Consider the following 62,182-nt stretch of genomic DNA (forward strand, 5'->3'; position numbering starts at 1 on the left):
CGTCATGTTTTTTTCGTCAAATTTATAAAATTTCGAACAGCTATCTTCGGTAAAAGTATCTGTTTGTTTTAAATATTGACCAAGCTTAATGTTTAAATATTGGTCATCTTATTTACTGCCAAATAGTTTGAAGACTGATTATAAGTTTATTGAGTGTTAATTTTTTTAAATGTAATGTAAGCTTCAGATAATTTATTGATGTACCTTATAGGTAACCACCATTACCAATTCTTACCCTACTCTTTTTAATAACACACACTAACACAACAAATAGGTATGAAAATATTGGACTAGAAAGTAACTGTAGTCCGCTTATAAACAATTTATTAACATTCATTATTTTTTTATTATAGTAGGTAGTAGAAATACAATGTTCAGTCTAAGGATATCTTATGTTCTTATTTAGGTACAAAAAGATACAATATAAAGTGGGTTGGTATAATTTAATACACAAATTTACCTATTATAATACACATAACGCGAATTTAACGTACACGTATCTATTATATATTTTTTGGTATATAGCACAAAATTAAAATAAATACATGCCTACACAGATATTTCGAACGACATTTTATACCTAATTTATTATGAAAATATCACACACAAAACAGTTGAGTATTATTATCTCCTTATCAACCATTTTCCATTACAATTAGTATCATTCGAAAATCGCTCACAAATTAACATTCGGATTGATCGATACTATTACGTGAAAGGAATGTGGACGTGTGAGCCGGCACTATGTCCGACAGTGAAAGGCGCGACACGTATTGCGAATTCGTCGCCTTCGGTATCCGTCAAGTATACTCTTCTTCGTCTTCCTCTTCTTCACTAGACTCAGATTCGGGCTCATGATTTTCATCACCTAACAATAAAGTCAGATAATCAACTGGAGTTTGCCGCGCCGGGATCAGATACCCAGCAGAATCTTGAGAAGGATTTGGTGGTCGCGGCAGTCGCACTTGCTCGGTCGTAGTACCACCGGCCGCAGCTATTTCTAATTTTCTACAAATCTCATCAAAATCGATCCTATTTTGTGGATCGAACTGCCAGCATTCGCGCATCAACTCGCAAGCAAACCGAGGACATTCTTCTGGCGGCACCAACAAAATACCCTGTACGATTAGCTTTGTGGCATCTTCGTTATTATGCCCATAAAATGGTTGTTTGCCTCGGCTGTATATCTCCCAGAGTACGACACCATACGCCCACACGTCTGATTCGTGAGTAAAACGTGCGTACAGAATGCTCTCCGGAGACATCCACCGTACTGGCATTGGACGTTCACCGCCCATTTTGTAATAATCACAAGTGTAAACGTCTCTGGACATTCCAAAGTCAGCTATCTTAACTGTAAGATGAGATCCGACCAAACAGTTTCTGGCAGCTAAATCACGGTGGACAAATCTGCGGGAAGCGAGGTATTGCATGCCCCTCGCAACTTGTAGCGCTACGTGTAAGAGAGCAACTTCGTTCAGCGTGGGTGCAGGTCGAACACCATTGCGAGACCCCCTCAGGACACCGGCCAAATCACCCAGCTCCATATATTCAAACACCATCCAAGGGCTGCATATAACATTATCTGAAATTATCAATCAGCCATTTTAATAATTTCCTTCGAACATGCTACAGTAAACTATACTGAGACCTGAGAACTTATATCTCAAGGTGGGTGGCGCATTTACGTTTTAGATGTCTATGGGCTCCAGTAACCACTTAACACCAGTACTGTGAGCTCGTCCACCCATCTAAGCAATAAAAAAAAATTAAACTTACCTTTATAGACCACTCCGACTAGAGTAAGAATATTTGAATGTCTAAATGCAGACATTATTGAAACCTCTCGTATGAATTCCTCTTCGGCGCTGCGTCCAGCGCTTTCTTTCAGAACCTTAATTGCGACTTCTTGTTCCAAGTCATTTACTCGAAGCAAACCTAAAAAAAAGAGGGTTGCAATTATAATGTTTATATAATAAAACTAGCGGCCCGCTCCGGCTCCGTTCGGGTCTTTAACAAAATTTCATCGATACATATTTGACGTTGTTTTATTTTTTTAAATAAAAGAACACTCATTGCGGCATAACTATAATAGTTAGACATATGGTGTCGCGACACTTTTTGTAAATAATAATGTGTTCTACACAGTCGTAGTACATTATTTTATTCTAACATCAATAATTTTCGCAAGGCACGCGATATAAAGAATATTTTAGGTTTTTTTTTACACCTTGGGTTACATTATTGGAGTTTTAATAAGGATCGCTAATTTTTTCAAAAAAGATTATAGCCTATATCACTCGGGAATAGTGTAGCTTCCAAAAAGTGAAAGAATTTTTCAAATCGGTTCAGTAGTTTCGGAGCCTATTCAATACAAACAAACAAACAAATCTTTCTTCTTTATAATATTGGTATAGAAGTATAGATTAAGCTTCAAATTAAAGTGCGCAGTCATAAAGATTAGCTAACCTCTGTGCACCTTGCCAAAACATCCTTCACCGACTTCTTCGAGGAATGTCAAAGCGCTTCTATCTAAGAGAGGTACTCTGGGTTCTGTAGTGTCGTCGACAATCGGTCCGTTCGCCGGACCCGTGCCGGTCGCGGTCGCGCCGGCTCCGTACACACCGTACTGGGGGTTCGTTATATACCTTTCAGCGAGAAGAGGCTCTCCTGGCCGCACTCGCTAAAAGAGATTATCTTACATTTAAACAACAAGCAAATTATTTCACAACTAGTTTTTAGATGTTTAAATAAACGTAATTCTCTTATTTGTTCATTTATAAATTAATTACTCTTATGAATGTAGCAAAATTAAAAATGTTTTAAGATTAAAAAAGGAAATAGGATAGATAATGGGTAATAATATAAACCCCAGCAATAGCTTTAATAAAAATAGAATTGGATGAAATAATTACACCTATTAGTAAGTTAAAATGTAAAAGAAACATACCGGCTGAGTTTTTCCATCGACGCGACATATCCTTCGTCTAAAGTACCAAACTAGAATAGATACCACGAACAAAAGAAGTAATGCTCCACTAACTAGAGCTGCCAGAAGTACTCCTGTTGTAACGTGTACACCGGCTCCCACAACATTTGGTTCATTTCCAGTCGTTGCTTCCGCCAAAACTTCTCCACTGAACTAAAATTATAATTTCAATATTAAACATTTGATTGAGAATCAAAGTGTATTCACTTATGATGGTCTGCTTCAATCTTATATTTTTAGCTGCTACTGAAGTTAGATCGCGCTGTTTTGCGACTAACGCAAAACATGGTACAAAACACACGAATTTAATAAAATTCATAGAGCAGATTTTTCCATTTATTACCCACAAAGCTTATACATAATTCAACAAACTACAAACAGAAACACAGCTTATTTTTAATAGGCTGCAAAATATTACAATGTTTAATTAAATATGTAATTTTATGTTTATCTGTGCATGTTCATTTAATTTTGGTAGCTAGCAGTCTTGTTTAAAATACTGCTGTTAATCTTAATTTTATTGGCTATATTTTTGTGTTAGTGTTTCTAAATTTTTTTTATTCGGTTTTATGATATAAGATATCATATTCTTTCCTATCATCTGCTGCAAAATTTATTAATGCATGATAAAACTTTGCGGCTAAAGAAAAATCGGGCATTTCTACAGCTTGTTACAGCAGGGAGTCTGTTAGATTGTTACATTGTCTATACTAGTAAAAAGAACTGAAACGAAAGATTAACAAAACCGAAAACTAGTAAATTTTAAACATTTGCAAACCAAACATGCTTAATATTAATCAAATTATGTGTCAAAAGTAAATAACGAGTAGTTGTTTTAAAAATAAATTATTAGTATTATATGGATTTATGAATTTACGCCATATTTCGGATTTGTACGGATAACATCCATTAAAAAGTTACATACAAGAATACAAAGACAAAATGTCTCCACTTTTTACGTCAAATCGAGTGACATCCTACGTTATCGGCGCCGCGGCGCTGACCTATCATGAATATTTATCAGTCGCCATGGAAAAACACTGATTTGACTTTCCATCCCATATATTTTATTGGGCTTCAAAATCAATACTCTCAATGATAACCTTTATACACGAAATATTCATATACGATTGTATACTTCATACGATTTGTCAGTGCACTCTTTTCTATTTTGTTGGGTCGGTCAATGCACTTTTAGTTATCAAAAAGTTCAAAAAAGATATATTTTTATTATGTATCTATAACAAATTAGAGTGACAAAACTATTTTTACTGTAGATACTAGTAAATCTAGGAAATGTTATACTGTAATAATCTAATACCTAAGTTCTAAATCACCCGTGTCTTGTACGTAATTGTATTGACCTGATTCACTTGATCATCTAAGCTTCCTTATAAATTATCTTCCTACTTTTGTCTTTGAATACTGCTTGAGCCAGCACTTCTCTATATAAAAACACTACACATACTTGTTTTTAATGTCATTTATAACACTTATCGTTTTAGATACATTTACTGTTATTTCAGTGTAATTGAGATTATAATTTTGTATTTCAAAGTCGATCTGTAATTTATAATCAACGGAATTCCTTAAGCAATTATACCGCTGTCTATCTAGCAAGAGAACCAAACAAGGATTTCTGAGTTTAAGAAAAGTATTACGCATAAAACGATTTAACCCTGAATATACATAGTATGATGATCTTTTTTTTTTTTTTTTTTCCACCGGAGAAAATCGCCGGATCCCCACCCGCGCGGCAGGTGGGGTATGTGGGAGTTGAACCTCACTAAAAACTCCTGCCGCTCACAACCGGCGCCCTACCTCGGACCGGGCCGGAGCCCAGTCGGGGCTATTGAAACGGCGGGACAGGGTTGACGCAGAGCACATTACATCCATCCCACCGTCCCACGGACGCCGGATCGGTGGCCGCCAGCGACACGACCACCGGTTCCCTCGTTCAGCGGGCCGAGAGCCCAGTATGATGATCTGGGCAGTTTATGCATAAAAAGGCCAGGATATCATTATAATATTTTTTTTTAATGAGTAAAAACTAAATATTATTTGTTATTATTAATTTTTATTTATTCATGAATTTTGCTAGGCCATAAAAATAATGAACCAACAAAGAAGCGTTCAGAAAAATCTGCAAGCAAAATCGGTGGTAAAAGACTCCTTTTTAAAAGAACACACACTAATACGTGCTGTAACATAATATGCATAAACAAACCGCATTATGTCTTTTGTATTGATAGTAAACCTTGAATATTATAGAAAGACATGCAAGAAATTGTAAGTTCAAGTTGTTAACATCGTACGGTTATATTTTACGATACAAAAATTCTTTGGGCGCTGAGCAGAAATGTAAGTATAACTCCAACAGAGAATATAAAAATGACAAATCTTTTTCTGGCAAATAACTAAAACTAGTGGCCCCGCAGTAGTCGAGATTCGACTATTATTAATTGAAATTATAAGTTTAAACATTATTATGGTTCTATTGTCAAACACTTATATTTCGATAATATAATCACAGTATTCGCCAAAAGTGCACTATAAATCAATAATATTAAAGACAAATAATATTTATCTATTTTCAAATCGACCACAGACATTAAACATTATCAAAAGTTTCCCAATTGACAGTAAACAAAGAGTATATTTTTATGTATGTGTTGTGTCAAATACATGGTAGTGTGTATAATGTTTTCTTTATTGATTTGAAGTATCTTTTATGCATTATTAAAAAAAATATTAGCACTGTGCACTCCTACTCTATATTCTCTATAAGTGTGAGAAATTTCATACTCCTCCGTCCGCGCAATTTTCGTAAAAAGGGCTACAAAGTTTTTGCTTCACGTATTAATATATAGATTCTGTTTCAAATGAACGTTTATGGGCTCTCCACACTAGGTGAATTATAAGCTGGTTGGCCTACAAGATATAATAATAAAAAAAGGCTGCACAGATAAGAAGTTTAAATATGTACTAATTATGATGGATGAGCTTACTTGAGCAGTTGGCGGTGAAGGCGCGTTTCTTCCGTCGAATGTGTTAGTGGTGCGAGTCTGCGGCGGAATCACATTATGGATCGGTTTAGGAGTTGCCGTCACTGGAAAATAATCATTGTTTTTGAATTTTTTCTATCGCTATTTTTTTTATATATTTTTTATTGCTTAGAGGGGTGGACGAGCTCGCAGATCAGCTGGTGTTAAGTGGTTACTGGAGCCCATAGACATCTACAACGTAAATGCGCTACCCACCTTGAGATATAAGTTCTAAGATCTCAGTATAGTTACAACGGCTGCCCTACCCTTCAGACCGAAACGCATTACTGCTTCACGGCAGAAATATAGCAGGGCGGTGGTACCTACCCGCGCGGACTCACAAGAGGTTCTACCACCAGTAAAAACCACTATAACCACTATAATTCTTCCTAACGTGGCCGAATAAGTAAGTCGTCCAGTTTATTAGTCTTTATGCAATTATTGATAATTAATTCTGAACTCATTGATTTAAGTCTTAAGACATAAATTTAACCTAAAAATACATATTATTATACGCAACACGCTTCGTCAGATTATAGAAACAGAGTTATCAGCAACACGCTTCGTCAAAAAGTACAAAACTTACTTTCGGCTACAAGCATCGTCATAATGTAATTGTGTAGTGGTTCGATTCCACTACTTTTTCTATCATAGCTCCAAACGATTTCTAAACCATCATGAGTAGCCATGCTATGACCTCTATTTTTATATGTTACTACTATATACCTATAACTGATGAGAGGCAGTCAAACGTTACAGGTTAGAGGTTGTATAGCTGCTGATTCAGTGTCATTGAGATTTCGACCTTATTTTCCAAAAAATAACGCCTCACACTATGATATCTCTGGTAACTGCTTAACATCGGATGGTTATCTCGTCGGTTCAAGTATGACAATAAAATTACTGATGATACGGTATCTTGTGAGCCCGCACGGGAAGGTGTCTGCCTATTTCTGCCGTGAAGCAGTAACGCGTTTCGGTTTGAAAGATAGTCGTTGTACTGTAACTGAGTCCTAGAATTTATGTATCAAGGTGGGTGGCCGCATTTACGTAGCTGATGTCTATGGGCTTCGGTAACCACTTAACAACAGGTGGGCTGTGAGCTCGTCCACTCATCTAAGCAATAAAAAAAGCTATAAGAAATGTATGCCACAGATATGGGTAATTATGATTGTAAGGCTTCAACAGAATAATTAAGGTGTGGTTCGAACGTGAGGCCGCCGCCAATCATCTTCAAGTGCATCTCAAATCCATTAAACTTGAACGCACTTCAATTCAAAAATAATTACACTATTATTAGGCGCAATTCGTTTGTTCGGTCCGAATATATTTGGATATACCTACTTATCTTTTGGTTTATCTAAATTTTTACGGCGCATATTGCAGCTCTGCACTGGTGAGTCCTATACTCCAAAGCAGTCGTCGTATCTGTTTGACATATCCTTCTTCAAACGAGGCTTGTGGAGAGTACTTAATGGTAAGCAGCGGTTTCGCTCTGCCCCTGGCATTGCTGAAGTCCATGGGCGACGGTAACCACTCAGCATCAGGTGGGCCGTATGCTCATCTGCCTACAAGGGCAAAAAAAAAAACTCACCCTTCAAACGGCTGTTATGCTCTATAACTAAGACTTCTCATATCTCAAGTCGATTAACTGGCCATTCAAAGCCAGATCGACTGTGAGTTTGTTCATTCTATGCAATAAATAAATAGAAAGTTTTTCTTTTTTGCTAGGTGTGTGGACGAGCTCACAGCCCACCTGGTGTTAAGTGGTTACTGGAGCCCATAGACATCTACAACGTAAATGCGCCACCCACCTTGAGACATAAGTTCTAAGGTCTCAGTATAGAACAGTTACAACAGTTGCCCCGCCCTTCAAACCGAAACGCTTTACTGCTTCACGGCAGAAAAAAAAAGAAAGTCTATTCATGAGTAATATATGACAAGTAATGTGCCATACCTGGACTTCTTGGGCATTGCAAGTCCTCAGTAATGGGCATTCCGGTGGTCGTGCACCAACAGAAATGAACGGTACTGTTGTATTCCGTACACGCAGCTTCTTCTCCACAGGACATCGGCTCGCAAGCTCCTTGAAAGTATTTAACTGGAAAACGACGAATTGGACTTTGTTATTATAGTTCTACGGTGCTTTCTTCAGTTTTCGTGGGTTAGAGGCATAATTAAAACTTACGGTTTAATCTCGCGTTTCGCATTTAATTATATTATATCGAACGTTTCGAATTTTTTACAGTTTTCATGGTCACGGTGAAAAAATTACTGTAATTGCATTGTAGTAAGTTACGAACCCTTACTGTAATGCCTTAGACAACAGATTTTTTTATTTATAACCTTAAAGTAGCGAAATTTACGATGCCTTGTCTTTGGCTCTGGTAACCGGTTAACAGATGTAAGCCTGTTTTCTTAATCAAGGTAGTAATATTTCATACTAAAATAAAACATACACGTGAAAAGAAAAAACAGGGAAACGGGAGCAGAAACCGTAGAGAATTTATGACGATGCGTAACCGTTACCATGCCGGTGGTAATCGATAATGATTTAATAATTCTAGCCTTGAAACGTTCACTTCGAAGTTCAGAATAAAATAAAAATGCATTACTTGGTCGTGGCTCCGAATTTTCTTCCAGATTCAATTCATCTCTGGCAAACCTCGTCAGATTTTCTTCATGGCCCCGATGCCTCTGTAGGAAATGATGAGCATTATAATTTATCACCTAAGAAGTTAAGCGAACGAGCTTGTAGCCAGTGTGAACTTATAAATAAATGTACACCCTAATTGCCTCTTACTACCGGAGCCTAGTTCATACACAAAAAGGGTAAAAAAAGTGTTATAGCAATGTATCATCTAAAAGAGCAAATTGATGAATATTTGAAAGCATTTAAATCGTAAAGGTACTAGGTATATTACTACTCATGTCAATCGTATCTTGTAAAATATTACATTTCATAAATTCATTTTGATGGCATTCAACTTCAAAAAATCTCTTTCTGTGGACTGTTACAAACCGAAGTTATAATGTTTGAGCCATGTTTAAAAATAGTTGAAGTACCCTATGTATTAAAAGTATTTACTTGTAATACAAGCATTAAATTAAAGATGATAATATTTAGAATAAAACAAATATATAGTTACTATCTGTATACAATAAATCCAATAAACTTATGGTTACATGAAATGGAGTCTTTTCAGTGGACACGATAAAACGACACCAAATTTTTATTTATGCGACCTCATCAAGTTTATATTTTTAACTGTTAGCAAGAGTTTTTATAATACGCCTTTTCCGCGGACATCTTTCCTGTGGTCACGGCGTCCAATGTAAAGTCAATGTCCACAGAAAAGACGTAAGAAACATGCCTTAGTTGGTCTAAGTAGAGAAGAACTAAAAAAATAGTCGAACTGAGGACCTACTTCTTTTTTAAACTTGGTTAGAAAGAAGCATGATTTTGGCAACATTTTTTATTCTAACTTAGAGCCTCAAACTTTATAGTACATTTTATATACGCAATAAAAAAAATATAAATTTATTTAATGTAAATAGAGGAAACGAAAACATTTTTTTTATTTCTATTGATTTCGTTCAGAGGGCTCAAAGCTTGGGTCGTGCTTGGTCCATATCTTGCTTCGTTTTCGTGCATTTTTTTAATAAATATGCCACAAACAATCTAATCTAAAATTCAACTCTAAGAAGAAGAAAAAATAATAACCGTCATCACGTAGACTATACATTAGACACTGTAAAGCCATCATACTAAGACTATACGATATAAATATATGTAATGAGCATTACATATTAAAACTAATTAGCTATCTAAAGAATTATACAAAATACCATGGCTGTAAAAGTATTATCATTCGATATTTTTTGTTTCATAAGTCCACAGAAGGGATATCCCTTTCTGTAGACATTATTATTTTATTTTTTATCTTGATTGAAGTGATTATTATGACATTTTCTTTGCGTTTTTTTTAATTGCTTAGATGGGTGGACGAGCTCACAGCCCACCTGGTGTTAAGTGGTTACTGAGGCCATAGACATCTCCAACGTAGACGCGCCGCCCACCTTGAGATACAAGTCTCAGTATAGTTACAACGGCTGCCCCACCCTTCAAGCCGAAACGCATTACTGCTTCACGGCAGAAACAGGCAGGGCGGTGGTACCTATCCGCGCGGACTCACAAGTGGTCCTACCACCAGTAATTACACAAATTTTAATTTTGCGGGTTTGATTTTTATTACACTATGTTATTCCTTGACCGTGGAAGTCAATCGTAAGCATTTAATTTTGTTAAGTACGTATTTCAAGAAAAATTGGCACCCGCCTAGGTTTTTTTTCCTACCAAAGCTGATAGCCTTGAGAGGCTATTTCAGCGGAACCTTAACTAGTAGATGAGCTCACGGGGTTTAAGCCGGAGTGTTGCTAACACTGACTGACCCTAACAAGAGTAGTGCTTCGCAGAATCTACCACCGTATCGGAAACGCGACCCATTAAGAAGATCCGAGAAAGGCGAGAAACTCAGTGGGCTGTGTCTATGGGTTAATTCGCTTGTCTAGCCCTTCGTCGCAAGCGACGGGTTCGACGAGGACGGTGACCGGTGCTTTTGGTGCCTAAAAGAACCGTTAATGGATCGGGAGGATCCGTAATGACCTGCATTGGGTGACGTAGACTGTTTACCATTCGGTCTACAGGATCGGGTATGCCCGCCTAGGATTCGAACACCGTTGCATCGCTAGATACGAATGCACCAGACGCCTTATCCTTTAGGCTATGACGACTTCGAAAGTTTTAATATGTTTCCTATATTTCTCCACGATTTATTATTCTAAATCCAAATATGCTGCAAAAAGCAACTGCACGCATGGCTTGAGTGAAGTCATTAAATCTCAATTTAGGTATTTCCGAACACGTTGAAGTATAAATAATGTTAAATTTGATGATGTTAAGATTTGGTCAATGTCATTTTTTTATTTAACTCTTTTTTGTGTGACATGGACGACAGCAATGCCAGGTACATTGCCAAGACGGTGCCTACCGCTCAATATACCTATAGTCCATAAGTTTCGTTTGAAGAAGAATATATCATAGCGCTCGGGAAACACCATTGAGGGGAGGTCATTCCAGAGTCGGAGAGTGGGATGGTATGTGGCAAGAAAGATCTTTAGAAACGCACAGTCCATGAATGCTGCTATCCCAGAACTCGATTTACTCGATTATAGAACTTTATGAAATTATATTAAACTATTTAAGTGAAAGTCGTAGGTAATTTAAGTTTAAAATTTGAAGCTAACATCCGATTAGGCAGGCATGTTACGTTTCCGGAATATTGCGTGACATAAAATCTTACCGACACTACCGTAATACTCGTCTACCTAGTAAACGTAATGTTTCACTGCAATGATTTATTTATGGAGCATAAACTTGTAATGAAACTTAAACCTTTCAGTATTTATTTTCTTTGATTGCAGCCCCGCCCGCTCCGTGGGATTTATTATCGCTGCGTTTCAACATTTTAATACAAACTATAAATAACTTAATTGCTATCAATCAGAACGAATTTTCATATGAATTAAGTGTCGCAATTTTATTGATATCCCATTAACATATTGTTCATGTTTAAACGAAAATCATGTTAGAGTAATGTTATTTTCAGTCTTATTTTATTGATGTGATGGTAAATCAAAATAGGACATCATTAGTTTTCTAATATTTTAGATCGAAATTCAACAACGGAAATCGGAATAATTTTTGCACAAGTCGATTATGTACCGTGTATTCGTGTGAAGTATTTTTCGTAGTATGTATTTCTAGAGATTTTCACTGAATTATTTGATGACATCTTATCCTAACAATGTTCCAATAGAGATCTTTATCAGACATTAGGATCAGTTCTAAAGTAAATTTTTTTAATTTACAATAAAAATACTCTCTGAATTGAAAGCGTCTTCTTGAAGTCTGTTAAAAGATGAAATCGTGGATGTCCGAGAATTAATTTTGACAGATACGGTCTGTTGTGAGACCGCACGCATTCCGAATTGAAGGGAAAACATCTGTGCCTATGATTCCGAAATAAAAAGCTCGTATTGCACTTTACTCAAATAAAGTTATTATTTGTATTTAAAAATTAGTCATTTAGTTCAAAGAAGAATTTTATTGGAGGATCGATAATTTCTCAGAAAAAGGCTAGGCCACAGTTAATTAACATAGAACTGATAAATAAACAGCTCCTACAGACAGGAAACACTTCAATCAAATTTTATACAGTGGGTTGTCACGATTCGTGTTATAATGTAATTAGTTGACTAGAACATCTAATAATACTGAAACTTTGACATCATTTTGCACGGTAAACTTTGCATTTGCTTTGTTGAGCGAATACTCAGAGAATTCTGTATGAAGCAGACTTTTTTCCTGTAGATATCCTAACAACTTCACGGTAGATCCAAGGGCGGATCCAGGGGGGGGTCATGGGGGTCATGACCCCCCCTGAGCTGGTTCCAGGACCTAGGTGGACCACATATTGAACATAATAATTTTAGGACCACGGTTATGGAATATAAATAAGCTGTCTCATTCCAGGCGTGATAGTGCTTCTCTGGATGTCTTCAAGAGAAGATGACAATATGTACGTGTATATGTACAAGTTATTATGTGTTAAGTTTTTCAAGTGTACAATAAAGAATAAATATTTTTAAGTACAGTACTTACGTACATTAATAAAATACCTACTTTTTACTTGTATCTATTGTTATCAAAATTAAATTATAAGTTCTTGACTTGACCATGACTACGTGACCCCCTCCTGGCACCAAAGCTGTATCCGCCCTTGGGTAGATCTCCAAATATCTGTCTTTTCCTCAGAGTTTCGACTATTAAATTACTTTTGATTTATGCGAATAATAATATTATACATATAAAAAAAAGTGTCATGAGCTATTTAAAGATATCGTTTAAAAAATTCTTAGGTCGTGTGCCTTTTTTTAGATTATTCCTTTCCTTTGTCACAGAACAGATCAATTTTTTCCCTCTATCTATTCAGCTATACGCGGCTATTTCAACTACACGCGGGTGGATAGGGGAGCTCACGGGCTCAACCTGAGAGAATTTACTAAGACTAGCCCTAGCAAGGGTAATGCTTCGCAGAATCTACCACCGGATCGGAATTACGATCCACTGCGATTCGCTGTGATCTGATGATTGCAATTCTGCGAAGCACTGCTCTTGCTAGAGCTAATGTTAGCAATGTCCTCAGGTTAGGTTAGTTATGTACCTACTGAAGAGCAGGTAGTTCTTCATAACGTGTCCAAAATAACTCGAAAGAAACATCTCGAAACGTTTTTCAGATAACGAAGCGCCCTCGAATTCACATACTTTTTATTTTATTGTTTTATTTAAAATAGTTTGAGTGTTTTTAATGCTCATTACTTAAAGTCGTAAATTCTTTTGTTTTTACGGTATTTTAACTATCAATTTTATTATTCTAGATAAACAAGATCGTGCCTTGATTGCAATGACACAAGGGTCGGCTTCTCGATGCTAATTAATTAGTTAGAATGTTATGCAAAAGCATGCAAAGTTAATTAAATTGATAATGTATTTTAAATTAAGGTTTGTAATCCATTGTTTGACATGTAAACAATATACACATGTTTGTTTGTGATTGATTTGTTAATGAAGCTTTTAGTCTTGTAAATTTAATATAATACTTAATTTTTGTCTCCTTTTTATTATTATTTTATATTTTAAAGAGATATGTATTAAAACAAAGGTAAATATATAGGTGACTAGTAAAATAGGTAGACGTAAGGAAAAATGCATGGATTGCGTTAAAGACGATATTATGTGTAAGAGGAGAGTGAGCGAAGAAATGGTATATAATAGAAGAGTATGGAAGGAGAAAATATGTTGCGGGCAGAAGAATGATGATATATTAAAACAAAACATTTTTTGTAATTAACATAAGTCCAAAAAAATTAAAATTGGGTAGTTTTAAACACTTATGTGTGTTGTCTATAGTTTTAACTAGTGTTTTTCAGTGCAAGTTGCCGGGAAGGATCTGAACATAAATAATTAATTATTTAAATCAAACCTAGAAATTACCTGTGTAAACGTGAAGGTAATTAGCGTGTAAGCAGATACACACGTCAACAAATCGTGCATCTACATATTTTACAATTAATTACCTTTGTCAATGTTGTATGTTTTACTTTTAAAGTATAAAAGATATATTGAAAAACATGCTGTTAAATTTTATTAGTACTTGAAATACTTATAAAAATATAAAATCCGATTTTTTTTAATATTCGAGTAAAAATTCGTGACTAATTGTTAGTGGGAACTGTTACGCGCTTGGGTTCACGATAAATAAAACTATTCACTGAAATACTAATTAAAACTCAATAGCACGGCACATCAGGTAGACTTCACAATTCGCAACTAACTTCTTTGGCTTCGCTTCAGGTGATCCATTCGTTGTTTCACATCGAATAGAGCTGCCTTCATTTTTTTTTTCTACCTAAGCTAGTAGCTTTTAGAAGCTATGCCAGCGTAACCGAGCGAGTAGGGGAGCTCACGGGCTCAACCTGAGAGAATTTACTAAGACTAGCCCTAGCAAGGGTAATGCTTCGCAGAATCTACCACCGGATCGGAATTACGATCCACTGCGATTCGCTGTGATCTGATGATTGCAATTCTGCGAAGCACTGCTCTTGCTAGAGCTAATGTTAGCAATGTCCTCAGGTTAGAGCCCGGTGAGCTCACCTACTCGCTCGGTTACGCTGGCATAGCTTCTAAAAGCTACTAGCTTAGGTAGAAAAAAAAAATGAAGGCAGCTCTATTCGATGTGAAACAACGAATGGATCACCTGAAGCGAAGCCAAAGAAGTTAGTTGCGAATTGTGAAGTCTACCTGATGTGCCGTGCTATTGAGTTTTAATTAGTATTTCAGTGAATAGTTTTATTTATCGTGAACCCAAGCGCGTAACAGTTCCCACTAACAATTAGTCACGAATTTTTACTCGAATATTAAAAAAAATCGGATTTTATATTTTTATAAGTATTTCAAGTACTAATAAAATTTAACAGCATGTTTTTCAATATATCTTTTATACTTTAAAAGTAAAACATACAACATTGACAAAGGTAATTAATTGTAAAATATGTAGATGCACGATTTGTTGACGTGTGTATCTGCTTACACGCTAATTACCTTCACGTTTACACAGGTAATTTCTAGGTTTGATTTAAATAATTAATTATTTATGTTCAGATCCTTCCCGGCAACTTGCACTGAAAAACACTAGTTAAAACTATAGACAACACACATAAGTGTTTAAAACTACCCAATTTTAATTTTTTTGGACTTATGTTAATTACAAAAAATGTTTTGTTTTAATATATCATCATTCTTCTGCCCGCAACATATTTTCTCCTTCCATACTCTTCTATTATATACCATTTCTTCGCTCACTCTCCTCTTACACATAATATCGTCTTTAACGCAATCCATGCATTTTTCCTTACGTCTACCTATTTTACTAGTCACCTATATATTTACCTTTGTTTTAATACATATCTCTTTAAAATATAAAATAATAATAAAAAGGAGACAAAAATTAAGTATTATATTAAATTTACAAGACTAAAAGCTTCATTAACAAATCAATCACAAACAAACATGTGTATATTGTTTACATGTCAAACAATGGATTACAAACCTTAATTTAAAATACATTATCAATTTAATTAACTTTGCATGCTTTTGCATAACATTCTAACTAATTAATTAGCATCGAGAAGCCGACCCTTGTGTCATTGCAATCAAGGCACGATCTTGTTTATCTAGAATAATAAAATTGATAGTTAAAATACCGTAAAAACAAAAGAATTTACGACTTTAAGTAATGAGCATTAAAAACACTCAAACTATTTTAAATAAAACAATAAAATAAAAAGTATGTGAATTCGAGGGCGCTTCGTTATCTGAAAAACGTTTCGAGATGTTTCTTTCGAGTTATTTTGGACACGTTATGAAGAACTACCTGCTCTTCAGTAGGTACAGAGTTACGATAAATCGTTACCTAAGTGAAGTATCGATATTTTAAATTTTATGTTTATTTATCAACGTCAGATCGGATTTGCTGTAACCACATATTGTTTTCCGTGATACGTTGGGCGTTTTTATGGACATAAAGTAAACAAACAAAAACTAAAAATTTTATTTGGCCTCTTTTTCGGAAGACTAAGTTTGATATTATAATAAATGAATAGCAGTGTTCGGTTGATTTTGTTAGTTTTCGTTAAATAGGGTTGGCGATAACCGAATTTTCGACTAGTGTTGGGTAGCTAGTACATTTTAAATTAATCAGTCTCATTGATGTCTAAAATTTAAAACAACGCCTTTACTTATGTAATATTTGGTAATAGTGAAATATCTGTTTTGCTTTTTGTTTCCATATGAATAAGATACACTTAAACGGTAAGGTGTAATGCAGTCTCACAATGACGCTTTGAACTAAAAAAGTTTTTATTCTAATATTATATAAATTGAATGAGAAATATGATCGCTACCTACAGACAGATGTTTGTGAGGTTTGTTTACAAAGGCGATTTTAAAGTTTTGTTTATTGTTCGAGTGGAACATACGTGTCACACTTAAACCGTAAATTATGTTCCTATAAAGGCACACGTAACTCAAATCGGTAAGTAATAAATCTCTACCATTAAGATTTTATAACAGTTGGACTGTTCATTTTTCTTATATCTAAATTTCTTTTGCTATAGATGAAATTTTATATTGTTGTTGTTAGTACTGGCATAGGGCCATACATACGTATATACATACGTGGCGTGTGAGTCGTTTTTGTCGAGTGTATTTTATATTGTAGATTAGTATATTTTGTAAAGCATATTAGTTATATACAGTAACAGTGAAGCGTAATCGAGTTTCACTATAATAGTTAAATAAAGATGAAAATACTCTAAGGTTATTTTTCAACAAAGTTCGAATATCAAATACAGATAAGACCTACACAATTTTCACACAAAATAAAAACTTTTTTTTAATTATATTAAATTGGCGCTCTTATTATTCTATCCTATTAAACTGCACATCACCTTTAGTGATTATCAGAGACCAAATTTAAGACTACCCTACACCATGGACCATGTGGCTTCCCATAGTGCAGCTTAGCACTCTACGGCCATTTCCATTGTCGAGTACGTCAGGTTAAGCAAAATTCAAATTCGTCTTTTGTTTCAATGTCGTATAGACTACATTCTAATATTACTTTTCTTTTGTTTCGTAATGCTCAGGTACTAGCCGGGTCATTATCGGACGTCGCGCTACGAAACTAATCATATGTCCACGTAACGTCGAACTATTCATACAATTTCAGCATAAACAATGAGGGAGACGATTGTGAAACACGTCGGTGATTTGTTACACTGTACCGTCTGTTTTACATGCAAATTTTTGAATATTTGTTCCCTGCGTTCCGTAACTATATTTTAACGTGTTTTTTTTAATATTAGGACCTTGAATAAGTTCTCACTGTAATTCCGTATCGGAAAAACGATGTGTCTTTTGAGGCTATTCAAGAATCGTTCTATTTTTTAGCTTCTTCATACGAATGAAAAATATTAAATTTTTTTTTTTTCCTTAGATGGGTTGACGAGGTCACAGCCCACCTGGTGTTAAGTAGTTACTGGAGCCCATAGACATCCACAATGTAAATGCACCACCCACCTTGAGATATAAGCTTACAACGGCTCTCCCACCCTTCAAACCGAAACGCATTACTGCTTCACGGCAGAAATAGACAGGGTGGTGGTACCCACCCGCGCGGACTCACAAGAGGTCCTACCACCAGTAATTACGCAAATTATAATTTCGCGAGTTTCATTTTATTATACAATTATTATATTAAATAATATATACTATTCTTATATACTATACTATATATATACTATTATTATATATATTTTTTATACTATTATACATTGAGCTATATCAAACTAATGTTTTTACTTGTGGATAGTAGTAATATGTGACTGCACACGTAATGACCGTCATCTCTTCGGCTTGTGCTGCAAAACAGTTACTCAGACAGATTTGGAGGATGGGACAGTCGTCCGTGTCTCTAATATATATTTTTTATTGTATAGTCTAGTGAAAGAGCTCAAAGCCCACCCGATGCACAACTACAGGGTTCATAGATATCATCATTTGCACGGCATGACCAATGTCATACCATTCAAACCGAAACGTATTACCAAGCGGCAGAATAGGCAGGGCGTACTTATTTCTAGTTTTCTAGAGCCATTAACTAAGAATACCACTAGTAAAATATACGTGAATGTATTTATGGATATGTAGTGCGTGGTGGCTTAAAATGCATTTTAAAACTTAAAATAAATCTTTTTATTGACAATTTTAGTGTTGTGCTGTTTATTGCTCAACCGACAATAAAATTCCAAACGAATTGTGCCACAATATAAAAACTTAAAACTTTTCAAAAAGAAACTCACATAATGAATAATCAATTCATTCATACGAACGATCGACTCCGACATCCAAACCATACATAAGTAACACTAGAGATATTCTTCAAATCATAATCGAATAGTTATATTGTGAATATTTCATAACAATCGTAATATAATACAGATTTACGATCGTACTTTCCGTAAAGGGCGTGTAACAGAATCTGTATATATATATTCTTATTTCTTAGATCGCAACGAACATTTCTCAATCAATAGACGTTTATTTCGTCTAGTCTAAATTATTTGGTTATAAAATATGTTACGATGGAAGAATGGATTTTAAAGAGATATTGCAAAGATAATCTCGTTATCGATTTGTAATGCAGGAAATTAAAGGGCTTTGTGCTTAACTGAGATATCTATTTACTCCTGAGGCGAGGCGTAGAGGGGGGGCCATATAATGAGTCCACGTACATGATATTGGCAACACAAGATGTGGTCTCTGAATAGCGGATATGACGTTGGAAGAATTACCCTGTACTTACCATCTGGTACAGGCATGTATAAGCTCAGCGCAAATTCAAGGAGTTCATGAAGCGAACGATATCTCTTAGACGTCGCCAACTAGACCTACACAATGTACTTAACGTCAGCGAAAAAAAAAATTGTTATGGTTCGTGATGAAAGTAATGGAGTGTCAGAGTGAGATCGAGTGTCACCTAATGTCGACCTTTTGAAGTCGTCGTGGCCTAAAGGATAAGACGTTTCGAATCCCGCAGGCGGACTACCAATTTTTCTAATGAAATACGTACATAACAAACGTTCACGATTGACTATTACGGTAAAGGAATAACATCGTGTAATAAAAATCAAACCCGCAGTTCTAATTTGCGTAATTACTGGTGGTAGGACCTCTTGTGAGTCCGCATGCGTAGGAACCACCACCCTGCCTATTTCTGCCGTGAAGCAGTAATGCGTTTGGGTTTGAAAGGTAGGGCAGCCGTTGTATTATACTGAGACCTTAGAACTTATATCTCAACCACTTAACACCAAGTCGGCCGTAAGCTCGTCCCCCATCTAAGCAATAAAAAAGAAAAAAAACACCATCAATAATACAAATGAATCTATTCAAAAAGAAGTGAACAAATTAAAAAACATACCTATTTTTCGTATAATTTGGCTGGCACGAAATAAAAAATCTTCTAGACCCTGACTTAAATCGACCCCGACTTGATTACCGATGAGATTTAATACATGCATCGTATTCGAATGCGAGTCCAAAAATGGAATAAGATTTTTTATTTATTGCTTAGATTTGTGGACGAGCTCGCAGCCCACCTAGCCCATCTACAACGTAGAGGAGATGGCCACCCTGAGATATCAGTTCTAAGGTCTCAGTATAGTTACAACGGCTGCCCCACCCTTCAAACCGAAACGCATTACTGCTTCACGGCAGAAATAGGCAGGGTGGTGATTCCTATCCGTGCGGACTCACAAGAGGCCCTACCACCAGTAAATCGGTCTCGGATCTCTCAACAAAAAAAAAGAATTAATATAGTACATATTTCATTGGTAACTAAATCCTTTACCTCGATATATTTGATACTGTATTTACACCGCAAGATATTTCGTTACTTGACTACGACGACGCCAGCCGAGCTTGTCAAAATAGTACATTCGTGGTCCATCTTACTCGACAAATGCACCCACGTCGTATATTGATTGATCACCAAATAAATAACAATCAAATAGCACGGCTAGAGAAAACAATATGTCGAATTACTATTTTCAACACCTACGGCATCCAACAAACAAAGATACAAATGAAGGGTATTGTTAAAACTTTTGACGAACAATAATTGACAGGTGATTTTTATTGTGACATAGTTTTGAATAGAAATCGTACCAGTTATTCTAGAACTCTTGTCTTTGCCATAAAAGCACATTATATGAAATGGATATTAAACTCACAAAGAAAAAAGATTAATCGCGTGTACTTCCAATTTTATTATTGTTATTTTTTATTAGTTTAACACGATTGGATAAAATCTACACACATTTAAAATTTAACTAAAATAGAAAAAATGAATATAATAATATTATCGAATTCACCCTTTTGGGTGTGAATGCAACTTGCATGGCTTGCATGGTCGATTGTGAAGTCGTCAGAGGCTGACTTTTATTTATTAAATATTACAATAACAATAGAGATGTACAAACTATGAACATAAAAAAAACTGCAAATAAAAACTAACGAAAAACATTCAACAATTAAAAAAAAAGAGGAAAATTAACGCTCAAAAAAATCAAATGACGTCAAATGAGGAAATTGTTTTGACGTGAGCTTTTAATATGACAGACGGCGTTAAGATATTAAAAAAAATTAATTACGTTAGTTTTTCTATTTCCATAGTAGTTTGATGACACCACAGATTGTTACTGGACAGCAAGCAATCCTATGAGTCTTATGCAGCTGCTGTGTTAGCAATGATTTGAAGAATAAGTTAAGTAAAGGACACGTTTTTTTTTAAGGGATTTTTGACCTGGTAACTAAGACCTTTAGTTTAATTCTTATTTTAATTTTAATGAAATCATTTTTAAATGAAAAAACGTTGTTTAACATGAAACATGACTTGAAATGAAATGAAATAAAAATGAAATTAAATGAGATAAGATTATATGGGATGAAATATAATCTCAGTAAAATGGTGATCATTTACTGAGACTTTTTCAGTGAACTTTTTAGAGGACCGAAAAGTTACGTTCAGCGACTTTGTTTCATTTTCTCACATTTGTGCACTTTCACAGATACTAAACAATTAATAAACCACCCTTATTACACATTTAAACGCGAAGAAACACTAAATAGACAAAATAAAACAAATCACACAACTTTACTCCTCGCGTTCCCGCCAAAAAGTCCCAAAGGACACGTATCAATAAACAAGAGAATGTGATCCGGCCGTATATAAAATGAATGTAAGTTGCTTTTTCCGGTTCCTGTTTTGAATGGAATGATTCAAAATCGTGAGTTGATAATAGTAGTAGGAAGGAAATTGTGATTCTCAAAAATAAATGGGTTACTGTTTTTGGTAACAAAAGAAGAAGTCCGTGGCTTCGTTGATGGTGGGAGGGGAGCGGGCGCGCCGCCTGCGTGCACCTGGTAGCACAGGCGCGGGCCGATCATTAAAAATGTTTATTTAAAAATCCGACCGCTTAACGTGAACTCCTATACAAAACTGAACAATTCACTATTAAAGCCAAAGCGTAAGTGATTCAAAATTATTTTTATTAATTTGAGAACTCGATGTAAACAATAAGAAAATCTTATATATATCTCTTATATCTATATATATAAAAATTTAACACTCGCTAAAACTCGAGAGCGGCTGTACCGATTTGGCTAATTTTGGTCTTGAATTATTTTTGGAAGTCCAGAGAAGGCTTAAAAGGTTGATAAATATGAAAATGCTCGGAATTAAATAAAAATAACAATTTTGTTTTTCCTTTGATGTGTCCCCGTCGGACGGATTCCTTTTGTTTGTTTTAAGTTTATTTTATAAAAAAGCTTAGGTACTCCATACATCCTCATTTATCGACTGAGGCACTACGAAGTCTGCCGAGTCAGCTAGTTGAAAATAAAATAAGAATAAACAATAAAACCAATTTTTGAACAGGACAATAATAAACCAATTTTATTGAAAAATCTATTTAAAGTTTATCTTAGAGACATAAATATGATGTTCGCATTATTTGTTTAGCAAAATTGTAATGCAATTATATCATATCTACGTGCACTTATGTGACAAATAAATCTGCCATTCGTATGTTGACTATGCACATTAATTGGTTAAATTAGATAAAGTTATTTACAGCAATTAATTATGATCGATAACTTTGATCAATGATCATGTCGAGAGGTCTTTGCTAGTTATTTATGTACCTGCATATTTGTTGCATAACATCGTCCCGCGTCTACAAGCGCTCTGTCTATTTTCCTAATGTGTCGGAGCGCTCTCTCGCTCTACAGTGCTTTTTAACATAACAAAGATCTTCCTGAAATATCAAGAGCATATCAATAAAAGCATTAACAGATTCAAAAGAATAATCCTTCACTTTATTTATTCATATCATCAGAATTTTATCTAAAACAAATTTTAATGCGGCTTCTGATAAACGTTATGGAATTTTAACTCGGGATAATCTAACATTCGTCGAGACAAATTTTATGGCTTGCCACGACAATATTATAGCACAGATAAAATATAAAACTACGGACTAATTTTAAATATGTCAACACAATGTAAAAGTTCGTTAGGGCTGCGGCTGCGACGGATTTTAAATATGTTTGTTCAACAATAAAGGCGCCTAAGGACACTAAACAACGTCATAAAAAGTTTAAAAAGCTCTCAGTAGATCAAACAGGTCGAACCGTGTCGGTCGACAGACGGCGCGGTGTCATATTACACTCTAAGAACTTTTGGATGGGTCACATTTGTCCTGAATAATAAACACCAGATTGGTGTCAAAAAGAACACTTTTTATTATACCGACAAACCGTAAAGCCCCGTTCCTGCGCTGAACGAGTGTTTGTTTTTAATAAATCATCCGCGAAGGTTACCCTGGCCTTTGATCTGCCGATACATGTTTTACATTTTCCTTCTAAATTATTGTTTTAATCTTATATTAATTTTAACTCACAACAACTTTAGCGTCGTGGTTAACGTATTGTAATAAGTCAGTTTATGTGTAACTTTTCTAAATATCATTAAATATTTTAAAAGTCTTCTCTATTATATTACTACGAAGGCATATTTCGAAATTTCTGTACCAGCATCGTTTATTGAATAATAAAGTAAAGTTTATTATAGCGTTTCTCTGATAGCTTAAGCTATTGGCATTAATAATTTGGATATCATGTCTCAATTTGTGATCTTTATTTACATTGCCACTTTACTTAAGAACAAAACCAAAATGAAAATGATGTCTACTGCTGGTTGATGGAATTATACATATAGCCACTTTTAGTGAACTTAGTTATTTAAATAAAGGAGACATTCAAATGCAACAGTGATTGCACATAGGTACAATAAAGAATTCGCTAGTTATATCTATGAGTATACACCGGTGTAGTCGTATCGAGCGATACGACTTTGACGGTGTTCGAATGCTTTAACTGCAGGCACCAATTTTTTTTTTCCACGAAAGCCGTACTTACCACCTGTTCACGAATTACTTTCATAATAAAAGAATAACATCGTATAATAAAAATTAATAGCTGTAAAAATATTATATACGTCACTACTGGTGGTAGTATGTGGTAGGCGGTAGGACCTCTTGTGAGTCCGCGGCGAAACCTCGTCGCGGTGTTGGGGCAGGACCTCTCTTTGAGGGCTATCGTCGCCCGTATGGTAGAGGACCGGAGTTCGTGGGAGGCCATGGCTAGGTTCTGTGACTTGGTCATGGCGCTTCGTGAGGCTGAGGAGCGCGAAAGGGAATGGGATCCCTCTTCGGCTCCTCAGCGCAGAAGGCGGGGTGGACGGCGCGTGCGAGAGGCCGCCGCTCAGCCCTCGTAGGGACTATCGAGTGCCGGGTGCGGGGGCTCCCGGCACTCGACTGTTGGTCCGGTGGTGAAGCGGTGCAAGGTGGCTCCTGTGCGCCGCTCACGGTGTGTCGCCCGAGACGAGGTTCCACGGGATTTTCCCGGGGATGAAATCCCGTCTTAACATTAGTACGGGTACCGCCTAAGGCGAGACTTTCGGCGCGCATCGCGGTACCGTAAGTTTCGTGTAGTCGGTGTGGTGGAGCTCGATGGGGTTTAGTCGGTAGTCGTTCTGCGGGGCATGTGCTTCGCGCGCCTTTTTCAAGGCGTAGTCTCCTGTGAGAAATTGGGGGAGGTGAAGGACCTCGGCCCTTCTCTTCTCCCCTTCTTCTTCTCAGGAGGCGCCGGAGTCCGACATAACCCGGTTCGTTACCCCCCTCGACCGGGTATCCGTAAATGGATTCCCCAGCGTTAAAAAAAAAAAAAAAGGACCTCTTGTGAGTCCGCGCGGGTAGGCACCACCACCCTACCTATATCTGCCGTGAAGCAGTAATGCGTTTCGGTTTGAAGGGTGGGGCAGCCGTTGTAACTATACTGAGACCTTAGAACTTATATCTCAAGATAGGTGGCGCATTTATGTCGTAGATGTCTATGGGTTCCAGTAGCCATTTAACACCAGGTCGGCTGTGAGCTCGTCCATCTATCTAAGCAATAAAAAAAGTTAATAATAATTGTTCCGTCTTTAGAATCAAAATGTCTGATAATTCAGCTACTGAAATAAGCAAAGTTGTAGTTGGTAGCACCTATACCGTTAGGAAGTCATATGTAAATGAGTTATTTATATTAGGTTTAATGGAAGTATAAATTTAAATTAGCGAACCCGACACTCGTCTGAAATCCGAAGAATCTTTTATTACTTTTTTATTTGCTGTAGACTAAATCGTGAATCGAAACCATTCCCGAATTTACATGAATGCACATAAAAAAAACATCAAAATCGGTCCAGCCCTTTAGGAGGAGATCACTAAGAACACACGCACAGAACATATTAACATTCAGAAGAAGTCTCCTCATATGACTAAATTTTAAGGAATAGTTTCCAAGGATTTAAATTTATTACTTAAAAACTTTTTGTGTTTTTTCCACTGTATTTTATGTCATTTGACAATTTTAAGCGCTTACTATGTTCATTAAGAATATTCTAATGATACCCACTTGAGCAGAAGTATAAAATGTTATGCTTAAAAAAGCAATTGAAGATCTCATTGTCTCGAATAGGTAGCTAGAAGTCGCAACACTATTGGCCATTAAAATTAAAATAAACATGGTAGAAAGTTAAAGTTTCCGTGTTAATTAATTAGAAGGGATTTGCGTGCACCTGTGAGAAAGCGGCTGTAGAGAGGATGTGCCAGAATGCGAATCGTTCACGAATCGCGATTTCAAGGAAACCTCAGCAATACAGGTACCTAGAATGCCTCATTAATTAGCATATTTTATTATATGTATTTAAATATACTAACGCTTAAGCAGCAAAACGATATCAAATTACTACACTATCATTCGATGACACGGAAATAATGAAAGATACATACACAAGGTAAAAGATCTTCGTAAATTTTCTCGAATGCATCTTGTAATTTAAAAACTGTGAACATATAAAAAATATCTAATTAATTGATAAATAATAATTGTTTGGGTCAATACATTGAAGTGCAATGCACCTAATTTAATAGATTATTTACTGGTGATGAGCTTTATTAATCTTGCACAAAGATTAGTTGTATCAGAGTGACCTGTTTAATTGTTTATAAAGTAAATACATTTTCTATGAGCATTGAATTTAGGTTTCAACATTATAACGTAATTTAAGTTATATTTTATGATTACTTGGCTCACCTGCTCTTAAGTGATTGCTGGATCCTATGGTCTTTACAATATAAATTTCGCCGCCCCACATCTTGAGACTACTCATACTAGCTCACAAGATGCTAGTCTTTTTTTATCGCTTTTAACGTATCATCAACCGCTTATATGGACCGACGAGCTCACAGTCCACCTCGTGTTAAGTAGGTAGTTACTGGAGCCCATAGACATCTACAACGTAAATGCCGCCACCCACCTTGAGATATAAGTTCTAAAGTCTCACAATAGTTACAACGGTTGCCCAACCCTTCAAACTGAAACGTATTACTGCTACACGGCAGAAATAGGCAGGGTAAAATGGTACCTACCCGTGCGGACTCACAAGAGGTCCTACCACCAATAATTACGGAAATTATAATTTTGCGGGTTTGATTTTATTACATGATGCTATTCCTTCGCCGTGGAAGTCAATCGTCAGCATTTGTTAAGTACGTATTTCATTAGAAAAATTGCTACCCGCCTACGGGATTCGAAGACCGGTGTTGCATCGCTCGACACAAATGCACCGGACTTCTTATTCTTTAGGCAACGATGACTTCTATTCTATTTTAGTTTATTAATAATAAAAATATATTTTATTAAACAATCAGAACTCTAAAGCTCATTTTACGATGAATCCCTTAGTATAATTTTTTACGACACCCACTGAAAGAGACACAGCCAAAATTTGTTCATTCTTGTGACTACTTCTATTCCGTTTGTCTAAAGCGTAACATTATTTAATAAGATACAAGCGCGTGTAAACTGACACGTTTAATAACTTATAAAAAATTATATAGCCCATATATATGTATAATCTCTTAAAAATCTTAAATAAGAAAATAATCCTGAATATTAAGCAACGTTTTGGCTTTACATTGCCTCTGCATTGCCGATGTCAATGAGCAACGGAGACCATTTACCAGGTCATTATCAACTGCCTTCGAAGGCAATAAAAAATATAACAATATATTAGTGCAAAAAGTTTATCGTATATTAGGTCTTTTGCCCATATTTATTGTATGTAGCTAAAGGTAACAACACATTTTATTAGTTGCCTTTGTGATCTGATATCTTTTTGAATTATTGCGTCTACAGATTTAATTATGTTATTCCGCTTTCTCATTATCACATTTTTTGTTATATCGAGTATTAGGTCTACAGTTCCATTCGCTTGAAATTGGAGTAAGACGAATACTCTTGAAATTAAAACTTTTGTTGTATATTTTCTTGTTTTATACATTTAAGTATCGAAACGATTGTATTGTCTCATTAGAAGTCAGAAGAGGGAGATCATTTTGCACCATTGTAGTTGATATAAATCATATTTTGAGTCATATGATAAATTTTGTCAACAGAGTAATTTTTCGTTACTTCTTAAGACTTTTAAGTGATCCTCGAATTAACTTATCCATAAAATATCTATAATGCCCCTTTGATCTGTTACAGTTTAATAGTAATTTAAATGGGAACTTTTTTAATCCCAACAGTTTACAGGGTTTGAATCAACTTTTTTTTGTCGTACTGTTAACATTTAAATTTAGCTTATTTTTCCGCTGTTTGTAAAATTGCTGTAACATGTCATAATGTGTTTTAAGAGATGTACATGCCTGTAACTGGCTTACATACCAGTACTTAATTTTATACATGTAATTTTAAGCTTGAATGTTTTGTGTGTATTGCTGTTGGTGTGTCTAAATAAATAAATAAATAAACTTTGCAGGAAATTAACTTTAATGACGTTTAACTGCATTGTACGTGTAGAAAATTCTGAATAATTAAAAAGACCCCCTTTTCTTTAAATAAGATATTCAAATTGTGGCTTTCCTTCACTGAAAATGGACGTATATTAGACAATTTCGGAAATATTGCATTACAAAACAATATTTTTGTGATTATTATGATATTATGTTTTTGAACGATATGTCTTTTACTTGTGATATTTATTTGCAGGTTATTTACCACGAATAGTACATTGTATTGATTTTTTCAAATAAATGTGTATGCTAATTTCGTCAGTTCAGGTTAACAAACTAAGTATCGATTTTTTCAAAATATAATTGCTTTACAGTCGATTAGTCTTTGCGACGTTTTTGACTGGTTTCACTTTATTATTTCGCTAGTTTTTTTTTACAATAAAACAATTATTTTTCCAATCAAAATAGTCTAGAGGACGTAATTACCCTTTGGTCGAGAGTAATATAGTTGTTTCAGAGTTTTAAAATAGTAATCAAAACTTTTATTATTTTTAAACTATTAGATACATATTTCATAATATAACTTCAAAGATCCTTATTGCTAAATTAAAAATACGCCATTTGAAATTAAAAGATACCTTTCATCTCCTCAGACTGTATAATCCGGCTTTAGTCATGAAACCTCTTTTTCTGTAAAACCAGTTCTCTTTCTTTCACATATAATATGTACCTATAAACCAAATGTTGTTACAGTTATTTTTAGTGAAAACCTGCATTTTTAAATAATAACAAAAATCACAAGTAAATTGTACAGTTTTCTTTTTGGAACTTGTATTTTTTCCTTCACTAGTATTGGTGTAGTATTTTTTTTATAATTAGCTGCTAGTGGCCAGGGTGACTCTGGCAGATGGTGTGGCTACAGAAATAGCATACAAATGCTCTTATCAAATTAGCTATACTTTAATAAAATGTTGTTAAAAACGAGTAAGAACATAGTCTTGCGACAAAGAGATCCTTTTCGTTACGACACTCCAATTCCAAGGAGTATATATCCCTGCATTGTTGTAAGTCATAGTATAATTATCTACATAGTATAATAAAATTTACTAAAATTTTAGTAAATTTACTAATTTTAGTAAATTTACTAAAATTAAAACAAATAATTAAATAGATTTCTAATTAATTATTTTTCACTATCTAAGAGTTATAATTTAAGTTTATTTAGTCTATTCTGTTATCAATTATGTTAAATATATCTAATTTCAGCATTTTTTTAGCCCTCTACAAGTATACTAAAGTTAAAAGCATTTGATTATTTTATTTCCAAAATGCCTTTTAATGTACTTAGTAACATGCAGAAGTATATGTTTTTAAACTCTTTAGTTTTAAATAGCCTCAAAATGTTATTACTATTCGTTTCTGCAAAGCACGACAAAGTCGTTGGGCGTTTTATAGTCTCTAATATAGATAATAATTTTACGAGTAAGTACTGACCTCTTTTAAATTGCATAATCTGTTTGTTGGAATATTTTAAGCATTGATGTACCTACTTTTTATTATCTAACTAGGTACAAGAGACGTGCGAGACTTTTAACGTATCATCAATCTCTTGGTTTCAACACAGCTCTACGGAGTAAAGCAAACAAATGCGTAATTCGCACTATTCTCTTACGGGGAAATGGGCTATAATTTTGCGTAGCGAGTTTTTTCTCGGCGTTGTATCGTGCAAAAATAACTAATATCGACGTCGGCGTTAAGTGCTAGACGACAGTCGAATAAACACAGAGCGGCCGCCTCAAGGACGATCTTGTTCTATTGCAGCATCCCACGCTGTATGAGCACGGTAATTCATACTAGCCAGCTCACAGTATGCCGAAACTATATTTTAACCAATTACGTACCATCTACATATATAAAAATGAATTGCTGTTCGTTGGTCTCGCTAAAACTCGAGAACGGCTGGACCGATTTGGCTAATTTTGGTCTTGAATTATTTGTGGAAGTCCAGAGAAGGTTTAAAAGGTGAATAAATCTGAAAATGCTCGGAATTATATAAAAACAAACAATTTTGGTTTTTCCTTAGATGTGTCCCCCCTGTCGGACAGATTCCTTTTGTTTGTTTTAGGTCTTTTCTTTATCGATTGAGGCACTACGAAGTCTGCCGGGTCAGCTAGTATGAAATAATTTTGAGATGAATACTAGTTATTAGAGACAAAATAAAAATGTCGGAGAACAAAATTATTGTGAGAAGTTGGTGTACATATATCCATGAAGCAATTTTATGAAAACAATTGGATTTAAATAATCAACTAAGAGGTTGTAACATAAAAACTAATTGAAAGGTCTTTTTCATTAATAACAAAACAATCTTACTGCCTTGTGTGTGCTTAATAAATATTAAAAACAAATTTTAATGAAACAGTTTTAACCGAGCTCGAGGCATTTATTGCAAATTCTTTTTTATTTGGGCATTTTCTACAGGTACGTAGAAAAGTATTTGGTACTCAACATGCGCTCACTAGAAAATTCCTAAGGAAAAATGAATAACGTCCCGTAATAAAAATCCACCCACAAATTTTATACATTTGCGTGCTCACTGACTCATTTATGTTAGAATGTTTTTGACCTCCTTTGGGCATTTAAAATTTGTCGACTGTGAACTGTACTATGAAGTTTACAAAATAAGGTATTTTTTCAAACTGCATCTCCTTTTATGATGACATAATTTTTGTTAAACAAACATCATAGTATGAAATTAAAAGAGATTTCCAAATACTAGAGGTCCCGCAGTAGTCGAAATTCGACTATAATTAATTGGAATTGTAAGTTTGTACACTATTATGATTGTATTTTATACTTCTACTATAATCACAAATTTCGCCAAGACTACACTATAAAAAATATGAACAAAGACAAACAATATTTAATTTCAATTTGATAACAGACGTCAATAACAAAACTTTGACAATAAATATTATGCATGCGTGTGTGCGTCAAATACATGGTATGTAGTCTGTGTAATATTTTCTTTATTGATTTTCTGTATCTTTTATGCATTAGTTTAAAAAAATATTAGCATTGTGCACTTCTTCTCGATATTCTCTATAAGTGTGGGAAGTTTCATATTCCTCCGTCCGCGCAATTTTCGTAAACACGGATACAAAGTTTTTCCTTCACGTATTAATATACAGATTAATAATAGTTAACTAGTTTCTGATGTAACCTCAAGTTTTAAATAAAATAATACGCACACAGCTCGACTCTTAGACCGTTCAAAGCCCATTAGAAACGGTGCTGAACGAACATGAATAATTGAATAACATCTTTCAGTTCACGTAAAATATTAGAACGTTAAGCGAAATCGATCAAGTGGATTGAGTATGTTCGTCAAGTGATCACGTTGCAGATTCAATCAGCTGAATAAATTTGATTCGATACCAGTGTTTTTCGTAACATACAAGGTCTATGTTATAATAATTAATATTAATACGTGAAGCAAAAACTTTGTATCCCTTTTTACGAAATTTACGCGGACGGAGGAGTGTGAAATTTTCCACACTTATAGAGAATATAGAGAAGAAGTGCACAATGCTAATATTTTTTCAAAATAATGCATAAAAGATACATTAAGTCAACAAAGAAAACATTACACACACTACATACCATGTATTTGACGTATACACGCATGCATACTATTTATTGTCAAACTTTTGTTCTTGACCTCTGTTGTCAGATTGAGATTAAATATTGTTTGTCTTTGTTAATATTTTTATAGTGTAGTCTTGGCGAAATTTGTGATTATAGAAGTATAAAATACAATCATAATAGTGTACAAACTTACAATTCCAATTAATTATAGTCGAATTTCGACTACTGCTGGTCCTCTAGTAATAATTAATTACCTTTAAACGGTTAGCGTTTTATGGACATGTCGCCTTTTCTCATTCAAAGTGTACAATTTCCAAAAATATTCGAAATTGAGTTAATACGCGTAAACATTTGGTATCACCAGAATTTTTCTCATTAATACTGTCAAAAGAGCGTAGTTTAGCATTAGTTTTTTTTTTTTAGTTTACCTATGTTTTGACTACTATTAACAAAATTAATACATAATTTTATCTTTAAAAGACAGATAATGTAATTGGTAAAAAATAAAAAAATTAATGTTACAAAGAATATTAAAAATATTACATGTTAAACCTTTAAAACACTCTCCTGTTAAATTAGTAATTTTTGAGATTATACAGTTTTAATGCGAGAAGACGATGTGATGCGTAGAGAGAAGATGCATGTGACTACGAGATGTATGGAAATGGTAGTGCAAGGTAGTGAGGGAAGAGATCGACCGAAGAAGACATGGATGGAGTGTGTGGACGACGATATGAGAGAAAGAGGAGTGAGTGTTGAGATGACGGCTGATAGAAGAGAATGGAAACGAAAAATTTGCTGTGCCAACCCCACCTAGTGGGTTAAGGTGGAGACAAAGAAGATAATGAATTACGTTTAAAGTTTGTTTTCACGGTACTATTTGTTTCATACGTTTTCAGAGGTCTGAACAATTTCAGTCAATAATAATTTTGAGAGCGAATACAAGTCGCTTCGAGGATCTTTAAGCAGTTATCAATGGGATATTTCGTGAAAACCATACTTGTTTATGTTTTGTGATTAAGTATCCTGTCTTATTTTACATAGATGCTAAGAAAGAACTATAAATTTTTATAGTAATATTGTTTGAATGAAATAATATTATTTATAACTAGCGACCCGCCCTCGCTTCGCTTCGGAAACATTAAAACACACATGAAACCAAAAAATAAAATAAAAAAAATGAAAAAAGTAGCCTATGTTCATCAGGGACAATGTCGGCTTCTAATGGAAAAAGAATTTTTCAAATCGGTCCAGTAGTTTCGGAGCCTATTCGAAACAAACAAACAAACAAATCTTTCCTCTTTATAATATTAGTATAGATACATAGAAGCCTTGTTTCAGGCTATTTGAAAGAACAAATATCTGTAATTTTGGCCATCGATAATAATTAAAATCGTTTGCCCTCTTCACTTTTCTTGTCAATTCCACTTGATCGCTTTGATTTTCTCGACTGATCATTTCCTCATTCAAGTTATTCGGCTCTGGAAAGAGCTACATTTTTTTTACACAATTTAGTTTAGTCAGGAGCTAAACTAGTCAGTATTTTAACAAATTAATCTTTTTTTTTCCGTAGTTACATAATATATAAAAAAACGTTATAGTAAGTTGTTACTTTAACTATTTCCTTTCCCTGTTCCTTTGTTAGCATAAATACTAACGGGATTGTTTAGAAAAAAATAATCTTTAAATTTTAAAATAGGCTTATAGGATTTAAAAATAAGCTTATAGGATACTTCACAATTTTAATAAATAAAAATATATAGGTTAAAAACAGATTGACAGGCATCTACTAGTACCTATAAAGAGTGCGAATGAAAATAAGCCATTATAATGGTTACTGTGGAATCGAAATTTGAATTTAATAGTACTGCAACGGGTAATTTCGTAATTTTATCCTTCCCGTATACTAATGCATTCGGACCTTTGCCAGATGCCTTACTTTAATGTTAGTAAGATGCAATGACCTAAATTACGCGAAATGGAACGTACTTCAAAATTTATTATGGAAGTCAATCATAAATATGTACGAAGAATTCATGAATTTATTTTGATCGTATTCAAGATTAATAGATGAACATTGGTTTTTACCTACTAACAAATTATTCAAATTTACGTCATTTTATTCAAACATGTATTTGTAGATTTAGCGTCATATAAGCTAGTTAGTTTCTTGCCATGGAGCCTGCAAAAGCTTCTAGTTTCCAACTAGCGAGAATTAGAGAGACACCAACATTTATAATTGAATTGAATTTTATTCATAATGAGGCAATACCAAGAAATCACTATTGAGCTAAAGTAATATCTCAATTTTATTGTATTTACCACAAATTATGGGCTCATTCATGTGTCAGGGCGTCTTTAGGTCACAGAGTGCGAGATTTATAAATCCTCCTAGTTTAGTTGTCGTGCCATCCTGCACATACCTTCAACGCTTATGCTAAGCTTGAGCGAGATAGCTATTGTAAATTTCGCGTCAGCATGATTTACAATCAACTTACTACTTATAGGCGACGGGTGATGTGTGATAAGTGACAATAATGAAGTCGAGGAGTTTGTAATCACTTTCAGTCGTTTGATTGTAAGGTCCGACTCGTAAGACTGTTGGAAGATTTCTTTACTTTCATTTTCATGGTTGAATTGATAAACAATATTAGACAATTTTTTTCACTAAAATAACTTTGCTCACAAAGAACGTAGTGCATATTTTATAATTATTAATTTAAAGAACACTATTAAAACAATTATTAATTTAAATTATTAATTTAAAGAATTATTTTTAAATTTTTATTTTACAATTATTAATTTAAAGAATTTTATTAAAATAAAAAAAAGGTGCTTTATTAATATGGCGTTGTATCTATGGAAAGAAAGAAGATGGATTGTTTTTCGTTACTCTACTTGTTTTAAAGTGGTTGTGAAAAATATTCTTTATTTGCACTAGTTGGGTATGTCAGTCCATAGATACCATAACGTATTTTGTTGTCAGACAAGCTTACATGGCCCTAATCTCAATTGTATTGTTATATTTATTTGCTATTCTACCCTTCTAACTGGAACATAGAAACGGTGTGGCTAGAACTACTATTACTAGTTCTTCATGAAAGAAATCATTTTATGAAAGCACGGCGGCGCGGCGTGTAACAAATATTTTCTCGAGTGCTACCGCTACGCGTATTATCCGTGGATATAACGGGCGTACTTTTGGATGGACTAAACGCAGCCCGCGTTTCCACTTCAGAATTACATATACATTTACGTAGAGTAAAGAGATCCTTTAAGACTTTATAAAATACTAGCGACCCGCCCTCGCTTCGTTTCGGAAACTGTAATTTATTATTGATTTCTCCACTATTTAATGGGTGTTATAATACATATAAACCTTCCTCTTTAATCACTCTATCTATTAAAGAAACCGCATCAAAATCCGTTGCGTAGTTTTAAAGATTTAAGCATACATAGGGATATGGGACAGAGAAAGCGACTTTGTTTTATAGATTATATATCGGCGTTACCCTACTGTTTTGTTAAATAAGATTAGTTAAAATTAACTGTTTCTTCAAAATGTTAAAATTGTTGGCTAGCGGTTAAAAGTCCAACACAAGTCAACAATTGTTTAGGACGGTATTCAGGAAAATTATTGAACAAACTACCCCACTATTCGACTATAAATACGAATTGCACGGGAGTAGTCTGACGAATTGCTTGAAATGATACCAGCATCTCGTTTTTACCATCGCACCGCCCGCCACCGGAATAGAGTTCATCCATACTACCTGGAGCCACTACGGTCATCCACAGTGCGTTTCCAGAGATATTTTTTGCCACGTACCATCCGGCTTTGGAATGAGCTCCCCTCTACGGTGTTTCCCTAGTGCTATGACATATCCTTCTTCAAATAAGGCTTGTGGAGAGTACTTAATGGTAGGCAGCGGCTTGGCTCTGCCCCTGGCATTGCTGAAGTCCATGGGCGACGGTAACCACTCTGCCTGCCTACAAGGGCAATAAAAAATTCACACAACAGAACAGTACAGTACAACACATTTCGGCTCGAGCAGTCAAACGGAGTGGAGCTCTCTGTTGTTATCATTACCATGATAATGTAATAAATGGAATTCATTGGAAAAGTGAGTCTTAATTACTGTCACTACGGAAGGAAATGATAATCATGAAGAGAACGGCGTCAGCGATGTCATCATTTTAAAAACACCATTGAACCAGCCTCTCCGTCATATATAATAATAGTATAAGTTATAATATAATACATATTATGAGGGTCAACTATTACCAGCAATTATATGGTGCATTATTCATTGACTTGGTGCAGTAGTTAGTTCCTTCGACAGATGGGCTGAGGGCCGTGGATTCGGTTTTAATGTGAGGCAGACATTCGCGTGATGAACAGGTTTGTTTACTTTACGAGTTTAATTAAACTGAGCAAACCATGCCAGTCGATCAAAAGTCAAAATCATGTTGACTGTTTTCTTTGATTATTGCAGTGTTGTGCAGGCGGAATTCTTGCCGGAAGGTCGATTGGTAAATAAAGAACATTATTTGAGGGTTAGGCGGCGTTTAAGAGAGCAAATTCGACGATAAAGGTCGGTGTTCAGGAATTAAGCAAAATGATAAAATTACAGTTTTTATACTTTTATTACTGCTTTTTATAATTTTATTTTATTCGATTAACATTAAGTTCTGCCGCTTATTGCTTATGTTGGTGTTGCGCACGCGACTGTCCTCGCGTCTGTCCGTCTTCACGTTTTGTTCGGGTCACCCACCACTCCGCTTCCGCCCGTCCTCCTCGTTTGGGTATCGTCGCCGACAGTCAGATTTGTAGAAAGAAAATTCTTGGATTTTGCACCACGATAATACGGCTTTGCACAAGGCCATCATTGTGAACGAATTTTTCACCAAAAACTCAATAAATGCCATCGATCAACCACCCTATGCCTCCAGCTAGCTTCTTTCTTTTTATTAAACACAAGTTAACACTGAGTGGCCTCCATTTTCATTCGATAGAAGAGATAAAGGAGAATACGCAGCAAGAGCTGAATGAACTCAATTCCGGAAAAAGCGTTAAAAAAATGTTTTGATGATTAGATTATTTGCTGGTGTAAGTGTATCGTGTCTGAAGGAGCATACTTTTAAGGTGATACCATAAATTTGAATGAATAACTAACATATTGTGTATTATTGATCTTTTCCCGGTACTACACTGACAGAGTAGTATATCAAAATATATTTGAAGTTATAATAACGTGATTATAATTCTAAATAGGCATTAGTCTTTTTAATAGTTATGTGGTAAAAGGAAATATGTTTAATTTACTACTTTAATAATTCATGTTTTATTACCCATGTCATTATTCTTTGCAATGTCGTTTCCTTTCCTATAATGAATGGTAGGTACATTTACTGAATAATGAAATTGGCAATTATTTTGATTGCATTGATTATATTAATATTGTATAGATAAATATAAAAATATAATAATATTTATTACAGTAGTTCGTTGTGACTAGTGGCGTCTGGAGCTCAGTCTGAGTGGTTTTGCTAACATCTACCCTAGCAAGAGCAATGCTGCGCAGTATCTACCACTGCGATCGGAATCCCGGGCCACTGTAGAAGATCAGGCGAGAGCTTAGCGCTTGGAATGCCGAGAGCTCTGAGAGTGGATTAGGAGACCCCGAAATACCATGCTTAGGGCGACACTAGCTAACCGTGTACTGGGTAATTTTATGGACGTCTTGTGGTTAGAGAAATCTTCAGATATCACAAAGAGAATGCCGCCACGCCACCTTGGAATTCCTTTGAAATCAAAATCTTAATTGTACTATATAACTTGTAATAAAGATGTTACCGCAAGTGATTGATGATGACATTGCAAATACATTTAAAAGAGGTTCGTTATATTATCATTAAGTAGGTAGTTTTCAGATACTACTAGAATACATATTCCATTAGATTTTGAAATTCAAAATTTCAAATCCTTGATATTCCCACCTAATATGAACGCTTTCATTTAGAAATGATTTAATCACTAAATAAAAAAAGTGTTGAAAATCAATATTGTGTAATTATCTTTAATCGAATCAAGTATGTACAAATTACTATAGTAGTCTTATTTGATAGTCAAGTCAGGTAACATTAGAAATTCGCGTTATAAATTACACGAACAGTTTTAATGATACCTAAAAACGGATACATACATTGCTTGGATAAGATTTATTGCTCGCCAATAAGAGTTCGATAGATTTGGCATCGTTTTTATTCCGCTTAAGGTTATGTTTTGTGAATTGCATTTATAAATAAGTTAATTTTATTACGAACTACAGTATCACTTCATCTTGCGCGAGAGAAATAACATAAGTTAATGAGGTTATCAAAAGGAGGTTAAAAAAAGAATTAAAATCGAAAAAGGTTTTAATTCGTTAATTTTTTTTCCTGTTTATTATAATATATTGTACAATATGGTATCATACATGTTTTGTACATTTATTGAATTGTACTTACAGTCGGTCACCGTTGGTCTGTCACTAACTTATTTACATTGTTAATGTCATGGTGACATTGTGTCATCACTACATGATCGTTTGTTAGATCATTTACAAGCAAGTGTACTGTGTGAAGTTATTCAAGCCTGTATAAAATTTCTGTTAACGCAGGCTTGTTTAGCTTCAAATCACTTTGGTTTTTTTTTTTTTTATGATTGAATGTTTACTAGTGGCCCGAAGGCCATCACTTTGGTACTTATTGTGCTAGGTTTGAATTATTCTCCAAAACTAGACATTATTAACACTTTTATTACATTATTAACACACTCCAAAACAAGACATTAGGAGTTTTATTAACACTTATGAAGTAGCTTGTTTGTCTTCCATTGAAATATATTAATACGATCTAAATATAATAGAACCGATGACCCTTAAATTTCTTATTACGTTAATTACAGTTCACATTCGTATTGTATTTGATATATTTATTATGTATATGTAAAAATTCAGTGGAGCGTAAAGGTTTTGATGAGGTTTTTGGGACCCTTTGTGCCTGGAGCTTAACGTAAATACGTGTTTATGCCTCTGGCTGTTTCGGGAGCAGTGGCCTAGAGATCAATGAGAGTTGCCTATGTAAAGGACTGTTGCAGATTTTTTGCCAAAATAAAACAACGATAAGATTCCGCTACGGACGAGGTCTGCACGGGATTTATTCCGCCGCAATAGGATGATAACAGCATACTTCAAAATTGGTTCTCCAATTATCGAAATAACAAAATCGATAATGGATAAATGACTATTCAAGCCAAGAATTAAGAAGAAAAAATATTATATCAACAAAATCAATGGTCTTGTTGACTGTGTCATTAAAATCACTTTTACGGTTTAACTGAGATCTTATGACTTACATATATCTCATCTGGGTGGCACCATTTACATTGTAGATGTCTATGGGCTCCGGTAAGCGTTAAGCTCGTCCACCCACCTAAGTAATAAAAGAAAAATGGCGTTTATGATTTGATGACGCTACTTATTCAAATACTGTCGTCTACTTTTTATGTAAAAATATTTATTGACATTTAAGTTTCTTTGTTGTTTTTTCTTCGTATGTGGGTAGATCAAATACATGATCCCATTATAGTCCAACGACTTCTTACCTTAAAGTACGTCCAAGTCCTGTGTCACAAGAAGTGTTCCATTTGTCGTTCACGTTGGTCGACATAATATTTGAGCGACTTGTCGCGGTGTCCGGTTTTTTTTACTGTATTTGTCTGTATGTATTTAGCCTTAATACAGGAGGAAAATTCTTCGTCGTCGACGATTGCCTCGACGACCTGTCGGTGGAGCGTCCTCGGGTTGGCGACGCGAGTTTGACTGTAGTGTTGACCGCGGGAACCCTTCTTTTTATTTTTTTCAGGCCGGGCGCCGAATCTCCTTCGAGGTCCCCGCGCCTAGGGGGCGCGCGGGGTATGTGGGACTTAACGATCTGCAAGGTGTTGGGAGCAGACCGCGAGCCCAAGGAATTTTAGGGCCCACCCACTAAACGACTCCCCCGCACTCTTACACCCGACGTCCGATCTCCGCCCGGGGTCAAAACCCGGTCTGAGTAGGGGGCTTCCCGCGGTCAACACTACAACCAGACACGCGGCGCCACCCCGAAGACGCCCGACCGACGGGTCGTCGAGTCGACGACCAACGACGTTGGCCTCCGCGGTACGGCGGCCCTACCAGGCCGCCCGGACGATGCCGCTGGTGTTCCGGGATACCCCGCTGGGCCAGAACCAGCCTGCCGGGTCGGAACGCGATACAGCGCCGACCGGGTTGCTCTTCCCACAGTATGTTCGGCGACGACAGCGACGACGAAAATGCGGATCGCGTCGCAGTCCGCAGCCGCCGACGCGTCGTCCCGTCCTCCTGGTGCCAGCGCGCTAGAGTGACGGTAGCGTGCGGCGCAGCCTCAACCCCCTTAGGTCGCCCCGTGACCATCACCGGGAGGAGACTGCCTCCTCATAGGCGGGAACCCTCCTATTCTAACCGGACTCTGACCCCGGCTAGATTACGAGTAGACCCGATGTCGGGTGAAAGAGTGAAGGACAGTCGCTTAGTGGGTAGTGATCTTATTTTTTTATTTGCATAGAAATGTGGTCGTGGTTACTGGAGCCCATAAACATCTACAAAGTAAATGCCGCCACCCACCTTGAGATGTAAGTTCTAAGATCTCAAGTATAGTTACAACGGCTGCCCCGCCCTTCAAACCGAAACGGATTACAGCTTCATGGCAGAAATAGGCAGGGTGGTGGTACCTACACGTGCGGACTCACAAGAGGTCCTACCACCAGTAAAATTCCCTCCCTTGGGCCCGTAGTGCGCTTCCAGCATCTGCGAACCGTCATGTTTCACATAGCCCTCGCGATCCCCAAGTGTGGGAACCCAATAGGAGATTCGGTACTAGGTCCGAAAAAAAAAGAAGGAAGAAGTTATCTTGGGGCTGTTTAATGTGAATCTTTTATTTGAGTCGTCTATTATCAAAAGTGGCAATCTGTGCATTTGGACCAAAAAAAGTTATTGATATGTCAATTCAGGTTGATTTGAATATAATCGTCTCCTTCAAAGAATACGGTTCAAAACCTGCATTAAATAAAGGTTAATAGTTAACCTGTTATTTATCTAAGATGTCGTTCCGAAGAGTTTTGTGACTGCCAATGGAATACAAAGTAAATAATTCGTTTTTCTGATTTACCAATCATTGTCCAAAAGTCAGATTGCCGGCTTTGATAATAGTCGACTCATTTGTAATATTATTGACATGACAAAAGTAACTTAGCTTGTTATTGACAAACGCGGTGTAATGAATACTATTACAACTTATGATGTGTTTGGTTTCGTTCGTTTGAAACCGATTGTCAGGTTGAACACCGCAATGTAACATAATTATCCCAAGGTTACATCACGTTTCATAAGGCCGCTATTTACGAATAAACGTCACAGTCGTTTGAATCCAAGCGGCTATGTCTATAAAGTAAAGTATTTGTTTTGGTGCCCAGCTTGCAAAAGTGTGAGCATTACGTACCTACAACATCGATATATCGATGACCTACAACACTAGAAACGTTTCAATAATATTACAGGCGCTGACAGTGCAATCGCGATTTTTATTTCGCTATATCCGGTATTTGTCATTAGCTGATATCTAAGGAACGCAGCACGTTAGTTGGTACCTCCTAGATGTGAGATTTTATCTTTAAATATTTTAATATTGGCTTGGGATTTTATAAAAAAAATACTATTAGACGTTGTTTTCCCTTTTTGTAAGTGTTTTAATTTAATATAATACATTAAAAGCATTAAACAGATGCATCTGAGACTAAAAAAATAACTTTTAATTACAAGTCGTGAAATCTTTCCACAGTAAATATCTTCTCGGAGTCAACCGATACCTGACTTTAAATGGTCACTATAACTCAGTGACTCAACGAATTAACTTCAACTTGTCTTGTGGCTTTTACTTTCAATTTGTGTTTTCTGTGCAGTTTTTTTATATTATATTTCTGTTGCGATGTGAGAATAAAATGCTCATTGAATTTTAGTTTTTTCAATAAAATCGCATTGACGAATTAATGACTTCCTTTTTGCTTGCTTTGGCAGACAAGACAAGCAATTTGCGTAACGCAAATGTCACAACAGGTTATTATTAATAAGCGCTCGTGATCAAAATTTGCGTAAAAATGTAATTTTCAGTAAAACTGCAAACGTTTCGTAGTCAGTCTCGAATCTTCGACATATTGCATGAAATTCATGCGTGATATCTATGAAGCATTTTTTTATGATTGAAGGATTACTGGTGACCCGGAGGCCTTTGCAATTTCACCAGGACATGTGGTCGAGCAAAGGCTCAGCCAGAAGAGGTGGGATTTCCGAGCGCCTCCGAAGGAGACCTAACAACTCAAGAGCGACTGCTTCGCGAATGAATCTACTACCGGATCGGAATCGTGACCCGCTGAGAAGATCCGGCGCGAAACTCAGCGAGCTGATTCATGGGTTAGGTTGCACGTCGTACTCTTTGTCGAGTTCGACGAGTACGGTTACTGGGGTTCCTAAGCCTGCTCCTAGTGTTAGAGTTGAAGGCGTCTAATGCAAAGGTTCGGTGAAGCATGTGATTAGTTTCTTTAATTCTGTAAATTCTTATATTGGAACATCGCTTCAATTTACTCCGAATATAAAAGTTGAACTACGAATAAAAAACAAGAACAAAAAACTTGTGAATAATTGTTGAAGTTAGTTTGAAGGAAAATTATCAAAAAAAAATTTATAAGTACATGTCAAAATTATTTTATTATAAAATAGGTCATAAAATCTAATCGGAAAAACGGAATGCGTTCAGAAATAATTTCAGTGTTCATTTCAAAGATTCCACAGAGTAATAAATCAAATCGTCGTCAATATTTTCTTGCTATTTTAATCGCCGAGATACCTGTTTAGGGGCAATAAACCCGGCCATTACCGAAATTCATTGTGTCATTAGTTATACGTGATGAATCAAACCTTTAGGGAATACTTCTATTTTAACTATCGATAAATCATATGCGTTACGATGATATAAATCGATATAAAAGATGCGTAACGATTTAATATTCAAAACCGAGCTTAATGGGTCAATTAGATTTTGTAGGGCTGCCTCAATGTAGGTTATATTTAAAATGTTTGAATAATTATAAAAAATCGTCATTAAAATGATTGAACTACGCCGTTGTCACACGAATCTGACAAAAATCTATATATGAATACGTGAAGCAAAAACTTTGTATCCCTTTTTACGAAAATTGCGCGGACGGAGGAGTATGAAATTATAGAGAATATCGATAAGAAGTGCACAATGCTAATTTTTTTTTTAAATAATGCATAAATAATACATTAAATCAATAAAGAAAACATTACACACACTGCATACCATGTATTTGACGCACACACGCATGTATACTATTTATTGTCAAACTTTTGTTCTTGACGTCTGTGGTCAAATTGAGAATAGATTAAATATTGTTTGTCTTTGTTAATATTTTTTTATAGTGTAGCCTTGGCGAAATTTGTGAATAAAGAAGTATAAAATACAATCATAATAGTGTACAAACTTACAATTCCAAATAATTATAGTCGAATTACGACTACTACGGGACCACTAGTAAATTCAATGGTACCTACATTTTCTAGAAATCTATCGTATACTCACGTAGTCGTACTTAATACTCGTGTACATTTGATTTCGCAAGTGATATATTTTTTTTGGTTCAGAACGAATCAAGACTTATCTCAGAAGGGTGAAGGTCTAAATTGTCGTGTGTAAATAGTTGGGTCGCTGAGCATACTGATGTAGACAATTACATAATCCGCTTCGTCGTAAAACTCTGGTTTAATTGCCATTTAATTTAACTGTTTGTTCAATGTTATAAAACAAGTATTCTATGACGATAGTGTTCTTAGTCTAAGAAATATTATTTTCCAAGATCAGAGGTCTCTAATATTCTGCTTTCTAATAAGCATTATTGACCTCGAGGTCGACATTGTATAAAATCTGTCGTTTGACAAATGATTGTGATTAACCAACAGTTCTGATGCATTTAATTTTTTTTTCTTCTTTTTGATAAATTGAAATTTAATCCGTAATTTCTCATAAAGACATTGGTAATAAATCACGACGTCGTATAATATATTTTTGTATTACTTATTTTTTTTGTTTCTTTGCTTCTCAATGTAACCGGTAAAGCATGTTTCGTATTATTGAAGTTTCTACGGAGCGTCGAGACTCTTTTTGTTTATTTCCCATATTTATTTTTATCTAACACTAGCTGACCCGGCAGACTTCGTAGTGCCTCAATCGATAAATAAAAGACCTAAACCTTTGTATAAAATAAACTTAAAACAAACAAAATGATCCGTCTGAAATCCGTCTGACGGGGGACACATCAAAGGAAAAACAAAATTGTCATTTTTATTTAATTTCGACCATTTTCTACCTTTTAAATCTTCTCTAGACTTCCACAAATAATTCAAGACCAAAATTAGCCAAATCGGTCCAGCCGTTCTCGAGTTTTAGCGAGACTAACGAACAGCAATTCATTTTTATATATATACTTATAGAAGATTATCAGTTAGATTAGTTTTTGGTTTGACAAGCAAGCAGTTAATACAGGCATACGAACGGCCTCAAAATAATCTGTGGCTATTCGTGAGCGCTCGTGAACCCGCTTTCTATTGCATTTCATCGGCGTGAACGTTGCAAGGACTAAACGCACCGCATATATATCAGACTATGCCGGTATTTGAATCCCGGCAGGCATATAACAATTTTTCTTAATAAATACGCACTTCTGTCGCTAAATAGGCGTTTTTCAAACATGAGGCATTTTAAAATGTAATTGGCTTCGAAATCATCATCCCCATTAGGGGAGTGGGGACATTCGCGGTTTTCATGTCTATAGGCTACGGTGACCACTTAACACCAGATGACCCGTGAGCCTGGGCACCCATAAAAACAATAAAAAATAAATACAACCAAGTTGAAAGGATTCCATAGGCGTTGATTGATGAGTTAGTGTTCCCAGGATCTAGCTGCTATCCATGTTGATGTGCGTTTATTAATTACAGCTATTGCTGTACCATTTAATTTATAAACATTAAACGGATTATATAGACAAAAAAAAACTAGTAGAATCTTCAAGGTTGCGAATTCTATCGATAGACATTTGCATATATCGATTTTATATATGCACTTGTGGGATTTTGTGCCTATGAAATGTACACATTGAGCTTATGTGACTCGCTTATTCGTAATACTGGGTTAATAACGTTTCTAAATACAACAAGCTTTATGTCTTAAATACTATGATAATATGTAGTTTCCTGTAGCCTGTCCCCAATGTGTGTTTAGTCAATTATACAATTGCAGTAGTATTTGTATCTGTGTGTACAGTGATTGCAGTTAATATATAACTTAAAATAAAACAGACAGTGGTTTTGTCAACCCTTATTTTTGGTTAATATAATTATTTTGCAAGACATTTAAACTGTTTTTGTATTCTAATCAACGTGAGGTATGTAATATGTTAATTTATAATAATAATGATCTGTTAATTGAGTGACTAAAATAGATAAAAGTCGTAGACTGGCAGGCGTGCTCAACTTTACAATTTTATTATTACATTTTAACATTCCATTCACTTTAAAACATTCTTATAACGTTGAAGCCCTAATTGCATTGGAATAAAGGGCATCTCACATCAAACTGTAACGTATTATTGCTTCGTAGTAGAAATAGACAATAATAAAGCTTAATACCATTTAGACTTTTTTTTAAATGAGGAAGTAGAGTCTTAATATAACTATTTTCTAGGTTCGATGAGATAGAATAAGAGATAAGGTTAAGGATGATGAGAAAGCAGTAGCACATTCTATCAGTTGATTAGGGGTCGCACTCACATATTTTTAGCATTCTACTGTTAGTAATAATATCAGAATTAAGGATTTACATACAGGAAGAAATCGCGATTCATTCACACTGTTTTATGTCATTTTGTATTTATATATCCTAAATAGAATCAAAAAAGAGTCCTACTTATCTAAGTATTAATTGTTATGTGATGACGAAAAATCAATGATTGTAAGATCTCGAAATTTACATTCAAAACGTTTACAAAAATACTCATGCCAAAACTTATTGGGTCACGATATAAAGTGTGAATGCTCACATTTCTACATTCTCTATTATTATAATAAATACTAATAAAAATCTATTTTAATATGTATAGATGAATTAAGCTAATCGTGTTTGCTGGCATAAAATAAAACGATGATCTGAGAATAAGTAGTTATTGTTCAACAACATCGAATGCGCTTCGTCAGTTTGATGCAAAGACAATCGCTGTGTGAAGACGTTGCCTTATCTACAGCTTTATCTCGGGAACGTGACCCGGCTATCTCGTGGTGCGCCGCCCGCCCATCTCACTTAATATATTTATTTATTTATTGATAACTTCATATACAAGAAAGTATAAAGGCGGACTTAATGCCATAGGCATTCTCTAACAGTCTACCTTAGGAGAGTGCAGAGATGAATCTTGGTAGGTGTAGTGTGAAGGTGATATTACTTATAAATATGTGTATATATACCTCTTCTCGAAGCCCCAACGCAAATAAATATTGTTTCGGGTGTATTTTACTGGATCAAACTATTAATTTAGGTGCGCCGGTCCATCATAATAATTGTTTATGGGCCGACCGGCTTTGGGACCACCTTGTCCGTGTTATTAAATGATCTCAAGATAAGCACTCGATACGTTTCACACGCATCGAGATCGGAGTGCGGATATAATTCGCTCCTTGCACGACTCGGCACCGCTCTGGTAGTTTTTGTACGCGATGGAATTCACAGACTCTTGCGCCGTTGTTTTTAATATATAGGTACATATTGATGCTTAAAAGGCAAACGGGACTAAGCGACAATGCGTGAACTTTACAGTAGACTAATTTAAAGTTGAAATTAATTTAAAATATACCTGAGAAATACCTGAAAAAATTCTTATTTAACGAATCTAGCTGTAGGATTGCAATGATTTTAATAGATCTAAAAATATATTTTATTTTTTTGCGCATCGAATATGGTTATTGCCTATAATTTATGTACAAAGCAGTTATTGCCGCTTAGTCACGTTTGCCTTTCAAGCGTCGATATTATTTACATCTGAATTGTGAATACATATTTTTATTTCTTCTGATTCGATTAATTCAAATTAAGATTGCTTTTTGGGTTCTTTATTTGAACGTAATTAGTGCGTCATATGTTTTTGGTTTTAAGTTTATTAAAAGCAAGCAATAAACATAGCATTTATTTTATAATATAAAGGCGAGTATGAGTCATTAATGGGTTTTTTCAGCATATTATCAGCACAAACACGCGAGAGGGCAAAAAGTGAATAAATATCAAACTTATACGATCATCAACTTCAATTTCTATCCATGTATGCATTGCTAGTGTAGTTGTATGATAAAATTATACATATATATATACATATGGAAATAATATATAAATACATACTTTTAATAAATAAAACTGCTTAAATTGACTATCAGCGCAATGTGAGTTCAATGACGCTTTAAAAATTTAACATCAATAACCTGTTTAAAAAAAAATTAAATTTAAAATTCCAATATAAATATATATAGAAATACTTAATAGTTTTTAGAGCTGCGTATGTTTAAATTAAATAATGTTACAAAGCTTCTAAAGAATCTATTATCATTCTATCAGTAAACACAAGTTTTTGCATTTACAGCAAAGGAGCTATCAATGTCGAAAGTTTTACGACTCCGTTGTGTTTGTTGCAACTGTGTTTCGGCTGTGAAGAGTTTTCAAAATGACGATGAGCTATTTTACTAGGCGAAATAGGCGAACAGGAATCGCGGCTTTAAATAAACCAATCGTTAGTGACACTGTCACCGGACATACCCAGAGGGGTCTGGCATGACGCGTGAGTCCGCGTGACACACCGGGGCCCACGATGTGCCGCCATCTTTAGGTGGGTCACGTACTATATAATATATAGTATTTTTCGTTCCAATTCTATAAATATTTTACTATATTTGTGATTTTCTATCGGCAATTTATCAAACGTAAAACGTACGGATTTTTAGTTAATCGCTTTAAAAGTGCGGCTTTTGCGGTAGGCAGCGGCTTGGCTCTGCCCCCTGGCATTGCTGAGGTCCATGGGCGACGGTAACCATTCACCATCAGGTGGGCCGTATGCTCGTCAGTCTACAAGGGCGATAAAAAAAAAGTTTGGCTTGTGCACTTTGCTTTATATTCAATGTAACGTTGTCGCTATATCCTAAATTACATTGTGAAATGTGAATTGTGAAAAACAAAGTACGTTCTTATTGAATACTAGCTGTGCCCGCGACTTCATACACGTGGAATCTAACAAAATAGAAATAGCCTAAGTTACTCCTTGTTATAACCAGTCGAAATCGGTCCAGCCGTTCTAGAGTTTAGCAAACAGACAGACAGACAGACAAAAATTATAGAAAATGTCATTTTGGTATAGGTGTCGCATGTACATTCATATTCCTGTATTAAAAAGTGGTTATTTTAATATTACAAACAGACACTTCAATTTTGTTTATATGTATAGATATAACGAATCGTCATGTGACGTCATAAACTCGGCGTAGCATATATCAATATAAAAAGAGACTGAAATTTAATGTTATAAATTTGTAGTAGGTAATGTGTCGAAACGATCCATTACGGTCGCAATGGATATCAATAATGCTAGGAGCATAGTCGAGAAGACGCTGCTTACGACAGACGTTTTCAAAGCCCTTAAAGTAGATCGCGCAAAGAAGTCAGGAAACTTTTACTGGTGGTAGGACCTCTTGTGAGTCCGCACGAGTAGGTATCACCACCCCGCCTATTTCTGCCGTGAAGCAGTAATGCGTTTCGATTTGAAGGGTGGGGCAGCCGTTGTAGGTACTGTAAAAACTGAGACCTTAGAATTTATGCCTCAAGGTGGGTGGCGCATTTACGTTGTAGATATCTATTAGCTCCAGTAACCACTTAACACCAGGTGGGCTGTGAGCTCGTCCACCCATCTAAGCAATAAAAGAAAAGACATTAAAAATAGGCTTTTTTTTTAAGTCTTTTGTGCTTGACTAAAAATGATCTCTCGTAACATACGATTACTCTTGAAAGTGGATGGCATCCAATAGTCAAAGCCCCTCCATGGAACATATGGTATAATATACTTGCGGTAGGCAGCGGATTGGCTCTGCCCCTGGCATTGCTGAAGTCCATGGGCGACGGTAACCACTCACCATCAGGTGGGCCGTATGCTCGTCTGTCTACAAGTGCAATAAAAAAAAAAATATATATGGTATAAATCACACAAACTGCTTGTAGGCCCAGAGGCTCCAAGCGAGCAGTGAGATTAGGATTATGAAAAATCGGAACGGCCCTATTCTGTATGCAATCGATCAATAGAATCTACTGTATGCTTTTTTGTATTCTTCCTAGATGTACTTAAAACATGAAAACTACTTTTACGATATAATCTTGCGTTTATTATTTTCATTTAATTAAATACAACGTTTTGAATACATTAAAGGTTTCGTGGTCAAGGACGACTAAGGTGTTATTCGTCGACAACTGAATACTGTGCTAATTACCGTCTATTTTACTATAAACATTTTCTTTACATTGATGTGAGAGGAAACGCAAATGTCAATCAACAACAGTTTAAAGCAGTATTAATAAAAATAGTTTTAATTTTGTCATGTCTACGACTCGTGAAAATCAAAGAAAATTACTTTGCTTCAAGTACATTGTTGATTTTATGAGTTATTCCTCAGTGCTCTGAGGAATTGTTCGAGATGATACCGGCATCTCGTTTTTACCATCGCACCGCCCGCCACCGGAGTAGAGTTCATCCATACTACCTTGAGCCACTGCGGTCATCCACAGTGCATTTCCAGAGGTCTTGTTTGCTACGTACCATCCGGCTATGGATTGAGCTCCCTCCACGGTGTTTCCCAATCGCTATGACATGTCCTTCTTCAAAGGAGGCTTGTGGAGAGTATTAAGCGGTAGGCAGCGGCTTGGCTCTGCCCCTGGCATTGCTGAAGTCCATGGGCGACGGTAACCACTCACCATCAGGTATGGGCCGTATGCTCGTCTGTCTACAAGGGCAATAAAAAAAAAAACAAAAAAAGGTTTTCGAAGTATTTTCTAAATGTAATAAAACATGATAAGAGTAATAAAAAACAAAGAAATATTTGTTACGAATACACACGCAACAATTCAACTTAATATTTTGTTTAGCTAACATGCTCGAACTTCTTGAAAATACATTCATTTCGCCAATATTATGAACGTGTATTTCACAAAAAATAATATTTCAGTATCAAGTTCAACATATTGGCAAAATGTGTTACGTAACATCTCGATTAAATCCCAGCCGAATGTAGATCTATCTAGACTTGCTTCTTCTATGTCTGGACCGAATAAGTTTCTTCAAAATTTCATAAAATAAATGAGATATTGAGTCGGCGTTGGAAAAGGTGTATGTATTACGTCAGTCGAATACTGCTAATATTTGTAATCGCGTTTTATAATTCGACAGTTTCTTCCCTATCGCTATAAAGAGCATAGGTCAATTACTATTGGTATTACTTCAATGACCGTTGTTAATGTAGATGCAGTGTACTTAGTGTATTGTGTAAATAAAATTATCATCGACTATGCAAACTCATTATCTAATGTACAATATGATTTTAGAAGAAATAGACCTTATATTTATGAACCGTTCTAAGAACTTATGAATCATTAAAAATTTTTTTTTCTGGAATAATATAAATATCGTCGCCTTATCAAACTATAGATAAACTAATTTAATTTAGAAGCTCTTAAAATTAATAATGATTTAGTGAGCTTTGTAACTGTAAAGCGATTCCGTAAGCTTGATGTTTCTGATACAAAGTTTTACAATAAATAGCATTATCGATCCACACTTTATTCCTTTAAGTCGTCCCATAGTTGGAATATAATAATTCATTTCTGTACATTTCTGTACATTTCATATTCATTTAATTGTGAGTTCGTCTTATTAATTTTCAGTTTGCATAGTGATGTCATCAGTGATAAAATTACACTGGCTTAAAACGACTAACAAAATAAGCTTCGAAAGAAAATAAATATACCACGAACTTAATATTAATACTATATGTTGAATTTAAATAATACAGAAATTGTAAAATTGTTCGTAAAATATGATGTTATGTTTTAAGTTATACAAAATAGAGTATACGCAATTTAAATCTTATATGTACCTAAATAGAAATTGTAAGTAAGCTCTAAATTTATATTCATATTCCAATTTTAATCCTAAATTGTATCTTTAGAAGCTCGTTTATTGTTTTAAATATTACATGGCCTTGTGATCTTGAATACTGATAAAATTCGATTTTTCAGTAGATTTAAAATTAACATAACCACTCGATAGACGTAACGAGTTATCACGTTTAACTATGAGGAAACGCAGGCTGCGTTATGTTTCTGTTCAAACAAACATATCCTCTTGTATCCTTCCTGGATAATGACATTACAATAAATATTTTTACATCATACGATCCACCCCTGACGCTGCTATGCCCTTCCGTTTTATTTTTGAAATAAAATATTTATGTATCGTATTACTGGTGACAGGACCTCTTGTGAGTCCGCACGGGTAGGTACCTACCACCGCCCTGCCTATTTCTGCCGTGAAGGAGTAAAGCGTTTCAGTTTGAAGGATGGGGCAGCCGTTGTAACTATACTGAGTGACACCTTAGAACTGATATCTCAAGGTGGGTAGCGGCATTTACGTTGTAGATGTCTATGGGCTCCGGTAACCACTTAACAACAGGTGGGCTGTGATCTCGTCCAACCATCTATGCAATAAATAAATAAAAGTGGAGACGCGAACGAAAAATTACTGATTTTTTAAAAATTATGTTCTTTTCGTCCAATCTGCATGGGACCCCTTTTGTATTCTATTCGGGGAGATTAACGAGAATAAACAGCAGATTTTTTTCTGAAAATCCATTTCACAGCACCCGCATATTTGATGAGCGCGCTCGTCGTGAAATGTTACCAAGCATGGCACTCATTCAAAGAACAGCACTAGTCACTAAAATCAATATTTTAGTTAAAAATATCCGAAATCGATTTCACGATTACTTGTAGTTATCCAATGTACTGTATAGACCAGCGGCAGCTAAGACAATAAATCTACATTTAATAATAGTTTGCATGTTCGTTGTCTATATAAAATTACTTAAATATAAACACTTAAAAATATTTACGAGTGCGTTGTTCGTCTATAAATTGCAAGATCCTAACTTCATTGGCCCATTATCATTATCAGTATCCGCTTTCGCTGTCACCTGTCATGGAGGTCCCGTTCACGGCATACAATGAACTCAATTTATTTATATGTAGTTTTTAGGTCGTCGGGTATAATTTTCCACATTCGTTTACAGTGTTGAAACTGTAGGGACTAAGCATGTAACTATACGCTAGAATTCTCTACAGCTTAGATAAAGAAATAACATTGAAATCACGTTAATCCATTTTTAACAAGTTGACTGCGGGACTAATTTTGAAAGACTCAGCCAGAAGATGCATGTGACTAGGAGATGTATGGAAAAGGTAGTGCAAGATAGAGGGGGAAGAGGTCGATCAAAGAAGACATGGTGGGCTGTGTGAATGACGATATGATAGAGAGAGGAGTGAGTGTTGAGATGACGGCTGATAGAAGAGAATGGAAGAGAAAAAATAGCTGTACCGAGCCCACCGAGAAGAAGAACAATGCGTTTGATACCTGATAAGCCTCCCAAAGGACCCACCCACGCTCGTAGAAATCTGGACATAGTCGCCTCCTGCACCGAGCGAAAGAACACGGGTATGACTGCCGCATCAGAGGTCAGCTGCGCATGGGGCTTTTTTAATCTCATAACGCAGTCAACTATCAGTCAGTATCACTTAAGTACTTACTAGCTGTTATTTCATCTTTCCTGGTTCTAGTTTACTTGACTATGATTCACGTAAATTACATTATGCCTAGTTTACACCAAAATAATATATATCAATTAAAATAATACATAAATATCTTTCACACAACCCTTAGCCGAAAATGAAAGGAAAAATAATAAACATCTCTAATAAAAACGAACTAAGTAATTCGTAACGTTTATATATTTGCTTTACCATAATGTTCACTATGTCGACCAACCCTGAATGTAAAGGGTTTGAAGGAGCAAGAAGAAACAGAAAGTTCTTCGTTTAGAAATTGTAATTAGTAATAAATCCATAGAAATAAATAGTTGTTATAAAGTCATGACCGGTAGCAGAAAATGAAAGCCTTCGAAGCGATTTTTGGTGTATTTATTATTACCATAAAATCAATTATAAAAAAAAGACTGGAAAGAGGAAGTTCGTTGCTTTAGTACTTATATATATTTCAAGTCAACTTGAGAAAATTGTCTACGAAACCTTTTATCAGCCATTTGAAATTCAATTGAATCCTAGATGAAATTAACAAAGGCAGAATCAAGATCGAAAACCTTTTCATCAAAGAAACAGATAAAAGCATAAAATTCGTAAAATTTGAAGATCACACTAAATTTCCTAAATTTAAGGTGGACAAAGGCATCCAACGACTTTCAACTGAAATACTTCATATCAGATTTCTAAAACCTTATATTGATCTATGCTGATATGCTTTTAATTGTTTTGCTAATTCTTGCTAAGCTTGTTGCTATTTTTATTTTATTTAAAGTACCGATATCTATAACTTAAACATACATATGTATACGGAAACCTATTTTAAAAGTCATTAAAAATAAAAATGTTAAGCTATTTACAATAATATAATTCAACTTTGAAATTAAACTACAATAAAGAAAATCAAATCACTGCATTGCTTTGATATTGACGTATAAAAATTTCATGTAGTTACCTCATGTAAGAAAACAGACCTTTTTAATACGCTTTTATTAGCTTCAGACGTATGTATGTTAGTATGTAACGGAATCTTTGAACATGATTTTGACCCCCTTCAAAACGTCGGATTAACTCGAAATCTGGTATACTTATTAAGGACCGATAACAAATCAATATTAAAAAAAAAAATTTACGATAAAATCGCTTTTTTACAACAAAATCATTTTTCTTACACTATTTTTTATTCAAATTTATTAAAATTTAATTTCTGTTTTTTAGTTGGATTTTGTATAAAAGCGTATTTTGTTAGTTTTTTTAAACTATTATTATTTTTTAACGCGGGAGCATCAAAAAAACAGACCTGTCGAAGGTTTGAGTTTTTAACGCAAAATTCTGGTTGATTTTTTTATACGTTTCTTTAATTTAGTTTGATGTGATTCTTACCAGGATGTACATGGTTATGATTATGATTGATGTATTGTTTAATTCTGTAAATTTGCCCTGAGTGTGTTTTTATGATTTTGAGCTGACAAGCTTTTTGAATGCGCAATAAACGAAATAGCACGATCAAAGAAAACGATACATTAGGTTTGGATTTACGTTGACGGGCACACGGTCGATAACCAAGGCCGGCACTGTCACGGTCCGGCAGATCTGCGGATATCGCACAATCTCGAAAGAGACAGTATGCGTTCCGGTCGGGATGCAACTCTGGGTACTTTGAGGACGAGACACTGTCGAATATCTGTGGCCCTTGACCAGGAATAGCTGTATCTTGTATTTGGTGCCGTTAGAGCATGAAGGCTTTAAGTTCACCGCCTGCAAAGTGGTTCATCCAGTCATCACCTACTAGGTGAACCATGACTAAGACATATTCGGTCATTACATTCACTGCAGAGAAAAGTGAGCCGACAAAGGACGACAAGTTTATGGTAGTGAAAAAAACACCGCAAATCACACACAGGACTCCTTGCTGCCGACGGATAGTTACGATTCCCTGACAGTGACGAGCCCCAGAAAGCGATGCTCAATTTGTAAGTCTATCATTTTGAATAAGTACGGTGGATTAAGTGAGAGAGATGTTACTTGTATCTTCCGTCGAACTGGAGACAAGAGGAGGAGGACTTACACTTACGCTCAACTCTAGCGCCTGTAGGAGGCAGTTTCTCTCGTTTTTGCAGTTTGAGGTGACCCAAGTGCTTGAAGCTGCATCATTAACTGACGCACTTAAATTCATATTAAAGAGCGATCTGTTAGTAGTGAGAAGGCCGAATTTCTCACTTCAATGAATATCTGACACGAACTGAGACTGGTATGCTCTCATGAAATCATTGTAAGAGGACTTATGATGCCTAAGGTGTTTGGTAAGCATTAATCTATACAGGCTAGGGGTATAACAGATCGATAGGAAGTAGTTGTGATCCAGTGTAATCGTTTAATTGGTCCTTTAACCATAACTTCAATATCCTGAGCAGGAGAATTGGACCCGGCTCAAAAAAAGGCCAGGAGCCAAGCCATAGGCAGTCTGTATTCGGGCAGCAGAATGCGCGCATTTCATACACACACACGTAATGTTCGTAAATTTTCTAAATGTGTATATATTTTTATTACATCACAGAAAACCTGATGCTTACAACCCGTATAAATAAACATTATTCCAGTACGCTGATTCACTAAGCAGCCTTCAATTATTTTATTGATCTAGTTGTTAAGTGAAATCTTACTTTGGCCATTTCATGGTTAAAATAATAGGCATTATTATTTAACGTCTTATTTACATGTTGTTCGCTATTTCAAACGGACAAAGCCATTTTAATGAGTTGTCTTGCATGCTTAACCTAGCAAATATAATTGTAAACATCGTTATTAATGGATGGCTAAGTTGGGATGTTCAAGAACCCAGTAAAATTACATACCACATACTTTTTTAATTTGAGTGGTATTTGTGGTAAGATTTATTACTTCTTTCACAGGGATAAACTTATTAAACTTACGCATAATAATGTTTTGTAGGGTTTTCACGAGTCTCAATCTTTATATATATGTATTATATTATTTATATTTTACGATATTCATATATTAATACCAATGTCGGCATAGATGTCTGTATTAGGGTGTATTCTGACCCGCACAAGTTGGTACGTACCACCAAATGGTCTTATACTTCCTTAAACAATCCAATACAGACCTCCACTTCATATCTCAAGGTGAGTTGTGGCGTTTGGTTTGTGATGTCTATGGGCTTCGGTAATACTAGATCAGGCGTGAGTTCGTTCATCCAAATACGCAATAAATAAAAAACCAAAAATTTTCATTGTGGTTTAATTGGCTCCTAAAAGGATTTCGTGCATATTTTAGTGCTTTAAGAATTAGTTCAAGCCTGAAAAAAGTATATAGTACCTATATATAGCGATACAACGCGGTTCAATGTCGGAGTACGATTTGGATGAAAATTTTACGACCGACTTTTTCTGCTTGACGTCAATCCTATGGAATTATCTGTTGAATTAGTAAAGCAGGGTGGAAATCAGTGGGGGAGTAAGGAAAGTATGAACGGAAGATGTAAGAGAAGTGCTCGATAATGCGTTAGTATACACTTATGTACATTTAAATTTTGATTAGCTGGACAGACCATTATCAAGTGAAGTCTGTTCTCTACTGAGCATTATTGATTAGGTATTTAAATCTGGAAAACTTATTTAGCTGACTTATGTTATTTAGTCAATCTCGTTCGTTTACCGGTTAAGAAAAGTACAGAATTCAAAGTTCAAAATACATTGGTTTGAAAATGCTTGGTAGTAGGTAATTGATAATCTGTTGGATTAAATCGCAAACATATATTCTTTTTTTTATTTTTTTTTATTGCTTATTCTAGGACAGTAATCAAGTTGTTAATTTTATTATAGTTCCAAACAACATTAAACCTCGTTATTCGAGCTATGAATTTGTTCTAGATTTTTAGATGCTACTTGAAAATAAATTTCACGGGCTATTTCAGGAAATGGAACAGTTTAACTGTATCATTTCCAGTGACACGAGATTTCTAATGATGTCGATAAACCTAAACAAACGAACGCTCGATGCAGAAACTAAGTTATTGTTTAATTAGAGTGCAGAATCTATACTAATATTATAAAGAGGAAAGATTTGTTTGTTTGTTTGTATTGAATAGGCTCCGAAACTACTGAACAGATTTGAAAAATTCTTTTACTGTTTGGAAGCTACACTATTCCCGAGTGACATAGGCTAAAATCTTAATTAATAATAAAAAAATTAGGGATCCTTACTAAAACTCTAATAATGTAACCCAAGTTGCAAAGAAATTACCTAAAATATTATTTACATCGCGTGCGCTGCTGATGATAGAATAATGTACTACGACTTTGCAGAACATTGTTATTTACAAAAAGTGTCGCCACGGCATATGTCTCACTATTGTAGTTATGCTGCAATAAGTGTTCTTTTATTTAAAAAAATAAAACAACGTCAAATATCGTTGAAATTTTTGTTAAAGACCCGAGCGGAGCCGGAGCGGGCCGCTTGTAAATTAGGAAGATTTTATGTAATTTTTTATATTATTTAATATTTTAGGCAAGATTTGAAATTGATTCGTACAATGGTAATTGTTTTCAGAGTTTTGTGCACAAAATATTCATGACATTTCTAAGAGTGCTTCGAAATTTAATCTAGTCCCAACGCTATTGCTCGGCAGAATATTGAACAAGTTATATTCATAGAAAATCGTTTTGTCTTTGAAATACGAATTCAACTGTTATTTTTTCAGTTACAAGCAATTTTCGCAAGTACTTTGATATGTAGCTTATTCTTGCAAATTTGAGACTTTTTAATTTCAAAATTTAAATGTTACCATACTAGTGCAATAAATTAAAGTTTACGTTATTAAAGCAACAAATTTGTGATTTCTGGAAATATCATTTTCCTGTGTTTGTTTTTCGGGATTGTAAAATGAAAATTTGAACCAACTTGAAATTTGATGTATTTTTCAACAGTTGTACATTGTATTTGAAATATTTTTCAATCTAGAAACATGGCAACAGAGTTAGCAAAGTCGAAACAATTTGCAACATTTTTAAATGTAAATCAGCCTTTCTGATTACCTATAGCGGGCAATCCTTTTTTATCATTATTTCTAATTTACTAGTAATTTAAAAAAAAAATACGAACGGCTAATATGGCTATCATATGTTACATTTGAAAAATAAAGAATATTTACCTATTTTTTAATTGGTTATCTTAAATAGGTCCTGGATTTGCAAAACCTCATATTCGAGTTTTTCTTATTAATGTGTTCTTTCTTGGAATATGCGTAGGCATTTCAAAGAGTATTAATGTATTCATGTACAGTAACAATATTTCATGATCAGATTCTGCTCTTCTCTCTCTCTCTTCCCTGATGGGTTGCTCGCCACATAGTGTGACCATCAAGTTGGCTTAGCGGTAGTAACCTATGGTTTCACAGGATCCGGTTTTGTTTCCCGATCCGAGTTAGGATTTTTGTGAAAGTCATAGAAAACTTTAAGTACTTGCTCTTGGCTTGTACGTGTTTTTGTAAATCTATTACACTAGAGAATACTAAGTAGCTTTTGACGTTTGAGTGTGTTTAGTTATTTAATATTGCGAACATTAATATTATAACTCGGGGCTATAGAGTACGATACATCTGTTTAATTTATTGTTTTATTCAGTAATTTAGTTTTAGCTAATTTAAAACTAGATGTAAATAATAAATATTATATCCTTATCACATACAATTGAACGCGAAAGGTGCCATTGAATGTTAATAAAATTTTTACTACGGATAATGGGATTATGAATCAATTTAGGAATGTAATAAAGCTTTTCAGTATAAAAAAATTCATGTAAATCGCTGCAGCAGCTATTTTATAATTCGCGAACGAACAAAAAAAGCAGCAGACAAAATAAAGGGTAATTTGGGACTTTTTTTTATTTCGTTTATTATTTTGTTTCTTCTTAAAAGCTTTACTGTTCATAACATGATAAACGAGACTTGCCCGATTTTTTTAAATTATCTATTCGATAAACCTGAATACATATCATTAAATTTGGGGAAAAAAATTTAAGAACACATCCAGATACGGCTTATTTTTAATTTAATTAAAGGTCAGAGGTGTTAGATAAAGAGTAATGGCGCCATTCGGTATTTATAAGCACTTTCAATGTTTTTTTTGTCAATTTTTGTCTTCGTTAGATACACTTTGATCTTAAGAACTGTTTTTTTTCAGAAGTAGCAAAGTTATATTGTGACGTTTCGAACCAAACTTACCCTTCGTTTTCCTGTCGGCTTTTCCGATATCGTATGATTTCGTTTCCTCATGATGGCCATTATATTAAAACATTTTAGTACACACAAATATTAAAACATTAATTGTTTTCACATTACACTGATTTAATTTATACAAATAGTACGAACCATATCCATATACATATAATTCATGGGCACTTGTCCTACTACGATTCACATATCCGATCGAACGGTTCCGACTTTTGTAATGCAAGTTGCGTACAGTTTGTGTGTGTGTTTGGAAAATGCGTGTTCCGCGTGTTCCCGCGCGTACCGAAGTGTTTTAAACGCTGGAGGCGTCCGCGTCGCTCAGCGATCCCAACTTAGAGTAGAGCGAGCAGCGAGCATCATCTGCGAGGCGTCTCTGCGTCCCGCCACCCACGCACCCCTCACTCCTCATCAGATAAGCTACTTTTTCTGATATCAATATTTAAACTCATTTAGCGACCCTTTCTAATGAGGGTTAGATATTAATCCCCACAGCTCGAACATTCCATTCTCTCATGTCTCTTACTATTATGGATTTGTCTTGACGATCAATAGATGTTTATACTACGATTTGTAACTTATTTTCTGTTCGCGAAACGAACGTTTGGAAATGGAAGAAATCCTAATCTCTTCAAACCGTTTGTGGTTGTAAAATTTATGAACGAATATATTTTATAGTGTCGTATATGGTAGAACACACGCTTGGTGTTAAGTATGGCATTCATATTGAGACGTGAACGCGAAATCGTAACTGCATTAGTTTAACGCTCTCCTAATGCTACCCCGCCCTAATAAGTGGGGTGAGGGCTCTGCAGAAATAGGCTGTCAGTAGTTCCAACCCATGCAATCCTACAGCTCGCCACACGGCTAGCGATTACGCTTAATTAATATCTTTAAATTTTGTTTGTTTATTAAATGTTGTTTTATTTGTTATCTTTATCATGGAAGTTGTTTGTGAATTCATTATGTTATGTATACAATTTAAAACAAATGACCATGAAATAGTTAGTTAGATAGTTGGCTTATGGTCAAACCGTGATAGTCCCCGGACTACTAAGCGTCTTGCTCATCAAGTTCGTTTAAACTTAGTAAGAGCGAGATTGCAACAATTAATTTAGATCTTTATTTAATGAAAATTAAATATTGATGTAATTTTTTTATTGTTTTAAATAAAAAAATTAGAAATCAAATTTATTCGATTACAGAGTACTCATGTTCACAAAAAAAATCTTTGAATGAATCAAAACACTACTGTTGAAGCTAACTCGACTTTAAGTTACAATTATTGTAAATTGGTTGAACGGGGTTGACTGTACGTTGAAGTATAGTTTTGTTTCGGTTAGTTATTACAAAATGTTGGCCTGATCATAAACAGTGATAATAAATAAAACCGATTTGGTACAAACCTACACAGCGACAAGTGCTTTTTTGTTCCCCGTCTGTACCGAACCATATTTGGTAATGACGTATTGCAATGCAGTGCGGGACCACAATTATTTAAGTTTTTATCGTCAATTACACCTTGAATAAATGACAAAAAAAAATGTAATAAATGTAAATGACACACAATAATGATTACAATCATTTTTACGGTTATAACCTCCGGTCAATATAAATTCATCATTCATAGTTTCCGAAATTTTCAATATTTTGTGAAGGGTCTGTTTCTGTCTGATTTCAAAAGGCTGACAGTAACTTTCGTAATAGATTTTTAATCATGAGTACAAAATAGAGTATTGATCGAGGATTTTTAAATTATATTTTTTCCAAAACCACGCCCATCCCACGTCAGAAAAAAAAGGTAATCGCACTGACATTTTCTAGTTAAAGTTTTTAATCTTAAAAATCACGGAATACAACATTCGGAGCATGTCCGCATCGGTCTACTGACAATCATTGAAAGAAATTGAAAGATAAGTACGTAATTTCATTGAAATCGGAATTGAAAAATCGGTACCTGTCTGCGCAATTCGAACATCGGCACGGTTGTAGCGTACTATACTAATACAACGACTGTTTTATCAATCTGGACACGACGACTTTCAGGCTTGCTCCAAAAGATTTTCTTTCGCTGAACTTTTTTCAAAGTGGATTGCGTGGGAATACCTACTTTCCCTATAGATGAGTAAGTAGTGTTATATACTATTAAGTTAATTTTAACTCTTTATTTTTGAAGTTACAAACGATAAAAATTCACACAGTATTATTGGAAATAGACAAATCCGTTGTTAGGCTGCACGGTTTTGCAACGACGTCTTTGTTATTCCAAAACGTAGTATAGTTAGCTATAGTTTCTATGCAATTAGGACGACAAATCTCAAATCTCATTTAGGCGACTCGGAGGATCAATAAAGAAATATTAAATGTTTTGATCATCGCTCTGTAGCTAACGAAGAACTCAACCATATTATCACTAATGATACAAAAGATAATATAAAGATGTCTTTTGCATAACTAGGTACCTAGAATAGGGTTGAAGCATTCCATTGGAACTAGTTACATACGAAACGAATTGCGTTGCGAAAAAAATCACATCAAATCAATCACTCTTGTGAGTCCGCGCGGATAGGTACCACCACCCTGCCTATTTATGCCGTGAAGCAGTAATGCGTTTCGGTTTGAAGGGTGGGGCAGTCGTTGTGACTATATTGAGACCTTAGAACTTATATCTCAAGGTGGGTGGCGCATTTACGTTGTAGATGTCTATGGGCTCCAGTAACCACTTAACACCAGGTGGGCTGTGAGCTCATCCACCAATCTAAGCAATAAAAAAACACATAAGCATTACTTTCTCGTAGCATCCTCGTTCGCCTAGCATCAATGAACATTAATGAAAATAATCTTAGATATAGGTACCTAGTCTTGCCATAAATACTGAGACAAAGGAAAAAAAAATTCTATTGCCAATAACATTTATTACTTTAACAGTGTGTTAGTTTAATACATAAATATAAAACAATTAAAGTATAAAAAGCTTATTTGAAGTGATCTCCATTGGCTGCAACACAGTCCTTTAAGCGTTGAGGTCAGTTAACAATAAAAGCACGCACTCTTTCCATGGAAAAATTATTCACTGCCAATCGTACGGATTTTTTTAGGGACTCCAAATTATCATGGCGTTTAGAGCAAGCCGTACTCTCTAAAACTGACCATTAATCATAATCCAGCGGATTAAGATCGGGAATAGACGACGGCCAGTCTTCAGCTCTGATGAAGTCCGAAACGTTCGTTTCCAACCAAGACTGCGTAGACCGAGCTTTATGAGCTGGCACCGAGTCTTGCTGGAAGGACCATTCTTGATTATTGAACATGGTGTTGTTAAGGGGCTTCACTACCTTCTCAAGAATGGTATCTTGATACACTTGTGCCGATGTTTTGATACCTTTTTCACAAAAGTATGGCTCAGTCACTCCTTCATAGCTAATACCTCACCAAACCATCACTGAAGTCGGATAATGCCCACGCTGCACTCTGTCGACTAATTGGGAAGCTTTCTTAGAGCTTTGAGCATAAATACGGTCATTTTGTTTG

The 62,182-nt window shown here is 35.2% G+C and overlaps 1 protein-coding gene across 3 annotated transcripts; it reads right to left on the reverse strand.

Moving 5' to 3' along the window:
- Nucleotides 1–307: 307 nt before the first annotated feature.
- Nucleotides 308–59,366, reverse strand: LOC101741538 (tyrosine-protein kinase transmembrane receptor Ror). Of its 3 annotated transcripts, none has more exons than XM_004929312.5 (8): nt 58,646–59,366; nt 8,649–8,730; nt 7,991–8,134; nt 5,998–6,098; nt 2,951–3,142; nt 2,470–2,683; nt 1,780–1,938; nt 308–1,585 (listed from the first exon to the last, which is right to left on the reverse strand). In XM_004929312.5, exons 1-8 carry the CDS (start codon nt 58,703–58,705, stop codon nt 801–803), a joined length of 1,737 nt encoding a protein of 578 aa, XP_004929369.3. In that variant the 5' UTR covers nt 58,706–59,366; the 3' UTR covers nt 308–800. The 3 variants fall into 3 exon arrangements, with proteins under 3 accessions (XP_004929369.3, XP_012548329.2, XP_021205594.1); XM_012692875.4 differs by having other exon boundaries at nt 2,470–2,629; nt 58,646–59,018; XM_021349919.3 differs by lacking the exon at nt 58,646–59,366 and adding an exon at nt 20,124–20,371.
- Nucleotides 59,367–62,182: the final 2,816 nt, after the last annotated feature.

The sequence above is a fragment of the Bombyx mori genome, chromosome 4 (genome assembly GCF_030269925.1).
Source record: "Bombyx mori chromosome 4, ASM3026992v2".
NCBI classification, from domain to species: domain Eukaryota; kingdom Metazoa; phylum Arthropoda; class Insecta; order Lepidoptera; family Bombycidae; genus Bombyx; species Bombyx mori.

Excerpts from the sequence above, each read along its gene's own strand:
- LOC101741538 (XM_004929312.5), bottom strand. The coding sequence starts at position 58,705 with ATGGCCATCATGAGGAAACGAAATCATACGATATCGGAAAAGCCGACA. Across the intron at positions 6,099-7,990 it reads GCAATGCCCAAGAAGTCCAG|TGACGGCAACTCCTAAACCG; the intron begins GTATGGCACATT and ends ATTATTTTCCAG. Across the intron at positions 3,143-5,997 it reads CTTCACCGCCAACTGCTCAA|TTCAGTGGAGAAGTTTTGGC; the intron begins GTAAGCTCATCC and ends TTATAATTTTAG.